This window comes from Globicephala melas, chromosome 1 (genome assembly GCF_963455315.2).
Source record: "Globicephala melas chromosome 1, mGloMel1.2, whole genome shotgun sequence".
In the NCBI taxonomy this organism is placed as follows: Eukaryota; Metazoa; Chordata; class Mammalia; order Artiodactyla; family Delphinidae; genus Globicephala; species Globicephala melas.
This window is the reverse complement of record NC_083314.1, coordinates 60,225,956-60,298,044: the sequence shown is the minus strand read 5'-3', so window position 1 is coordinate 60,298,044 and position 72,089 is coordinate 60,225,956. Positions and strand designations below refer to the sequence as shown.

The following is a 72,089-nucleotide window of genomic DNA, read 5'->3' as shown; positions in this document are numbered from 1 at the left end:
CATTCATGCTGCTGCAAAAGGCAATATTTCATTCCTTTTTATGGCTGAATAATATTCAATTATATATATATACACATATCTTCTTAAGCCAATTGTCTTTTGATGAACACTTGGGTTGTTTCCGTGTCTTGGCTATGGCAAATAGTGCTGCTATGAACACTGGGGTCCATGTACCTTTTTGAATTAGAGTTTTTGTTTTTTTCCTGGGTATATACCCAGGAGTGGGATTGCTGGATCATATGATAGCTCTATTTTTAGTTTTTAAAGGAACCTCCCTACTGTTTTCCATAGTGGCTGCACAAACTTACATTCCTACTAGCAGTGTAGGAGGGTTCACTTTTCTCCACACCCTCCCCAGAATTTATTGTTTGTAGACTTTTTGATGATGGCCATTCTGACAGGTGTGAGGTGACACCTCATTGTGGTTTTGATGTGCATTTCTCTAATAATTAGTGATGTTGAGCATCTTTTCATGTACCTGTTGGCCATCTGTATGTCTTCTTTGGAAAAGTGTCTATTTAGGTCTTCTGACCATTTTTTGATTGGGTTCTTTGTTTTTTTGATATGGAGTTATATGATGTGTTTGTATATTTTGGAGATTAACCCTTTGTTGGCTGCGTCATTTGCAAATATTTTCACCCATTCCATAGATTGTTTTTTCATTTTGTTGATGGTTTCCTTTGCTGTCCAAAAGCTTTTAAGTTTCATTATGTCCCATTTGTTTATTTTTGTTTTTATTTCTTTTGCCTTGGGAGGCTGATCTAAGTAAATATTGCTATGGTTTATGTCAGAGTATATTTTGCCTATACTCTCTTCTAGGAGTTTTATGGTGTCATGTCTTATATTTAGGTCTTTAAATCATTTTGAGTTTATCTTTGTATATGGTGTGAGAGAGTGTTCTAATTTCATTGATTTACATGTAGCTGTCCAGGTTATTTGTTATGTTTGCATTCTTTGGTAATAAGCATGAATAGAATACACATGACTGGGACCAAACTAGCCCTTGGATCTGGAGATGAATTTGCACTGGACTCTTAGTTTCAATGCATACTTGATAGATGAATAAAGAGACAAACCAATGAAGCATATATTGACTGTCAAATCCTGTAAAAGATTTTTTTTCTATTCCCAGCTATCCAAATCCTTTCCACTTCCTCCGTTAAGCTTTCAGTGATTGCCTCCTTTCATCAGATCTGCAGTGGTCAGCTTCTGCGTTTTGAATTTATATATTATCTTTTATTGCTCTTGGGTATCTTTTTTCTATCCAAATAAAATGAGCTGCTTGAGTGTTGTTATTTCATTATTCCCCCACTGCAACCAAAAGGGTGCTGTCCCCACAAGATGTTTTTAATAAATACGTGCTGACCAATGGACTGGAACCTTGCCTGATGATGGGGGACATTGTGTGGTGGCAAACAGTGGCACAGAGCATGCAATGGAATGCAATCTGCTGCTGTGCATACTAACCGATAAATGCGATGATGTTAACGTTACATGTGGTTATTTTGAAAATGCATATTAAAAACGTCTTGCTTTATAAAATTCATTGCATTTTATGAAGATTATCTGTACTTTTATTTGTTACTTTTATGGTATAATCAAATTTCAATTTGTACCAGAGTATTGTCTTCAGTTGAAAACTTTGGTGAGAAATACAAGTCCCCTACCATTCTGGGATACATTAAATTTAAAGTCTCCTGGAAGTTCTGATCTTTGTTCAAAAGTTTGCTTTGTTTTGCAACACTTTTCCTGCCATCTAACTACTCTGTCTGTTGTCAGGTAATATTAATTCAACACCCATTGGTGAACACCTGCTATAGGTCATAAACTGTAGTAGCTACCAAGGATTCAGAGATAAATATGACACAATCCCTGTCCTCAAGGATTTTACTGTCTGAGGGTGGGAATATCATTTTAAATAGTTACCATAAAGCATTGTGGCAAAGGCAGTGATGGTTCTGTGCACAGTATTGTATGATCCCCCATGAAGACCTCCTAACCAGCCTGGGAGAGATCAAGGAAGGCGAGGAATGGGGAGACAAGAAGCAGAGGACAATCCCATGGAAGACAGTGATGCTTTATTAGGAAATGGAACTTAAACCCATGCACTATAGGGAGCATAGAAAGCAAGAGTTAAAGATCACTATGTTAGATCACTTTCCCAGCCATGTGTAAGTGAAATTTGAAGGAGGCAAGTCAGAATGGAGATAAGGAGACCAAATAGAAAAATGTTGCAGTAGTTTGGAAAAGAGATGATGAGTACTAGTTGTAGTTATTTTTCATGGAACTGTAGACTGTCTGGTGTTGGAAGGTACTTCTTTCATGGTTTAAATATTTATATAGTTAATAGTTAATAAACACCTACTGTATGTGGGACAGTGGGTACATAGGGACAAAGAGAACATTTAGTCTTTGTCAAAACAGGAAAAATGCAAAAGTATGACAAATGCTGTGAAGTAGGTATAGTTAGGTATTATGGCAGCACCAGTGAAGGACTACTAACTCACCCTGGGGAATCAGGGGTACAGCACTGTGAGACAGCCAGGGAAAGAAGGTGCAGGTACAGAGGAATCCAGGAAATATAAGAATGGGAAATAATATATAAAAGATACAAAGTCATAGAGGGACATGTCATGTTCTCTTCAGGGAAATGTGAATAATTCTGCATGGCTGGAGCAGAATTACACCCGAGGGGCACAGTGTGAAAGAATATATGTCACTGGTAGGAATATGTTTAGGAATCATGTGAAGATTTTAAGCAAGGACAAAACATATTAGATTTATGTTTGGAAAAATCTTCTTCCAGCAGATGGATAGATTTCAAAAGAAAACTGTAGCTAAGGAGACTGTGAGGCAATGATAAGGGTTTAAATAAATGTAGTAGTTGGAGATTAAATAAAATAGGTCAAATCCAAGAATTGCCCAGGAGGCAAAAATTATAACTGATGATTCCATAGTACTGGGAGCAAATGTGAATGTATGGCCCCCACTCAAGAGGAATGCAGGAAAAACCAGGATTTACTAAAAACAAGGAGGAGGCGAGGTATGAGTCTATGAAAATGATGGAAAATGTATGTTTATTTATTTTCTTTTTTTGAGCCATGGGATAGAAGTTCTAAGAGCTTAGGTAGTATAAACGTTTGGGGATGTGAGAATGAAAGCAATAGTGAGATAATATGATTAGGAGAATATGAATAAAGAGTATGGGAGAGAAGAGATAAATAAAGGGGCTGCCACTGAGGGCATTAGCCAAGAATAATCAACTGATTAAGCCATTCATTCACTCAACAAATACGTTTTGATCTCCTACAATGTACTAAGTACTCTGCTAGGTGTTGGGAATACAGTAATGGGCCATGTTTACCAGGGGAAGACTGACTGGCTTTATAGTTTCAGATGTTGAGTTGATTTGGTACTCTTGCTGGCTGAGGCCTCAAGTGGGGAGAGAAAGAATGAAATTAGTGGTCCACGGCATCACCTACAAAGAGCAGCATAGTGCAGTCTACATTACAATACTCATGCACTGGACTCAGCCAGGTCTGAGTCGGCTCTGATGTGTAGGGTATGTGGCCTTGAAAAAGTAATTCAATTTCTCTGTTGTTTTTCTTGTTTATAGAATGAGAATAATGATAGCCACCTTGTAAGTCTACTATGAGTATTCAAATGAGGTGCATTTAAGGGCTAAGTACCCAGCTCAGAGTATGTACAAAATAATTGTTATCATCATCACAATTTGGTACCTATATTTACAGCCACATGTAAATCAAAGACTTGGTTACCTCAGGACATGGAGACCGACTCTGAATTCACTGAGACCTGTGTGGGCTGACGTGACACGTAAGGTCAAAGGCAGCTTCTTTAAGGACGACTGACTTCACGTGCAAGGACCTCAAAATTGCCACTACTGTTAATTTGCTTATTTTCTACTTTTCTTTTAGCAAGTGAGATCTTTACAATGTTTGATGGAGCTGGGACACTTTATTCTACTTCTTTAGATTAGGGGTCCAAATTCCTTCACTGGGATTAAAGCTAATAAAAAATAATTTATATTTCTATTGAATAGGTTGTGATTACCAAATTCTAGTGATCAATTTGGTTTATGATGCAGGTAACCTTCATCCTTCACGATAATGTTGGAAAAGAGCCTCATGATAATGTTGGAAAGAACCTCTCTTCTCATGGAAAAAGAGCCTCATGAGAAGAGCTTTGATATCAGTCCAACACAGTTATCAGTCTGCTAACACACTGGGTATCCTGGGGTTTAATCAACTGAAGAGAACAGTAGTACTTATTAAGCATGATGATTCTCTAGGCAGAAATCTTCCCAGGGCACATGTGGCAAAGAAAAATGAGGCTGTGACTCTGTGTGGAGCTGAAATAATTGGGGAGGCTGGGGGACCAAGCAAAGATAATTATTGTCTCAGTTGTCAGAATAATCCTGCTTACTTGGGTTAGATTGAGCTTATGGAATTGAAGGTTTGTGATGTAGGAGTCATTTTAGAAGGCAGACAACAAAGAGTTATTGTAACTACAGGAGATGTTGAATCTGTTCCTGATTTTACTATGATGGGTAAAGTCTACAGTAATATGAAAAAGTAGAATAGTAATGCTATGATTTTCAGACCACTCATTTGGCTTTTTAGACCTCCAACCACGTTTCTCCACTTACTGTACAATGTATCTCTCTCTCCAAGGGTAATATGTAAAATATTGGAATACATCTGTAAATCTTTTCTTTATATTGTACAACATTCAGCTATGGAAAAATAAAACACAGAGTCTAAAAACTTTCTGTCTCCTTACTCTCACTGGAAACCCTTGACTCCAGGTTGACACAGCAGAGAGAAACTGGGTTTTGCAAACAGCCTGACTTGGGTTCCAAGTCCACTCTCACTAGCTGTGTGACCTTGGGCAAGTTACGTTCTATTTCAGAAACCCTTGAACCCATCTAAAAAATGACAGTAAGCAAGCCTACCTAGAGTAGCTGCAAGTGTTAAATAGGAAAGCCTGTTAGAGAGGAAAGCCTGTTAGAGCACAGAGTTCAAGGGCCTGAATCACCCTTTCATTTAACCTCACTAAACCACTGAACAGGGACCTGGGAGTGTACATAACTAATATCCCAGGCCTTGAATTCTAGATCCAACTTTGCCACTTATTCATGGAGTGTCCTTGAGCAAGTCGTTTACCTCAGTGGGCTCCAGCCTTCCATGGGTAAGAGGTAAGAATTGGACTAATGGGCCCCAGGGTTTCCCTCAGCTCCTTGAGAAGCACCTCACTTCCATATGTATGCCCAGACAATCTCCACTATTGGCTTGACTCTTACTCTTTTTTCACTTGTCCCAATGTCTTCTATTTCATCAGCCCATAGTGATCCTCCTACCTCTGCAATAGCATGAGATTTCCTGGGTGTATCACTCACCGTACCCTTGATTGTCACCCACTGGGCACTTGATTATAAGCAGCCTTCTTTTAATTTTTAAACTTTCTTGAATTTTAGGTCTTGGCTCCTTATCTAAAACAAAAATCTTCCTGAAGAAAGGAGTCTGTGTGTGTGTGTGTTTTGCTGTTTTTTGTTTTTTTTTTAATAACATCATTTGGTCAAGATTTACTTCAAGGCCTGAAAATATTGACTAATCGAAAATGGTCCCACTGCAGTTTCTTATAATATATAAATACTTAATAAAAAACTTTAAAAAATGTAGACACTATTAACTAATTCCTAAACCACACACTATAGGTTTTTCAAAAGCAATAGTAATTTAACAAAATGTAAGGTGACAACACAATATCAAAGAATTTTCACACCTAATTAGGACAGAATCAGCAGCAAGGTACTCGAACAAACACAAATCTTTTTTACACTTTCCATGTTCATTTTTAACTTTGTTTCATAGAGCCACTGATAATTGAGGCTTCTTTCAAGTATAGGATTTCTAACATTAAATTACATTTTCTAAGTATTTCTATAGAGGATAAATGAAAAGAACACATAGTACATTGTTTGCCGTAAATTCACACATCAAAAATTCAACGCAATCCAGCTGAATTTATTGCTGCTTCCCCCTTCTCCAAAGTTAGCTTTAGATGTTTTTCTATATATTATATAAACTGTTTTGTTAAAATCAGTTCTCTCATTTATACGGATTAGGGGAAAATGGTTTTATAAAGAGTTATCTTTAAAATTAGCTTCTAGATAGCACTCTTTAGCCTTAAATTACATTGTGCACACACAACTACAACAGTTTGCATTTGCTCAGGAACATATAATCACATTAAAAACAAATAACTTTGTATTTCATAGTCTAGTTGGCTTTTCAATAGTTTTCCTAAGGGGGAAACAAGTATTTTGTGTTGTTTAAGAAACTGATACATATATAAATGAACTGCTAGGTGCTCATTTAAACTTTGAGGAAACCTAAACATGAAGTTTTGGGTGTTTTTTCCAAAATGTAAGAGCTATGCACTTGAGTGCTGCCAAAGGTCTGCAGAGAGAAAGATGCTGCTGTGCGGAGGTGAAGGGAATGACAACCACATGCACAGAAAGATAGACAAAATGAAAAGGCAGAGAACTACGTACCAGATGAAAGAACAAGATAAAACCCCAGAAAAACAACTAAATGAAGTGGAGATAGGCAACCGTCCAGAAAAAGATTTCAGGATAATGATAATGAAGATGATCCAGGACCTCAGAAAAAGAATGGACGCAAAGATTGAGAAGATGCAAGAAATGTTAAACAAAGATCTAGAGGATTAAAGAGCAAACACATAGAAGAATTAAAGAACAAACAAACAGAGAAGAACAATACAATAACTGAAAAGAAAAATACACTAGAAGTAATCAATAGCAGAATAACTGAGGCAGAAGAACATATAAGTGACTTGGCATACAGGATGGTGGAATTCTCTGCTGCAGAACGGAACAAAGAGAAGAGAATGAAAAGAAATGAAAACAGACTAAGAGACCTCTGGGACAGTATTAAATGCAAAAACATTCACATTATAGGGGTCCCAGAAGGAGGAGGGAGAGAAAGGACCTGAGAAAATATATAAAGAGGTTATAGTCGAAAACTTCCCTAACATGGGAAACGAAATACCCACACAAGTCCAGGAAGCACAGAGAGTCCCAGGCAGGATAAACCAAGGAGAAACATGCTGAGATGCATAGCAATCAAATTAACAAAAATTAAAGACAAAGAAAAATTATTGAAAGCAACAAAGGAAAAATGACAAATAACATACAAGGGAACTCCCATAAGGTTAATAGCTGATTTCTCAGCAGAAACTCTACAAGCCAGAATGGAGAGGCATGATATATTTAAAGTGATGAAAGGGAAGAACCTACAACCAAGATTACTCTACCCGGCAAGGATCTCATTCAGATTTGATGTAGAAATCAAAAGCTTTACAGACAAGCAAAAGCTAAGAGAATTCAGCACCACCAAACTAGCTCTACATCAAATGCTAAAGGAACTTCTCTAAGTGGGAAACACAGAGAAGAAAAGGACCTACAAAAACAAACACATAACAATTAAGAAAATGGGAATAGGAACATACATATTGATAATTACCTTAAACGTGAATGGATTAAATGCTCCAACCAAAAGACACACGCTCGCTGAATGGATGCAAAAACAAGACCCATATATATGCTGTCAACAAGAGACCCACTTCAGACCTAGGGACACATACAGACTGAAAGTGAGGGGATGGAAAAAGATATTCTATGCAAATGGAAACCAAAAGAAAGCTGGAGTAGCAATACTCATATCAGATAAAATAGACTTTAAAATACAGAATGTTACAAGAGACAAAGAAGGACACTAAACAATGATCAAGGGATCAATCCAAGAAGAAAATATAGCAATTATAAATATATATGCACCCAACATAGGAACACCTCAATAAATAAGGCAACTGCTAAAAGCTATAAAAGAGGAAATTGAAGGTAACACAATAATAGTGGGGAACTTTAACACCTCACTTATACCTATGGACAGATCATCCAGACAGAAAATTAATAAGGAAACACAGGCTTTAAATGACACAACAGACCAGATAGATTTAATTGGTATTTATAGGACATTCCATCCAAAAACAACAGATTACACCTTCTCAAGGGCACACGGATCATTCTCCAGGATAGATCACATGTTGGGTCACAAATCAGGCCTCGGTAAATTTAAGAAACGTGAAATCATAGCAAGCATCTTTTCTAAATGTAACACTATGAGATTAGAAATCAATTACAGGGGAAAAAGTGTAAAAAACACAAACACATTGAGGCTAAACAATACGTTACTAAATAACCAAGAGATCACTGAAGAAATCAAAGAGGAAATCAAAAAATACCTAGAGACAAATGACAATGAAAACACGACGATCCAAAATCTATGGGATACAGCAAAAGCAGTTCTAAGAGGGAAGTTTATAGCAATACAATCCTACCTCAAGAAACAAGAAAAATCTCAAATAAACAATCTAAACTTGCACCTAACAGAACTAGAGAAAGAAGAACAAACAAAACCCAGAGTTAGTAGAAGGAAAGAAATCATACAGATCAGAGCAGAAATAAATGAAATAGAAGCAATGGCAAAGATCAATAAAACTAAAAGCTGGTTCTTTGAGAAGATAAACAAAATTGATAAATCTTTAGCCAGACTCATCAAGAAAAAGAGGAACAGGACTCAAGTCAATAAAACTAGAAATAAAAAGAAGAAGTTACTATGGATACCACAGAAATACAAAGCATCATAAGAGACTACTACAAGCAACTCTCTGCCAACAAAATGGAAAATCTGGAAGAAATGGACAAATTCTTAGAGAGGTATAATCTTTCAAGACTGAACCAGGAAGAAATAGAAAATATGAACAGAAGAATCACAAGTAATGAAATTGAACCTGTGATTAAAAATCTTCCAAGAAACAAAAGTCAAGGACCAGATGGCTTCACAGGTGAATTATATCAAACATTTAGAGAAGAGCTAACACCCATCCTTCTCAAAATCTTCCCAAAAAATGCAGAGGAAAGAACACTCCCAAACTCCTACTACAAGGCCACCATCACCTTGATACCAATACCAGAGAAAGATACTACAAAAAAAGAAAATTACAGACCAATGTCACTGATGAGTATAGATACAAAAATCCTCAACAAAATACTAGCAAACATAATCCAACAGCACATTAAAAGGGTCATAAATTATGATCAAGTGGGGTTTATCCCAGGAATGCAAGGATTATTCAATATACGCAAATCAATCAATGTGATACACCATATTAACAAGTTGAAGAATAAAAACCATATGATCATCTCCATAGATGCAGAAAAAGCTTCTGACAAAATTCAACACCAATTTATGAAAAACACTCTCCAGAAAGTGGGCATAGAGGGAACCTACCTCAACATAATAAAGGCCATATATGACAAACCCACAGCAAATATCACTCTCAATGGTGAAAAACTGAAAGCATTTCCTCTAAGATCAGGAACAAGACAAGGATGTCCACTCTCACCACTATTATTCAACATAGGTTTGGAAGTCTTAGCCATGGAAAACAGAGAAGAAAAAGAAATAAAAGAATACAAACAGGAAAAGAAGAAGTCAAACTGTCACTGTTTTCTGATGATATGATACTATACATAGAGAAACCTAAAGATGCCCCAGAACACTACTAGAGCTAATCAATAAATTTGGTAAAGTAGCAGGAAACAAAAGTAATGCACAGAAATCTCTTGCATTCCTGTACACTAACAACAAAAGATCAGAAAGAGAAATTAAGGAAACAGTCCCATTCACCATTGCAACTAAAAGAATAAAATACCTAGGAATAAACCTAGCTAAGGAGGTAAACGACCTGTACTCAGAAAAGTATAAGACACTAATGAAAGAAATCAAAGATGACACAAACAGATGGGGAGATATACCATGTTCTTGGATTGGAAGAATCAATATTGTGAAAATGACTATACTAACCAAAGCAATCTACAGATTCAATGTAATCTTTATCAAATTGCCAGTGGCATTTTTACAGAATTAGAACAAAAAAAGTCTTAAAATTTGTATGGAGACACAAAAGACCCCGAATAACAAAAGCTGTCGTGAGGGAAAAGAACAGAGCTGGAAGAATCAGACTCCCTGACTTTATGCTACAAAGCTACAGTAATCAAGACAATATGGTACTGGCACAAAAACAGAAATATAGATCATTGGAACAGGATAGAAAGCCCAGAGATAAACCCACACACCTTTCATCAACTAATTTATGACAAAGGAGGCAAGGATATACAATGGAGAAAAGACAGTCTCTTCAATAAGTGGTGCTGGGAGAACAGGACAGCTACATGTAAAAGAATGAAATTAGAACACTCCTTAACACCATACACAAAAGTAAACTTGAAATGGATTCAAAACCTAAATGTAAGACCAGACACTATAAAACTCTTAGAGGAAAACATAGGAAGAACACTCTTTGACATAAAACACAGCAAGATCTTTTTTGACCCACCTCCTAGAGTAATGGAAATAAAAACAAAAATAAATAAATGGGACCTAATGAAACTTAAAAGCTTTTGCAAAGCAAATGAAACTACAAACAAGATGAAAAGACAACCCTTATAATGGGAGAAAATATTTGCAAATGAATCAATGGACAAAGGGTTAATCTCCAAAATATATAAACAGCTCATGCAGCTCAATATTAAAGAAATATACAACCCAATCCAAAAATGGGCAGAAGACCTAAATAGACATTTCTCCAAAGAAGACATACAGATGGCCAAGAAGCACATGAAAAACCGCTCAACATCATTAATTATTAGAGAAATTCAAATCAAAACTACAATGAGGTATCACCTCATGCCAGTTAGAATGGGCATCATCAGCAAATGTACAAACAACAAATGCTGGAGAGGGTGTGGAGAAAAGGGAACCCTCTTGCACTTTTGGTGGGAATGTAAATTGATACAGCCACTATGGAGAACAGTATGGAGGTTCCTTAAAAAACTAAAAATAGAACTACCATACGACCCAGCAATCCCACTACTGGGCATATACCCTGAGAAAACCATAATTCAAAAAGAGTCATGTACCAAAATGTTCATTGCAGCTGTATTTACAATAGCCAGGACATGGAAGCAACCTAAGTGTCCATCAACAGATGAATGGATAAAGATGTGGCACATATATACAATGGAATATTACTCAGCCATAAAAAGAAACAAAATTGAGTTATTTATAGTGAGGTGGATGGACCTAGAGTCTGTCATACAGAGTGATGTAAGTCAGAAAGAGAAAAACAAATACCGTATGCTGACACACATATATAGAATCTAAGGAAAAAAAAAAAAGGTTATGAAGTACCTAGGGGTAAGACTGGAATAAAGACATAGACCTATTGGAGCATGGACTTGAGGATATGGGGAGGGGGAAGGGTAAGCTGTGACAAAGTGAGACAGTGACATGGACATATATACACTACCAAACATAAAATAGATAGCTAATGGGAAGCAGCTGCATAACACAGGAAAATCAGCTAGGTGGTTTGTGACCACTTAGAGGGGTGGGATAGGGAGGGGGGAGGAAGGGAGACGCAAGAAGGAAGAGCTATTGGAACATATGTATATGTATAACTGATTCACTTTGTTATAAAGCAGAAACTAACACACCATTGTAAAGCAATTATACTCCAATAAAGATGTTAAAAACAAAAAGAAAACAACAAAAAGACACAGGCACCCCAATGTTCATTGCAGCACTATTTACAACAACCAGGTCATGGAAGTAACCTAAATACCTATCAACAGACGAATGGATAAAGAAGATGTGGTACATACATACAATGGAATATTACTCAGACATAAAATGAATGAAATTGGGTCATTTGTAGAGACATGGATGCATCTAGAGACTGTCATACAGAGTGAAGTAAGTCAGAAAAAGAAAAACAAATACCGTATATTAACGCATATATGTGGAACTTAGAAAAATGATACAGATGAACCGGTTCACAGGGTAGAAATAGAGACACATATATAGAAAACAAACATAAGGACACCAAGGGGGGAAAGTGGCGGGGGGTGGTGGTGGAATGAACTGGGAGTTTGGGACTGACATATATACACTAATATGTACAAAATAGATAACTAATAAGAACTTGCTGTATAAAAAAATAAATAAAATAAAATTCACACACAAAAAAAGTGAAAAGATTCTGAGAATGGGACAGGACCCAATCCCTTAATGGCTAAATAAATTATGATTCTCAAAGTAATTAATTAATAAAAATGGATGTGAAATCTACAAAAAAGAGCGATATGCATTTAATCGCTGTTTATATAGTGAAGGGATGGGATGGCACATACAGACGCAGATGAAACTCTACATTTTGTAAATGTAGAGTTGTAGGATATTCTAAATGGAAAAACTGACACTGACAATTGTTTACAGGAAGCAAAGGTTAAGAAAAATGTTGAAGAATATCTACTCTTAAAAAGAGAGAAGTATTATACAACACAAAAATTAGACCTAGAGATTCGAAAAATGCTCATTTTACTGTTTTAAAAGAAAAACAAAAAAATAATAGGCACAGAGTGTAGACCAATTAAAACTGAGGCAGCTGTAACAAAAATGGAACACAGTACAGTGATTTGAGCCCTTAAAGGAAATGACTAATTAAAATGAAATTTCGCAAGTCTACATGTCTATAATAATATATAAATGCACAAAATATTAAAAATACGAAGTCTGGATCTTTCCCCTTAGGTTTGTAATAAACTGTCAAACTTCTGCTTAATATAGTTGCTTTTATAAGCCTTCTGATTAGTAAAGCATGCTATGCAGGTACATGCATGTTAGAATTTTACCATGAGAATTATAGTTCTCATCTCAAACTAATGACTTGCCTGTTACCCATATTTATATATATTTCTTTTCCATTATAACACACTTAAGACCTTTCTAGTGGTACATTTTAATCAACATATATAAAACAGAATCTTGATTTTTAAAATGAACCTTTTTAGTACTGTAACATGATGGGTTTAATTGAACAGTTGGAACATAATATGGTAACATTAAACTGTTTAAACTAATTCACAGCTGTAGGAAAATGTTTGATTTTTAAAATACAACCAAGATGAGACTGTAGAGTTATGAGCAGTAAAATATTAGAGAACAGTGAATGAATAAATAAAATGCTTTTCCATCAGTGGCCATTCATTATTTTGCTTTTAGGAACCGGGAAGAAATTGTTTTCTTTGAGTTTCAAATGTTCTGGTAACTCTAGTCGTTTCTTGGCTTCCTCAATATCACCTTGAATTGCTGAATCAAAGAATCAAAGTTCTCTTCTGGTCTGAGGTGGCCAACAATGGCCACATTAAGAATTTCCCCATAGAAGTCCTCTTTGAAAGTATGCATGATATGAGTTTCCCTGGACTTTTTTGTATTCTTGTAGTATGGGTTCCATCCTATGCTCACCACCGTCTTACGGACGACTCCACTTCCAACACCGGCCCAACCATGATAAATGCCAGTGGATACATCAGCTGGAATATTATCTACTACTTGTTCAGGAAACTTAGCTGTAGGGATGCCCGGCTGCTTGGAGCCGCGACCGAAGCCCCGCACCACTTGGCCGCGGCAGAAGTACGGCAGGTGCCTCATGACGTCTTCCGCTCGGGGTGCGGGCTGCGGTCCAGTCCGCGCGTCCGGCGGCGTCGCCGTCGAGGCGGTGCCCGGACCCCCCGGACCAGCCGGGGGATACGGGCTGGAGCTGTGCCGGCCGGCCGGCCCGGCGAGCACACGGGCTCACAGCCGGCCGAGCCGCGCGGACCACACGCTGCGGCGAGACCCTCACGCCGCTGACCGAACGGAAGGTGCCGGGCGCCGCAGAGGCTGCATCTGGGCTCCGGAACGCCGGCGATCGCGGAAGTAAGTCAGGAGTGTGTTTTATGCTTTGTGGCTTCCTTCAGTTTGTTCCAGGAACAAAGTAGGTGATTAATGATACCTTGTTGGAGTAACAGTCAACATTAAATGCACAACAGCACAGATGTGTGAGATTATGGATTTAGAACAAGCAATGGCGCCATTCTGGGAAGGGCTGAGCCTGATACCCTGCCCCAATAATCCACTCATCCACATCTTTCCATCTTTTTCTCTCCGTCTGCAAGGACTTTTATCAAGGCTTACCTACGCATGTGGAGAACTAAGCCTGCCTTCTCTCTGAATTTCTGGGAAGTCCTTCTCCAACTTGAACTGTGCTGTTTTACACTGTGAGAGATTTTCAATTCCTTTTTCCTGGGAGCAATGGGCAGAACTAATTTGCATGACATTCTGCGGTCTCGGTAGGGGACAGGCAGGTATGACTCAGAGCCTGTTTGATTTCCAAAACGTCTTTCCGAGGGGTTATGGCTAATGAGCTCACCTTTGAGTCTGCCAACAAAAGAGGCCCAAGGAGACACCCAGGTTAGTTGAAATCCACCAGTCTCAGAGAGGGAAGATGTGGCACACCAGCACGGCTTATGAGTGCCTGCCAAGCAACCTTATAAACAGGAAACGCTGACTCTGAGAAACTAGCTTCACCGCTTCAGTCCAGCTTATCACCAGCTAATCCCACAAGTAACTCTTAGTGGGAATAACCAGGAAAAACAAGGGTCATAAAGTCTGTATTCATGAAATTTTAATCTGTGTTAGCATCAGTCTTAGGGCTCTACTTTTATTTATTCATCAAATATTTGTTGTATCGGGGATGCATCAAACAAAAATCACTGCCCTCCCACCCCCCTAGAACTCATATGCTGTTATAAGACTCAAAAAGCATCCAAATTCATACAGAGTTACACCAGTTTACCAACCTGAGCCCCTTTGCCCCTCAGCCCCCAGTCTCTTCAGGGCTTAGTTAACTAGGCTCTATCTCATGTGCAACAAATACTTAGCCCTGTTTTGCTGCTCAGATATTGATTTCAATATGGTTGAAAAGGTCATAAAAACACCAAAATTCACATTCTGGTCATTAGTGCGGTAACACACTTTCTGAACATGTGCCAATTGTGACTCGTGTGTTTTCCAACTCCCTCATCATTAGTGAGTAGCTCTGTAAAGGATGAAATTGATGATTACCTAATGATTCTGGGGAAAGAGCAGGAGATAGCATTAACCCCCCTCAAAACCACAGCAGCATCATCATACCATGCCTCTTAATAGAACTACACAATTTTCAAAGTACATTTACTCATGTTTTCAATAATGGATTGCTTAGAGCTTTGGTAGGTTTTCCCAATAAAAACTGAAAACCAACTAGAAATCCAGATTAATTTTAAAACATATGTCTTGGATGTCCACTATGTGTAAAACACCTTGCCAGGCACTAAAAACCTACAAATGAACCAAAGAGGCAGGACCCCTGCCCTCATGAGAGTGAAAACAAAGACGTGGAGTACTGAGGGAGCCAGGGAGGGACCCTGAACCAGTCTTAGAAAGCACTGGAAGTTTTCTGGGGAAGCTGAGCCCATGCTTGGCCCTGAAGGGCAAGTTAGACTTTGGTGAGTGGAGGAGTTTAAAATATGAGTTTCTCATTGGCCGTATGACAGAATGAACATCTGTTCCATTGTCTCTGGGGATGGTGAGAGACGTTGGAAAGAGCAGGTAATTCTGCATATTAAATTATAATTCACTAGGTGGCCGGTTAGATGAAAGAGTCTGGTTTTATAATCTTTCTTTCCATGAAGTCACCATATGCTCACCTTTCAGCTGGAACATGGTCCTGGGGCTGAAATGCTTGGCAGCTCGTGACCGTTTTTGTTCCATAAGATTAAAATTACTTTTTTAAAAAAATTATAAACACAATCAATGGGAATTGTTTTTTAAAGTTGGGAAAAGCAGAAAAGTATAAAAAAAGAACAGAGAAATAAACAGTAATGCTACAACTCAGACAATTCAGAGAATATAGGAATTTACATTTTTTAAAAGAGATTTCTATTCAACATTTTTCACTGATACAGATACTCATTCATTCACACAGACAACTGGGCTCCTTCCGGGTGCATTGGGAATAGGAGAAGAAGGAGGTCACAAATGGTACATTTCCAGTACTTAGCAAGGCACAGCGGAATCTAATAAATAGGTTTTAAAATACATAGGTAGTGTTGGTTGGTTTCTAGTTTTTAGGAGATTGTGGTTATTTCATCCTGTGAAAAGTTTAAGTTCCATGAAAGTCTGTGCTATGCGTGAATACATTATTATTTAAAATGACTTTTTGAGGTAGGTGTGTTTTCTTATCCTTGCTTTACAAAGGAATAAGTTGATAAAATATATTCATTTCACTTACCTAAATGACTCTGGCTTCCAGAATGGTAACTAGGCTCTGGTACTACTTCTTAACACAGTGGTTTAACTTCAGAGAGCTAAACAGAAGCGCTAAACAGGTTTAATTAAAACTGATGGGAGCTTTGTAAGATTTTCTTTTTTTCTTTTCTTTGATTTTCTTTGTAAGAGTGGACTCTATTGACTCTATGGCCTTTGCTTGTGTTGGCCACCTTGATATGCATCCCTGTTTGGACGAGCAACCTTTTCCTTCATTAATAGGGGGAGAAGAATCTGGAAGTGTAAGAAGAGAATCAAGTAGGTTGGAAGCTAGATGGAGGACCAGCTAGAGAGAGGGAAAACCCCTGACTACATGATGGACAATAAAAAAAAAAAACATGGCAGAAGGAAATGTCTAAATTTTTAAGTTTTTTTGTTTTGTTTGAGTTTGTACATTCATTAATGCTTTTATGAGAATACATTCCTCTGAAGGGACTAAAAAAAAATGTTGAGTTTCTGGTCTGGGTCAAAGCCGTTGATGGTAAAGATAATATATGTGGATGAACACCCAGGATGGAGAGAAAACTTCCCAGGCCCTGGTATTGTGCATATGAGAAGAATGGAGGAGCAGAGACGGGAGTTGATAAATTCCCTCTCCCTAGATTTCTAGGAGGCCCCAGCTGCAATCTGAGTTCTAGATAGATATAAAAATTGCAATGAATATGCATAAATAGTTTATGGTGCTGATGTGAGCTACCAGTACATCCTTAGGGCATTATGACTGCATGTTGTGCCTCCCAGACACCTTGGTGACATCAGTGTTTCCCAGGGAACCTTTCCTAAGCGTATACATCTTTTTATGCCTTCCATGATGTTGTTTCTCTTGCCTGAAATGCCACTTTCCCTTTTCCCACTCTAACCTCTCACCACTCTCTATTGAAACGATACCTATTCTTGACTTATCAATCTGGACTGTAATGATTTGTTTGCTTGTCTGACTCCCTTAGTTTATAATCCTCTGGAATGTAGGAACTGTGCCTAGTACAGGGGTTAATATATAATAAGAACTTAATAATTTATTGATTCAGTGACCGAATATGAATAAACAAATAAATAAATGAATGAGAGCAAAACTTAAGTCCCACCTCTTTTATGAATTTTCCTATTCTTTATCTCTACTAATATCCAGCTTACCTGAGGAACATTTTTTCTAATATATACTAATAATATGCCATTCCTCTTACTACATTTATTGGGTACTTATTATGTATAATAAGTAAGTACATATAATAAGTATAATAAGACACTGTGAGATTGCATTTAATCCTTACAACAACCCCATGATGTGGGTACTATTATTGTCTTTACTGGTAAGGAAATAGAGTCTCAGGGAGGGTAGGTGACTGAGCCAAGGTCATGCAGCTGATAAGGGACAGAACCAGGATTTGTGCCCAGACAGTTGGACTCCAGAGCCCACACTTTTCCCACTCACCTCACAAGTTCTCCTGGTCCTTCAGGGCTAACCATAGGCTTGGCTTCCTCAGGAAACTTTGCTGCACTTGTGTCTCAATTGTCTATTTTCTCATCTCTCCCTACCAGACTGTAGACCCTGTGAGGCAGGAATCATGTCTCTTTTCTTCCCATTTTATGTGATCACCATCTTGTGAAGTTATTGGAAAAGGGATTCCTGTTCATACCAGGCAGATGAAGAAAGGGTGGGCCCGGGGATTTGTCTAGCATTGCACAGCCACTTTCTGTCAGAGCCAAGGGTAGGACCTAGGTTTTCAACTCTCATCCCAGGCTTCTTCTCTGGAAGAAAATGCCTTAGCAAAGCCCTTTGTAAACAATTTGGGGCAGATGATAGCATTTACGGAATTCTAGGATTGCAAGAAAACACAATGATTACCTAGATAAATGTCCTCCTAGAGTGGAGCGGTAGCTCATCCAAGGTTGTGGACAAGTAAGTAGAAAGATTGGAGTAATGAGAGCACAGAGAGAGAACTTGCAGTCAAAAGATCTGGGATTTAGCCCCAGCCTGGCACCCAGTTCTTACTGACTGACATGATAGAAAGTATAAATTATTCAGGTTTGAACCAAGTTGATAATGTCTTTACTGTTATTGTCCTTGGCCTATATGCAAAAACAGCTTCTCTCATAGTTTTTCTCTCCATTTATTCTACTTGGCACAGACACTTATTGGATTGCTTTATTATTTTTTTCCTCGACTTGTGCTGTCTGGCAGTCTTCTGGACTGCTTCTCCCAGCTGCATCTCTCCAACCTCAGCCCTGGTGAGGTGCAACACCCCCTACACACCTTTGGTTTTCATCATAGCTGCTAAGTCAGCCCGTCTGTGTTGCTTGCCTCCCTTCCAGCTGTGTTCCACACACCCAACTAAGTCCATTTCCTGGCTGCCATCCTGACCCAGAGCTGCAATTGCTAAAATATTAATGATGCCCATTGTGAAACAACACTGTGAAGCTTGCTGTAAAGTAACATTGCCAGAGAGGTGGAAACAATGAAATGGAAGAAATAAAGCGAAACCATAATATGAAAGAGGGCCTCAGCATTAAGGCAAAGGAGGACATATCCTTAGCTCTGCCTTCCTCTTCCTAATACCAGGATCTCACTGTGGGAAATGCAGCATCACTGGCTGAGATTCACTATCTTGGCCACCTAGATGGCTTGCATAACAAGGTGGGTGACCCCTGTGGTTTTGCTTGGCTGCCTGCTCTCCTGGGTCCCCTGAGAGAGAAAAGAAGGGAAGGGCAGCATAGACCTGAAAAGAAAAGGCCAACTGTATGGGTAAAGGAAATAGGGGCTCCCTGTGGTTAAAAAGCATTGGTGTGAGGAGGATTTAAAGGCAGAGAAATGTGATTCCACCCTTTGTCCAATCCTTAATGGAATCACTTAGTCCTTTATACTTTACGTATTGGATTTCTTAACCATATTCTGTCATTATCGTTATTGTATTCCTGGTGCCATGCATGGTACTTGGCACAATCACAACGCTAAGCTGTATTTTCTGAATGGATGGATGAATAATCAGAAAGGGGAGTGAAGCGAGAAAAAAGCTGACCCTTAACATTTGCAGCATAGTAAATGTTAATATGTTTATTCCTTTTATGACGAAGAGAGTGAAAAGGGCTGGGGACAGAGACATCACAGGAGGAGGAAAGATAATGCCACCTCTGCAAAAGACACTCCTAAACTACACATAGAAGAGAAGGAGACCCCCCAGGACAGGCCTTCCCATCCAGAATATTGAGACCAATCCGAGTGAGTTTTCCAGAGCTCTCACAGCTACAGGACGTATGCCAGCCTTTCCAGGTGCCAGTGAGTCAAACCCCTTTTTCAGTTTTCCAAAGCACCCTGACCACACTCCCTTTCCCTCCAGGTTCCTAATTTGAGTTCCATTCTCTGACCTCTCTCTTCTTTCTTGTTTTTGTCTTACTTGAGACAGATTCCCACAGGTTCCTCTGGTTCCGATGCTCATTTTCATTACTGGGTGTGCTAGTAGTCTTCTTCCGATTTAGGAAATTCTTCTAATCCTCAGTCTTTCAGCCCCCAAACTCTTCCACCTCCCCATTTCACCTCACAGTCTCCTCCCTCCTGGAGCACGGAGCTCTGTAGGTGAACTTCTAGGCAACCATGGCTCATGTGGTGGGGGAGAGTGGAAGCATGTCCCCTGAAGGCAGAAGGTCTGTTCTAGGTGAGGACCCTAGGTTTCCTTCAGACAGTCATAGCTGCAGACCTTCCTTCCCCTTCCTCAGTTTCTGCCCCTTCACTCCACTACTGAACCTGTTCACAGACACTGCTCAGCAACAGGCGGCTTATTGGGTAGTAAAAGCAGCAGCAAGGCTGTGACAGGTGCTCCAGCAGCCAGGCTTCTTTTTCAGGCTGTGAGCATGCACACAGAATACATGGTGTGCAACAGAGCCATTGTCACTCATATAAAATCGTTGCTATGGAACTTGTTGAAAGTGAGAAACTGTGGATTTTATTATAAGTGTGATACTAGTCAGAAGGGCCCAGATAGCCGGCATAGCAACTATCAACCAGCTCAGGGAGAAGAAAAGAGAGCGGTAGAAACCATTTAGGAGTCCCAACTGATGTTAACGTAAGTGGACATCCTCAGGTCTCCTGGCCCCTTTCCCTTCACCCAGATTGGTAGGTTGCAAATCTAAACATTTTCAAATTCGCAGTTGTAGTCAGTCATCCGGCACATTATGAACTTCCACTGGCGATCCCTGTGGGGAGAGAGTCAGAGAGCTAACGTCAGTGAGAAAAGACACCTTAGGAAAAACCACTGCTAAGAGTAAAGGAGTGAAAAACCTTTGGAGCATTTAGGGCCAACTAATTTCACTTTCCTCTCAGAAGACACATCTATGAAGTCACTAGAAAACCTACAAGTAATCGTCTATGAGGTCAGGAGTCCTGGACACCGCCTCACCTAGTTCAAGTTGCACCTAGGAGGGGACTAGCTAGGTCACTGGCATGTCGAGGTCCTGTTTATCACCAGTGATCAGTTCACCACTGCTCTGTCTCAAAGGGACCTCTTGGACATATAGGTTAACAACTTGTAATAAAAGCATTTATTCAACATTGTCTCCATTTCACGGTAAAGAATCTTCTCTTACCTAGGCCATCCATCTGCTCATTCTTTCTTTTCCTAAATACCTATCATGTGCTACGCTCCATGCTATGCCCTGTGTGTTCCCCTTCAGAAGACACTATCATAGGGAAATGAAGGGAGGGGAAACAACTCTAAAACCCGTAAAGTGAAAAAGAAAATGCCTGCCATTCTTGTATAACAAATTGAATTGAGTATTTGTTTAAATGGTCAGGCATGGGTATGAGAGGACATAGAATTGCTCAATTTTGAAATAACATGGTGTGGATACATTTCAAGGAATGTTCTTTGCTAAGGGCTAGCCTAAGTTCTTTGTTCACCCGTTTAACAAAAAATTTTTGAGATCCTACTCTGCACAGCACTTTTCTGGTCTGATTTTGTTTAACAATGTTAACGGTGATGGTATTGACAATTGTAACTACTATTTGCTGAGTCCTCCAATCTATCCAGCATTGCACTAGATGCTTTACATATTTTTTCATTTAATCCTCATGATAAGTCATTGTTAAGGTGAAGAAGCAGACTCAGAGAAATAAGTGGCCTTCATTAACATAATTAGGTGACAATTTCAGGTTCCAAGTTTGTTGAACTCAAATCTTCCTCTTTATCTTATATCAGAATGCCTCCATAACTTGATACCCATAATCCCATCGAGGACATGGGCTGTCACATCCTTCGCAAAGTCTTGATGAAGGGCAAAAAGAAAGAGTCATTCCATATACGATCACACAAATGCTTCCCAAGCACAGTGAGGTCATTCAACCTTAGAATATCCTTCTTCCTTTTCAATCTGAAAGGCCTCTTCCCAGATCAGTTTCTCTAAAACACCAACAGTGGTAAGATCTCCATCCATCTGGAAGGGGGGCTGACTACTCTCAGTTCTGGGAGATAACAGCAGCTATGGTACATGCTGCTCAAACAGCCGAAGGCAGGCTTTATCATTTGAGTCTGCTGCTCCAGCTTCTTTGTGTAGAGTTATTGGGCATAGGGTCCTCCAGTACAGATCTTTAAGAGCCTGGATAACCAACTATTTATTAGTATTTATTCCTGCAGTTGGCAACAGAGGACATGGCTTGTTTTAGATGGAGGTTAGAAAATTGGTAGCATGCATATTTATCAAATGAATTTTATTACTGTAGACAAGTCTTATTTATCTCTGTGCCAACAGACACAGGTAAATGAGATCTTCAGCCAGGCATTCACGCTACTCTTTTACGAGGCTTTTAATTGATGCTAAGCAAAGTGTAGACTACTTGGTTGTAAAAGAATCAAGGTACCCAAATCAGGCTTAGTCGCTGATTTCTTTCCTGGACAGTGGTGCTCAAGCAGGGGCAGTTTTGCTCCCCAGGGTTCGTTGTTGCTGTTGTCACAACTATGGGTGGGGGTTGCTACTGCCAGCCAGTGTGTAGGGGCCAGGTGCTGCTGAACATCTAGACTGCACAGGAAAGGCTCCTGCAACAAAGAAGTATCTGGCCCCAGTTGTCGGTAGTGCCCCAGATGAGCAACTCCATTCCAGGAGGAGACCACTACGATTTGCATGTAGAGGAAAAGCTCCTGCCCAGTGAGTCCTGTGCACTGACAATATTTATCCAAGGTAGTGGCCTCAGCCTCTTTTAGCAGAATGGAAGAAATCGAAGTTGTGGACCTTTAAGCCACTGATTGTTAGTGACAGTAGCAAAATTACATGGGTATATTCATTTTAAACAAATGCATGACATAGTATCTCAGTTTTCCAAGATTTTGAGTTAAACCACATAACTGAAAATTTCCAAGCCAAGCAGTTGGACATTTTAACTGCCAAAATGTACTTATTTGCTGGAAATTTTGGATGGCATGCTTTCTTTACTGTATTCCTTCCTGCCTTCTTAAGGAGGAAATGCAGAACTAATTTTCATGATGACTTGGAGACATCATTAGGAATATTGAGCTCTCTGCTATAATGTTATCCAGTGCTGCCTGTTGGGGATACACACTCCTGCTAAATGTCACCGGACTTCCATAGTCTTTGAGTTCTTAGGTCTTTCCTTTTCTTTCTTTCTTTTTCTTAAGTATGTTTTTGTGTGTGTCACATCATTCAGCTATTTCTTCTCACTGGTGAAGTGAGTCTCATTCTAAGTAATATCTTCCCTCTTTATTTTTTAATTTGCCCCTTCTAGAAATAGTAACTAAGCTAGATAAAAACATATCTAAAATACAAATAATTAATGTGTGAGAACTAAGAAGTTCTCCTATGAGCAAATGTAAGGGTTTTTGTTCATGGAGCCGGCAACACGTATTGTGTCTTTTCAGAGCTACTTCATGGGGTTTTTTTTCTGTTTTATTTTTCTTTTTTTAAATTAAGGATTGTATCAGTTGTATTGTATTGTATTGTATCAGTTGTATTGTATTGTATTGTATCAGTTAGGTGTGATATCATTGCACTCAAAAGCATAAATATACACAAAACATAAGTCACACTCAAATTTGTCAATCTATTATTTAATGAGTTAGGTTTTGTCCTATTTGAAAAATATTTATTGCTAACTTTTCAGGAATTCATTTGCTGTGTAAAGTGATGATCACCTGACTAAAAGTAGACAGATCAACCTTTTAACACCTGAATTTATTCATGTCTCTTTATTAGTAGGGAGAAGAATTTTTATTTTCTTCTTCTTGTTTTGTTTTGATGTATTCAATATTTGTGATAAGATTGGGAGCTGATTGTGAGAGCAAACAGATTTAAAAAATTAGTGTCGTTTTCTTTTCCGTTATTTAAATTCTCCTTTTTTATTTCTAAATAAGGTTGGTAAGTTTTGTGTGTTTCTCCCCTCCAGCCCCCTCTCCTTCTTTTCTCTCTCTCTTCCCACAACCCAAAGTGGGGACCATATGGAGAAATGGCATTGGAGAGGGTTCATTTTGACAGTGGATACTCTTTCAATCATTTTTGTACTCTCTTCCTAATGTTTGGTAAGGAAAAATGCTCTTTGAAATTGAATACAGGGAAAAGCTTAGAACATCATGGAATACCAAGTTGGGAATTTCCTGCTCTGAGCAAGCTGGAACACAACCTCATCTCCAAGGGTGAGCTGCTCCATGAAATGGGTTCAATTCTCATTGCTTTCCACTATCCCATCAATCTCTCAGTTAATCTTAGACCAAGTAAGAAACTCAAATAGGGAAAACCCCAGATCCAGGTTCCTGCAGGCATGATCCTTGTGTGGAGCTAATTCCTGACCTCGCTAACCCTAGCCCATGGTGAAGGCTCACCTTTCCACTGGAGAGAAAGTGGTTGTTGCTCCTCGTATATAGTAATCATAATTGTAGGAAATCATGTCCATTTCCTCACCATAGTGGCCTGGATATTCTGTTGTCAGCCTATGTGGGAAGAACAAAAGGTTAGAGGGAAAAGATAAAACTATTATTGCTGGAGGCAAACAGGAGCAAACAAGAGACATACTATAAAGGAGAGATGGAGTTTGAACGTTATGGGAGACCCAAACCAGAGGTGGATGGCCTCCACCAAGCTATTCCAGGCTGCAAAATGATGGACAGCTTCCTTGCACTTCTCATATTCCTTCTTGCCGTTAAATTATACACTGAAAAAGATGTAGATAACTCCTCAGGCCTCGAGGAAATATTGATTAATATCAATATTAATCCATTCCATTCAAGTCCACTAGAACCACGTTTTCAAACTGTGGATTGTGACTTAGTTGCAGATCATGAAATTAATTTAATTGGTTAGTACCAGATGAACTTTAAAAAAAGAAGAAGCAGAATAGAAAATATCAGAGACTGCATTGTACACACTAAAGATAAGTTCTTGGGTGTGTGCGTAAAAACTTTGTTTCAAGTATATATGCATGTTTGTATTTATATGATGTTTGTATTGTGTAATAGTTTAATATGCATTTTTTATTGTGAGTCATGATCTAAAAGGTGTTTGAAAAATATTAAAGTAAAAGGTAAGCTGTACAAGGGTGGTCTTTACCTAGTCTGCCATTGTTTCTTTGGCGCCTAAAACAGTTCCTGGTACCTAGTAAGTATTTGCTGAATAAATAAATAGCCTTGGGAGAGTCATTTAATCTCAGTTTCCTGGTCTATAGAAGAATGAAAGCTACCTTATAGGTTTGTCATTGGCAGTAATACAAATATGTGTGACACGTGGTAGGAGTTGAATTATTAGAAGAAATTTTGTTTCTTCTTCCTCCTTCTCCTTTCCTTCTTTCTCCAAAATTACGTCAATCCTGGGCCTCTCTCTGAAGAGGTTCGTTGTGGTCCACCCTGGAATAAATCTTGAATTTCCTGGTTCTTATAAGGCTAAACCACTGGGGCTCTTGAAGACCAAAATAGTCCTTTCAGTATGATGCAGGTTCCCCAAAGTCTTCATCTGCATCCCCAAGGCTGCTTGGGAAACAAATAGTGAGTGTTAGTAATTTAATGTGATTTGGGGTCATTGTATGTTGATGATAGAAACATCTCTCCCTGTGTAGTCCTAATACTGCAAGATTGTCATGAAATCTTAAAAAGATTGATTTATAAACTGGAAGGTCTCCCAAGAGAATCTCAGTGCTTAGATGCAACAAGATCAATGGTTAGCTCAGGGTAACCTGGGCTAGCCAGAGCCCTAAAAATTCACTGTCTTTGTTCATAACCATCCCTTTTCCCACATTATGCAGTTGTCCTTGTTCTCTGATTTTTCTCTTCTTAAGACATAAGCATGCTCTATCAGGATGCCAGACCCAACATGTTCATGAAAGGAAATAAGGCTAATGCAGAAGTCTATTTTGTGCTTCTAAAGAGACCCAGAACAGGGGCTTTATCTTTCTAATGAAAATGTTAAATGACTCATAAGTGGACCTAATAGGTTGTCATTTGGATTCCATTGGTTTATGATCCCTGAGGATCCTAACAAGTGCTAGATTCAAGTTTACCCAAAGAAAGAGGGATTGGTTGAGAATGTGGATAATGCAAATTAGGATTAAAAGAGATGGAGTAGGAGGTGTTTTTCTTGCATCAGGAAGCACAAAGTATTTTCCAGAACTTTTAGAGCATTCTTTAAATACAGTGTATAAAAGTTAATTGCCAAACATTTTAATACCTGCTGAGGCAAAATCTACACAAGGCAATACTGCATTAGGCTAAATCCAATTGCCAAAACTATTGGAAATAATTAGGCTAGTCTTCTATTTAAGTCTTTACTGATCTACCTTCAGATGATTTGGATAGTTAAATACATTTGGAATAAGTGGGAAAGAGGCTTGCATTTTAAAAAAATCATGACATTTTAAGCTTCAAAGGGGGACAAAAGTCATCCAACGCTTTCTCCAACGAGCATTCCCTATTGCTTCATTTTTGGAGGTGATCAGACCAAAGGGCCTGCTGTTCAACTGGGAGATTTCTCTGTGGGGGACTGCTGTTCAGTGAGTTTCTAGAATGCCCTGGAGAAGGTATTATGCATGCTTATTTGTGTATTTCCATCTTGATCCCAGGCAAGTTTTTGTTTTTGCTTCATTTCTGGGGTTTGGTGTTGTTTTGTTTTAGTTATAAAATCATGAGATAAAGTTTAGACTATCTTACAGAATCCTAGATTAAAGAGGCTAGGGAAGGAGTTTGGATATTGATAGAAATTATCCCTACTTTATGAAACTGAAAATACAGAGGGAGAAAGGCCCCTTTCCTCCCCTTTGGGAGGAAAGTGAACCTCCCAAACACCATTCATAGAGGGAGCTGCTGTTTCAATACGATCCAGGATTCTGAATTTTAGAACCAGATAGATGTGTCTCCGTTTAGTTCGTGATGACATCATGCACACACAAAATATTCTAATAAGTGAAAGCCCTAGTAATGGCTCCTCAGAGGAAAAAAAGAATTTAAACTTTCAGAACTAGGTATTGGGACAAGGGCATAGGGACTTGTCGGGAAATTAAGAGACTACAGGGAAGCAGAAGATCAGCGTTTCATAAGCTATGGCAATGAGCTTCCAGAGGGAGAGAGGGGGAGAGTTCAGTGTGGTTCCAGATTCCTTGTGAATTACCAGGTCACTTCAGGCAGCTTTTTGGCAAAACACACATCATACTGAGCATTGCCGTACATTCCTAGGCCAATTACAACAATCAAACAAGCCTTCAGCTTGGCAAGATGAAGGGAAAGTTCAGTCAGAAAGGTGTCTTTATTCAATTTACTGAAATGAGTCTATTACTGAAGCTCTTCTATCAGGAGCCTTACATACCCCTTTACAAAGAAGTACATATGTGTGTGTATGTGTTCCTCCTATCACTTTTAGATGAGTGACTATTGGGGTACAATTCCTCGCTTTACATTACTTTTTATGCCCTATGCAGGCAAGATGAGAGAGACAGAAAGTTGTTCCAAAGCTAAGTGAGAACTTGATAACATAGAACCACTTGTACAGCTTCTTGTATTAGATAAGGTTGAAGGAGATGGAAAGAAATTAGTTATGAACTGAAGAGAGCCCATACAAATGGAAGGGATTTTTAAGACTGATATAGGATTTTCTCGTCTAAGGTTATTAAAGCTCTGAAATTATCTGTAGATCCAACTAGAATCAATAAATGATTTCTCTCCAATACGTTACCACTAACTGAACTGCAGCTGATAGATGGCATTCTCCTTTGCTGTGAGAATAGGACATATCACAGAGCTTACTCAGATATATGTTATCACATTCATTTTAAAAAGGGGAGTAGAGATAGAATTTAGTTAGCTAAAGAGGACAATTTTACTTTTTGTCGGAGGTTTGCTTAAGAAATTATGCGGTTTTTAATAGTTAAAGGGTTTTGACTCTATTCTTTAACAGAAAGTGACTCAGTATAAGATTTTAACAAACTTCAGCTTTATTATTGATTACTGAGACTTGAACATAAAGTCAGACTTCATAGCACCAGCATCTATCTGTTACTTGTCTGACCTGCTGGTAGGTAGGACAGCTGGATTATTTGGGGTCATCCTAGAGGCTCCACTTTCAGGCCATGCACCCCACTGGAGTGCACATGAACAAATGGGGCCATGTCTCATGACCCAAAGTCAGCTAGTGTCACATCCTCAACCTTATCCCACTTCGTGAAATGCCAGAGAGGCACACACTACAGACTCCTACTGTAAAAACTGGAAGAAAACTCAGCACTTACAAGTTAACAAACCAGAAGGGGGTACCTGAGGAAGCCATACTTCAGCATTTTTAAAGACAAGAGGAAACAATGTTTTCCATCCCATTGTTAAGAGCTCAGCCCATGCTCAAACAACATTTCAGAGAAGCTTCTTCTGGTCAGTCCAATCTCTAGTTCTGTTTTGCTCCTAGTTTCTCCACTTCCTAATTAACACCTCATCTAAAATATCACATTCTAATGTTCTATTACTTGTTAGCACCACATATTTAGCATCTGATTAAAAACAGAATACTGTATAGCATCTTGTTTCACGATGATGATCAATACAGGGAACTCTTTGAGGGGTCATTGGTACATGGAGGTCATATACACCTTTATGATCTAGTTCAGCAGTGGGCATGGAGGAGAAATTCAACATTTATAGACTTGATGTGTTGAAGCTGGCCTACATTCTGCATCCAGCCAAAAAGAAGATGCCCCTTTCTGACAGGAAAATCATTGAGAAATGTCTTAAATAAACAGAATCTGTTTGTGATCAATCCTCTTGCATAATAAATGCTTTTCTAGGTAAGCTACAAGAAATGAGAAAACTTTAGGTTAGGCTAATTTGCCAGTCGTCTGGCACCCGCAATAGGTGCTGTACCAGAACCTGTTTGAATTACTTTTGCAAAAATGCGAAAAGTAAAACCCAATTGCACTTATGCATAAAGGAAAGCAACCTCAAGGGAACAGTCACCCTGGCTTCTACTGCAAAGAGCTGGGGAAAGTGGTCAAGTGAGACTAAATGACTCTGTAGTCACCAAAGTGCCCTTCTCTGCAGAGAGACCCTGAACTCTGGGGGTATGAGAAAGAATGCAGTATGTTCATGTCTGTCCACTTGTGGCGGATTTTGGAGATCTATATATCAAACGGTTCAAATATGTATCACAACATGGGGAACACAGTTCCAGAGATATCTGTGACTTAAATTAGAAGAGGAAAGTCCCTAAGTATTTTCCAAATCATTCTCTTAGAACTGAGTTTCCAGCTCGCTGTCCAAGCTCAGGGCTGGTCAGCAAACACATTTGTTTTGATTCATGCTGGCTTTCACTGGCCAACTTACATCATGGTTGCTATGGTCCTGCAATCAGTGGGGGCAACTCCATCTGCAACATCTCCCCTTCAGCAAAAATAACCACTTTCTTCTCTGTTTTCACTACTGGGTGCCTACTGTATTGTTACCTAATACTTCACCTGTCCAGGTCTTATTTCCTTATCAACACTCAGAGAGCTCTGTTCTCTGCAAAGAACATGGGATTGGGAAGCAGATAGACCTGTTGGAATTGAGTTCAGTACTTTGAACAAGTCGCAATTTCTGCACCTCAATTCTCTTATCTGTGTCATAGTATCATGAGTTGCATGCATAAGAAATAAACGAGGCACAAGCCTCTTAGATAGCCTCATCCACCAGAGGGCAGCCAGCAGAAGCAAGGAGAATTACATTCCTGCAGCCTGTGGAAGGAAAACCACATTCACAAAAGATACACAAAGTGAAAAGGCAGAGGACTATGTACCAGAGGAAGGAACAAGATAAACCCCAGAAAAACAACTAAATGAAGTGGAGACAAGCAACCTCCCAGAAAAAAAATTCAGAATAATGATAGTGAAGATTATCCAGGACCTCGGAAAAAGAATGGAGGCAAAGATCGGGAAGATGCAAGGTGTGTTTAAAAAAGACCTAGAAGGATTAAAGAAAGGATTAAAGGATTAAAGAAAGAATTAAAGACCAAACAAGCAGAGATGAACAATCCAATAACTGAAATGAAAAATACACTATAATGAATCAATAGCAGAATAACTGAGGCAAAAGAACATATAAGTGACCGGGAAAATAGAATGGTGGAATTCACTGCCATGAAACAGAAAAAAGAATGAAAAGAAATGAAGACAGAATAAGAGACCTCTGGGACAACATTAAACACACCAACATTTGCATTATAGGGGTCCCAGAAAGACAAGAAAGAGAGAAAGGACCTGAGGAAATATTTGAAGGGATTATAGTCAAAAACTTCCCTAACAGGAGAAAGGAAATAGCCACCCAAGTCCAGGTAGTGCAGAGAGTCCCAGGCAGGATAAACCCAAGCAGAAACATGCCAAGACACATGGTAATCAAATTGACAAAAATTAAAGACAAAGAAAAATTATTGAAAGCAACAAGTGAAAAACGACAAATAACATACAAGGGAACTCCCATAAGGTTAATAGCTGATTTCTCAGCAGAAACTCTACAAGCCAGAAGGGAGTGCCACAATATACTTAAAGTGATGAAAAGGAAGAACCTACAACCAAGATTACTCTACTTGGCAAGGATCACATTCAGATTCAACAGAGAAGTCAAAAGCGTTAAAGGCAAGCAAAAGCTACGAGAATTCAGCACCACCAAACCAGCTCTACAACAAATGATAAAGGAACTTCTCTAAGTGGGAAACACAGAGAAGAAAAGGACCTACAAAAACAAACCCATAACAATTAAGAAAATGGTAATAGGCATATACATATCGATAATTACCTTAAACGTGAATGGATTAACTGCTCCAACCAAAAGACACAGGCTCACTGAATGGATACAAAAACAAGACCCATATATATGCTATCTACAAGAGTCCCACTTCAGACCTAGGGACACATACAGACTGAAAGTGAGGGGATGGAAAAGATATTCCATACAAATGGAAATCAGAAGAAAGCTGGAGTAGCAATACTCATATCAGATAAAATAGACTTTAAAGTAAAGAATGTCACAAGAGACAAGGAAGGACACTACAGAATCACCAAGGGATCAATCCAAGAAGATATAACAATTATAAATACATATGCACCCAACATAGGAGCACCTCAATACATAAGGCAACTGCTAACAGCTATAAAAGAGGAAATCGACAGTAATACAATAATAGTGGGGGACTTTAACACCTCACTTACACCAATGGACAGATCATCCAGACAGAAAATTAATAAGGAAACACAAGCTTTAAACAACACAATAGACCAGATAGATTTAATTGATATTTATAGGACATTCCATCCAAAAACAGCAGATTACACTTTCTTCTCAAGTGCAAATGGAACATTCTCCAGGATAGATCACATCTTGGGTCACAAATCAAGCTTTGGTAAATTAATTGAAATCATATCAAGCATCTTTTCCGACCAGCACACTATGAGATTAGATACAAATTACAGGGGAAAAAAAAGAAAAACCCCACAAACACGTGGAGGCTAAACAATACGTTACTAAATGACCAAGAGATCACTGAATAAATCAAAAAGGAAATTAAAAAATACCTAGAGACAAATGACAACAGAAACACGATGATCCAAAACCTATGGGATGCAGCAAAAGCAGTTCTAAGAGGGAAGTTTATAGCAATACCATCCTACCTCAAGAAACAAGAAAAATCTCAAATAAAAAGCCTACTCTTATACCTAATAGAACTAGAGGTAGAAGAACAAACAAAACCCAAAGTTAGTAGAAGGAAAGAAATCATAAAGATCAGAGCAAAAATAAATGAAACAGAAACAAAGAAAACGGTAGAAAAGGTCAAGAAAACTAAAAACTGGTTCTTTGAAAAGATAAAGAAAATTGATAAACCTTTAGCCAGACTCATCAAGAAAAAGAGGGAGAGGACTCAAATCAATAAAATTAGAAATGAAAAAGGAGAAGTTACAACAGACACCACAGAAATACACAGCATCCTAAGAGACTACTAAAAGCAGCAGTATGACAATAAAATGGCCAAGAGGCACATGACAAGCTGCTCAACATCACTAATTATTAGAGAAATGCAAATCAAAAGTACAATGAGGTATCACCTCACACCAGTTAGAATGGGCATCTTCAGAAAATCTACAATCAACAAATGCTGGAGAAGGTGTGGAGAAAAGGGAACCCTCTTTCACTGTTGGTGGGAATATAAATTGATACAGTCACTATGGAGAACAGTATGGAGGTTCCTTAAAAAACTAAAAATAGATTTACCATATGACTCAGCAGTCCCACTGGGCATATACCCAGTGAAAACCATAATTCAAAAAGACACAGGCACCCTACTGTTCATTGCAGCTCTATTTACAATAGCTAGGTCATGAAAGCAACTTAAATCCCCATCTACAGATGAATGGATAAAGAAGATGTGGTACATATATACAATGGAATATTACTCAGCCATAAACAGGAACAAAATTGAGTCATTTGCAGAGACGTGGATGGACCTTTAGACTGTCATAAAGAGTGAAATAAGTCAGAAAGAGAAAAACAAATATCGTATATTAACGCATATATGTGGAACCTAGAAAATGATACAGATGAACCAGTTAGCAGGGTATAAATAGAGACACAGATATAGAGAACAAATGTATGGATACCAAGGCGGAAAGCGGGGGTGGTGGTGGTGGTGGGATGAATTGGGAGATTGGGATTGACATATATACACTAATATTTATAAAACAGATAACTAATAAAAGCCTGCTGTATTAAAAAATAAAATATTCAAAAAAAAGTCAATGTGTTAACATGATAAGTGCTCAATAAATAAAAATCATCATTATCATCATCGTGATCAACAGGAACTGAATCAAATTCTATGAGTTGTGCTTATTTTATATTCATTTATATTCAGTCTGATTAAATGAATTCATGAATAGAAGAATGAATGATTATTTCTAGAAAACAGTAAAGGAGAGCAGACTAGAGAGAACAAAATGACAAATTTGGTCTCAAATTGTGAGGTTTACTTTGTTTTAAAGTAGCAAATAGGGCCTGGCCTTCGTTACCCAATACTTACTAGACAACCAGCGACATCTCTGAAGTTTCTGCTCTTGAAGTTTGTGCATAAGAAAGGAGGCAGCACTGATATGCACGCAGCAAACACATTTCTGTATTATAAATATGGCACAGTAATTACGATGGCCACCCCAACTGATGAAAGGTATGACTGATTTTGCTCAAGCTCAGAGGGGCCATTGTCTCCCGAATGAGTGCTTTGTGCATCACGCAATGCCAGGCAATGGTTGGTGCACGGCACCAAAGCATCTAAACTCAATGCACGCTGCTTTAAATGTTAACATTCAGTCCTATTTCTCAAAGCGTGTGTGTCTCCATCTCTATAATAACAGCTTCCCACCTGCTCAGAAGAACCAGTGTAGAAGCTGTCCTTCCCACCAGACCTCTGGGAACAGTGCCGCAGCAGGCATTTGAGCTGGGGCGGGGGTGACAGACGCCACAGTGGAGGTACCTATGAGGTCATTCTTGTCCCTGCCACGATTTCGTGGGGAACAGTCATGCAGACACTATCCATCTTGTATTAAAATCTGAACAATGAGAGTAGGAGTTAAAGATTAGCTTTGATGGAGTGCTTTGGGGTAGACAGAGGAGAATGTTATGATGAACTGATTTTCTTGTTGTTGTTAGCTAGAGCTATCTAGGAGTTAAGAAGAAAAATTCTGTGGCTATGACTTGAGCAGGGGAGAGGGGGACAAGGCAGCGGAAAATAGAATGCAACATCTGAGAGTCATAGAAACTCAAGGCTGAAGGAAAACTAACGGGTTATCTATGTTAATTCTGAAGAAGGCCATTATTTTTTTGGTCAAAACATATTATCCAGTGAACCTGATGTAAGGTCACAAATCTGGAGAAGAACCATTTAGGAAAGGAAACACATGCTCAATTCAAAACTGTCGGTTCCTGGGACATATTCTCCACATGGACAGCCTTAGCATGCTGATGGGGGACAGCCTGGGGCATGGCATGCAGCCGCTGGAGCCGTTTGGAGACTGAGGAATTATTTCAAACAGTCTGTGAAAGGTTGTGGCTTCCTCAGTGATGTGTTTGTGGTTTGCAGATGAATGGACTAAGAATTAATTCTCACATATAAATAAATATGTGTAACGTTTACATATGTATCCAATCCCAGTGGGGACCGGTGAGTGACGCCATGTCTGCATCTATCAGGAATTCGCTTTCTTGCCAGAGCTCAGTGATGCTGTATTATCTCATGAGAAACTGCAGAGACTGAAATGGGAGCAGCACCTTGGTTCCCACCAAACAAATAAATCCCGCACTTATGTGGGAGTTGGTTGGATGATTTTTTTTTTTTCCTGTGCAGAGTGGTGCTATTCCTGAATCCCTAAAAGCTTGCAAGCACAGAGAGGATAGATGCTCACTTCTCAGTGTCAAGCTCAATGCTGCAGAATGGCCTTCAAAGTGGGAAGAGAAAAATGTCCCCACCTACACATGTCCAGTTCCCTGGGAGGTGATTCAAGCTAGTTAAAGTGATGTAAGGGAAGGTTTCAAATAAGAGAGTTATCAGGAGTTTTCACTGTGGGAAGGTGTGGGAAAACAGTTCTCACTCCAAAGAGCTGTTAAAAGGATCAAATAAAATGATGCTCGTGAATGAAGTCTTTTTCCGCTATAAAACATCATCATATCAATGTCAGGTTTCACCACTGTTACAGTTCCTATGCGCCTGTGATGTTTCATTATTCATTCGAGAAATGTATTAAGGGCCCGCTTTGTGCCAGGCGATATGCTGAGATGCTGAAGAACTATGACCTAATTCATGCCCTAGAGGTTTCATTCAATTTAGAAAAACATATACCGTCATGACTCCGGAAATGTAAAGATGCCACTAAAATGTCTAGACACACCAGTGGGATAGTGAGTCATGCACTGCTTACCATGGTGATATGGCAGCCTCGTTCTGCTGCTGCTCCAAGTGTCCCTTTGAAAAAGTACCATTTCCTTGACAACCGTGGTAGCTCTCAGCTCTAACACCACGCAACCGGAAAGAGGTGCAGTAAGTGAAGCCTTCCTTAGAGGGACTGCTTCTAAGTTGACTTGCTGTGTCTTTCTGAGTAATTCTCTCCTTTCTCCCCCCACCCTTTGGTTCTACCATCCATCAGTGACATGTCTGGGTGATGTAGTGGGATGAGGAAGGGGCAGGGTAGGGTGGTGAAGGAAGATGGGCAGACCATTGCAGACCAAAGCCAAGGATAAATATGGCTACCAGAGATTTGAATGTCTTGGGCAACTTAAGAAAAGTTGCACATCTCTATCTGTCAGTCTTTGATATCAAGACTTTGTGCCTACCTACATAGTTCCATGTTCATTAATTTCCTAGCATCTTAATGATTGGTGGGCTCCTTCTACACTACCCCAGAATGTGAAGCCCCTTCGGCCTTGGATTCAGGACCTTTCACAGTTATATCCTACACCCTAGCCATGCCTGTTTGCCTGCTGTGGTGGAGTAAGAACAGCTTTATGGAGGCATTTTGGAAAGCTGGACGAGGTCCCTGCCCCATCAGATAGCTACTGATATCAGCTGACGTTGATCTCTGAAGTTACCATTTATCATTGCTTCAAACAGAAAAATGTTAAGAGTTTGGAGATGCATATCCTTAGAGACATTGTGCCCCACGTGGGCATCTGTGGAATAATGCTCTCTGGTTGCAGAGAATAAGCATAACCCACAAGGCTGTTCTTCTAAGCATCACTCTGAGGAGAGATACATCATTTGAGTCAGCCAACCTTCAAATGTTGACACTTTTGGATTCCTTTGTCCAAAGCAGAAATGTCTGACTTGTTTGCAGACTGAAGAACTGGGGACAAGTTACGTTGTCAACATCCAGTGTAAGTTATCAGGGTAAATAAATATACATCCTTCTCCTAGTCAACCCAAAGTCTAGGTCAGGGGATATGTGGCATCAGCCCAGGGAGCCGGAAAGGAACAAAATTTCACAGACTGGAATTACATAGTTATCTAGAAAGCACTAGCCTCCTTTTTCAGTCTGTAATTATATACTATGTTTGCCACTCTGACCTGGAACAGGGTTGGCTTCTTCCAAAGAAGTCCCGTGGGAAAACAAAAGTTCCCAGATGGGTTCAGCAGCCTTGGATGTGATGAGTAGTTACTGTGATAGAGGGAAAAGAGCACTAAAACAGGAGTCAGTACACTTCAGCTTAGAAGTGAACCCCCATGAAATAGCTGGGTGGTTTCGGGCAAGTCACATCCTTGCTCTATTCTGTTTGTTTCCTTTTCTGCCAAAAGAGGGATATAGGAGCAGTGGGTTGATGACTTGTAAGGTCTCTCCCAGTGTGAGTATTATTCTGACATTTTCTTCCACTCATCCATCCGTCCATCCATCCATCCCCTTCTATAGGCTAGATGCTATATTTAAAACTTGTTTGTGACAGCCCAGGCTTATTTGAAGCCAGAAACCTGGACCAGAGCACCGCCCCCCACCACCCCGCAAGCTCCTCTCCAGCCCCAGAAGCAGTGAGGAGTTGCGTTTGGCTGCTAAACTCACCAGCAGGAATATGGGCATCTCTTGCTGTAGCGACAACAGTAAAATTGCCACTCCCGATCCAGCACTGACTCGAAGTAGCGGCTCTGGAATCCTGCCACCAGTCCATTGTTGGAGCACGTCTGGTACCTGAAGAGAAGAGAACAAGTCCAAGTCATCCAACCACAACGATGCACAAGTAGAGCCCCCCTTTCCAAGATCCCAGCTCCCTCAGTTATTGAGTCATGACACTCTTTCAATGACCTAGATTCTTTACAATTTATTCCATTTTTATGCAAATCATAAAAAAACTTTGTTTTACTGGTAGGAATGATGTATACTCACCATTAAAATTCAAATGATTCACAGTCTTTCAACCGAAGGAAAATTGGGAAACTCTGCTCTTGTTAGACCTCTATGAATATATTGTTAGATGGAAGAATGCATAAATGAATGGATATAGAGGCATCTAGAATTTTTACAAATGCAATATTATATTGTTCATGCCATTTAAAATAAAAGATAATGTAATTCACATTACTTGCATTAAAATAAAAAGAATACAAAGAGAAGCTTTCACAAGACCTTCTTAGAAGCATAAGCCTGGAGACGGAGCACAAGGATACTCAGCAGGCAAAGCCCAGATGGGCACAGCGATTTGCACAGGGTGACCCAGTACAAGCTGTGGGGAGCTGGGACCACAACCCCAAGTTTTCACAACTTATCCAGGAATCTTTCTATTGCCCACTAGACGGCAAGCTCTACATGGTCAGGGAGTGTTTGGTCAAAATTCTATCCCCAGTGCCCACTGTGGGTCCTGGCATATGGAGGCAGTCCTTACAGAGTGGTGACGGGCCACCTGAACTCCTCAAACATCCTCTAAGGGTCCCTTTCCTGTCTAAGCTGCTCAGTTCTAATTCTTCTAGTCTACAGACCCTCCCTGCAGTCACATGAATTTTCACTGTTTCATTCTATCTGGGCTGCTGTTGGTCTAGGAATCAGCCTGTTTCATCTTCACAGCACCTTGCTAGGTAAGTGTTGGCTTAGAATAGTGTAATCATTTCTCCCTTTGTTCCATCTCCTGTCCCACTTTCTCCCACTCCTTCCCCATATCCCACCGGTGCCTTAAGGCTTGCTCCTTTTGCTGTGTTGATGAGGTTGCTGTTCTCCACCTGGCCACAGTGGGCTCCCACCTTGCGCAGAGTGAGAGCTTTCATAAAACCTTCCAAAGGAGGTCTTTAGCTACCTCTGCTTCTTTGTATTTTTACCCACCTGGCCATTGATCATGTTCCCTCTTATGAGTAAGCAGAGAAGGCAGTTGTCTCTGTGTCACAACCTGACAGCTGCCGGAATACAACCCTGCTTTTCAAGGAAAGGTAAGTTTCCAGAAAATATAATAGATAAAGTAAGAATAAGTACCTGATGCTGATAGGTGAGAGGGACCTTGCTGACACACAAACTATAAAACCATCAGTGACTGGATTTCATTTCATTCTTTTTAATTATTGGAAATGATCTTCTGGGTCTGACAAAACTAGATATTAAATATATTTCATGTCTGGTCAGAAAGCATCTGTGCTTTTCATCATTTATTATTCATTTATTCATTTATGCTTATATATATTCAAACATGTATTTATTTATCCATTCATTCATTCAACAAACTTGTACTCCCTCACTATTCTGTTTCAATCACAGTGCTTCTGTGTGGAAAGAAGAATTGAGAGATGGGCTTGGTACTCGGTCACCATAAAAACTGGCTTGAATTCCAGGTTCCCAGGACCTGTAAGAAGTTCTGAAAGACCTTAGAAAGCTCAACTGTAGGAGAGCAATAGTGCAATTTATGACATAAATTGAGACCTGTGCCCTTTGATGATCTAGTCTTCTTTGCTCTACCAGTACTCGCATCTCATCAGGAGTATTACCGCCTTGGAAAACACCTGGTATGTATCAGGAAGCCACACACTTGGAATGGACAACCAAGGTCTGAAGGGTAGCCTTGGGGGCTGATCTTCTAGCATGGTCTCATTCTATCCTAATCCTAGCAATGCGAGTGAAAGCCAACTTCAACAGAAAACTCTAAGAGTTGTAAACAAAGCTCATATGTGTCCAAAGAGAGACAGTGCAGCAAACTGGTGCTCTCTGTGAGCTTCCTCCTTACCATCACTAAAATTCTGCCTTCCTCTAAAACAGCCCTTTCAGAACTGAGCCAGGCTGTGGTTTCCCTGGAGCTGTTGTTCCATTGTCTTGGTTTGTCCTGTGCACTCAGACTATCACGGGGATAGCATTCCCAGGGTGGTGAGTTCCCATAAGCAAAAATAAATGTAGCAAGATAAGCTGAATGGTTTCACGGGGTACCAGTTCTGAAGGCTATCCAAGTTCCATGAATTCTCCGCCGGCTGCCAGCCAGGCAGCTGACCCCATAGTCCTGTATGGGAAGTGTGTGTGTGTCACTCTTTCACACACCACCTCAGATAACACTGCCCTGTGAAGATTATTTGGACACTACAGGCCCAGGGCCTAAGAACATATGATGAAAGTTAGACAACCAAAGAGAGCTCACCTCCCCCAGCTTCTGTCCCATTGCACTCACATTTTAGTAGAGTGAGCCTGCACTGGAGTTTGGCAGTACATGAGGCCAACACAATGAAATTATTCCTTCTAGAATTGGATTTTTGTAAGGGTACATTTTCACACTCATGTGGGAGCAGTATAGCAGGGTGGTTAAGAGCATAGGCTATGTTGCTGGACTGGTGCTCCAACCACTTCTGACTGTGTTACCTTTGACAGGCTTCAGACCCTCTAATGGTCTCAGTTTCCTCATCTGTAAAATGGGCATAATAACAGTATGTACTTATTAAAGTTATTGTGAAGACCAAATAAGGCAATGTATATACAACTCTGGGGATAGTGTCTATTAATGATTAATAAATTACTTACTATTGTCATCATACTTTCATTTAGTCCACACGGCACTTGTGAGTATACTCTGTGAAATCTGCCCTTGGCTTCCCAGTCTCCATCAGTGGAAAGCTGGTGGACTCATATGTGTTCCTTGAGCTGCTGTTTCCCTAAAACAAAGCTCACAGCAGTCAACTGTCTTAGTCACTGACACACCCACTTTGCAGCATAGATATTTGAGTATGACTTATTGCCCCCAATAGATGGTAAAGTCCTTGAAGGAGAAAGATCACTTAATCTTCAATTTGAATTCCCCACAGTGCCTGACAATGGGGTCTAGCAAATGTCTGATGGAAGAATGATGAACAAATGAATGATCAGGGCATCTTCCATTATCAGAGGCAGAATGGACTTTTAAAAGCCCGTCATTCAAATCCAGGAAGGGCCCTGAAACTCCCTCCAAGTAGTTCTCAGGAACTCACGTTGAGCAATCCATCTTCCCACTTCCACCTTCTCTTTCAGGAACAAAGCCTACTCCAGGACGAGGGTGAAAAATGAATATAGCTTTAGGCATTTCTCTCCCTTTCAATCACCTTTTTAAAAAGTACCTTATTTAATAAGACTCAGTTAAACATTTGGCCACAAACTGCAGGATTGTAAACACAGGAACCAGGCAGGTGAGAAAGGGAATGAGGGCAGCCTGTCAATGGGAGCAGCGGGGGAAGTTGGAGAAAACTTGAATCATTAAAGTGATTCAGATTCAATTTTTTTTTAAAGAGTTTTATTAGCAACTAATCAAGATGCTTTTTTTTTTTTTTTTTTTTTTGCAGTACGCGGGCCTCTCACTGTTGTGGCCTCTCCCGTTGCGGAGCACAGGCTCCGGAGGCACAGGCTCAGCGGCCATGGCTCACGGGCCCAGCCGCTCTGCGGCATGTGGGATCCTCCCGGACCGGGGCACGAACCCGTGTCCCCTGCATCGGCAAGTGGACTTTCAACCACTGTGCCACCAGGGAAGCCCCAGATTCAATTTTTTAAAAAGGTTGATGGTGAAAAGACATTCTTGAGGATCTGCTTTACTTCCCAGCACTTGGTTGTTGCTCCTGAATGGTCCACAGAAAAGAGTTTGAGCCCAAGACTGTAGCTTTCCTGGTGTACAGTGACAGGACCCCAGCTGAGCCCTAGGCACAGACTCCCTGAGAACATTCCCTCAGAGTCTCAGTACCCTGGGGTGCCCTCATTCAGGACTCTCTCCTCTCCATTTGAAAAGCCATATTTTCTTTCTTATCATCTCTTTGAAGCTTGGAGGCTCAGTTTCACAAACTGGAGCACTGTTAGCTGTGCTCCATCTGACACTAGAAACTTTCTACTAGGAAAATCAGCAGGCAGTTACTCCTCCTCTGACAATAGTCATGGACCTTTTCTGAGAAAGTGGTCTTTCTGAAAGTGGTTTCTCTCAGGGCCTTCACCCTAAAAGCAAAGACAAAACCTTCTCCTGTGTCCACAATAACAAAACATGGAAGTGATAGGATGCAGGGGAAAGAGCCCTTGTTGAGGAATCAGCAGCATGAGTTCTGGTCCTAGCCCTGACCTTCACATGCTGTGTGGAGCCTCATCTAAGTCACTGTGAGGATGAAATAAAATGATGCCTGCAAAAATCTTGGCGAAGATAGAAACAGGAAGATCCAGGATCCAAACTCAGATATTTCTGAGGCCAAAGCTCCTGGTCATGAACTTTCAGGGAGCACAAACTGCTGCTCCAGGATTGTCATTCTGCTTCTGGTCCAATCTTCGGCCAGGCTTTCTCACTGTTTTTTTGTGTTCTTCATTGGGTCCAGGGCTGTTGGTCAGGCCCAATGATGGAGGCCAGGACTGGAAGGTGTGCACATATCTGGTTTTGCTGGTGAACTCCTCTGTGAAGTTTTAGTCTCTCCTTCCAGTCTCTGCTGGTCTCAGTCCCAACTCAAAGAAAGTCCAAACTCTTAGCAAGTTGGGCGTGGCATTGGGTTGAGTGGAGAACAGGGTAAAGGAAAGCAGCACTATCTTGGTTAAGAGCTTTTACAGTCCCATCAAATGGGTGGGCTGGTTGTGCTGGTAGCTTTCTTCCAGCTCTATAAACATACAGACGTGTTTCCAGGACTGTTCTCCAGTCTTCAGCTCCACGGCAAATATGAAATAAGAGCAGCTTTGATCATCATCCAGGCTGGTGGCCACTCCATGTGACTGGGAGACCATGTGGCAAAGCTCTTACTCCCCAGTGTTTCTCTCCCAATCCAGCTTGATGAGGGTTTAAATTCCACCAAGGGGGACTCATTCTCTTAGAGTAAAGTTTGACTCCTGTAAATTCTATTTTCCCCAGAATAATCCTTTGAGTTGCTATCAGACATTTATAACATGGGTCACAGAGTTTCAGAATGTTTGTTAAGTTTTTCAACAAATAGTCATTAGAACCTACCTATGTCAGGTGCTGTACTTGGTCTGCAATCCTTTCCAGACAACTGTGCTAATAAGAGACACCACAACAATACAGATATTGGAGAGAAGAAGTAGATTTGTAGTAAAGAGAGAAAAGAGAAACAAGAAACTGGCTTGGGATGGTGGGGCAGTGAAATGGCAAGGCGCAGAAGTAAACCAATTTGGGAGCACGTTTGCCTACTTAAAGGAGCTTTAAAAGTTCTGGATTTCTCTCTTAAGCCCCAACAGAATGACTCCATTCCCCATCTTGTCCTTTCTGCTGACATTTATACCTACTTCCACAAAATGGAGATGACAATTTCTACCCTGATAGTATTACATGAAGATTAAAGAGAAGCTATATGTCAAGTGTCTACCCCAGAGCATAGCACAAAGTTTATTATGAAGGGGCAGGAAAGGAGCTCTCCCAGAGATCTCCCTCTGAACGTTAAGACTGAGCTCCACCCAACAGCAAGCAAACTCCAGTGCTGGAAGCCCAATGCCAAACAATTAGCAAGACGGAAGCACAACCCCACCCATTAGCAGAGAGGCTGCCTAAAATCACAATAAGGTCACAGACTCCCCAAAACACACCACAAGACACAGTCTTGCCCACCAGAGAGAAAAGATCCAGCCTCATCCACAAGAACACAGGCACCAGTCCCCTCCACCAGCAAGCCTACACAACTTACTGAACCAACCTTGCCCACTAGGGGCAGACACCAAAAACAACAGGAACTATGAACCTACAGCCTGTGAAAAGGAGACCCCAAATACATTAGGTTAAACAAAATGAGAAGAAAGAGAAATATGCAGCAGATGAAGGAGAAAGATAAAAATCCACCAGACCAAATAAATGAAGAGGAAATAGTCAGTCTACCTGAAAAAGAATTCAGAGTAATGATAGTAAAGATGCTCCAAAATCTTGGAAATAGAATAGACAAAATGCAAGAAACATTTAACAAGGACCTAGAAGAACTAAAGAGCAAACAAACAATGATGAACAACACAACAAATGAAATTTTAAAATCTCTAGAAGGAATCAACAGCAGAATAACTGAGGCAGATCAATGGATAAGGGACCTGGAAGATAAAATAGTGGAAATAACTACTGCAGAGCAGAATAAAGAAAAAAGAATGAAAAGAATTAAGGACAGTCTCAGAGACCTTGGGGACAATATTAAACACACCAACATTCAAATTATAGGGGTCCCAGAAGAAGAAGAGAAAAAGAAAGTGTCTGAGAAAATATTTGAAGAGATCATAGTTGAAAACTTCCCTAACATGGGAAAGGAAATAGTCACCCAAGTCCAGGAAGCACAGAGAGTTCCCATACAGGATAAATCCAAGGAGAAACATGCCAAGACACATAAAATCAAACTATCAAAAATTAAATACAAAGAAAAAATAGTAAAGGCAGGAAGGGAAAAGAAACAAATAATATACAGGGGAATCCCCATAAGGTTAACAGCTGACCTTTCAGCAGAAACTCTGCAAGCCAGAAGGGAATGGCAGGACATATTTAAAGTGATGAAAGGGAAATACCTACAACAAAGATTACTCTACCCAGCAAGGATCTCATTCAGATTCAACAGAGAAAATAAAACGTTTAGAGACAAGCAAAAGCTAAGAGAATTCAGCACCATCAAACCAGCTTTACAACAAATGCTAAAGGAACTTCTCTAGGCAGGAAACACAAGAGAAGGAACAGACCTACAAAAACAAACCTAAAACAATTAAGAAAATGGTAATAAGAACATACATATTGATAATTACCTTAAATGTAAATGGATTAAATGCTCCAACAAAAAGACATAGACTGGCTGAATGGATACAAAAATAAGACCTGTATATATGCTGTTTACAAGAGACCCACTTCAGACCTAGGGACACATACAGACTGAAAGTGAGGGGATGGAAAAAGATATTCCATGCAAATGGAAATCAAAAGAAAGCTGCAGTAGCAATTCTCATATCAGACAAAATAGACTTTAAAACAAAGACTACTACAAGAGACAAAGAAGGACTCTACATAATGATCAAGGGATCAATCCAAGAAGAAGATATAAAAATTGTAAATATTTATGCACCAAATATAGGAGCATCTCAATGCATAAGGCAAATGCTAACAGCCATAAAAGGGGAAATCAACAGTAACACAATAATAGTAGGGGACTTTAACACCCCACTTTCACAAATGGACAGATCATCCAAAATGAAAATAAATATGGAAACATACACTTTAAATCACACATTAAACAAGATGGACTTAATTAATATTTATAGGATATTCCATCCAGAAACAACAGAATACACTTTCTTCTCAAGTGCTCATGGAACATTCTCCAGGATAGATCATATATTGGGTCACAAATCAAGCCTCAGTAAATGTAAGAAAACTGAAATCGTATCAAGCATTTTTTCTGACCACAATGCTATGAGACTACATATCAATTACAGGAAAAAAAATGTAAAAAAATACAAACAGATATAAGCTAAAAAATACAATACTAAATAACCAAGAAATCACTGAAGAAAGGAAAGAGGAAATAAAAAAATACTTAGAAAAAAATGACAATGAAAACATGGCAACCCCAAACCTATGGGATGCAGCAAAAGCATTTCTAAGAGGGAAGTTTGTAGCAATACAATCCTACCTCAAGAAACAATAAAAATCTCAAATAAACAATGTAACCTTTCACCTAAAGCAATTAGAGAAAGAAGAGCAAAGAACCCCCCAAAGTTAGCAGAAGTAAAGAAATCATAAAGATCAGATAAGAAATAAATGAAAACTAAATGAAGGAAGCAATAGCAAAGATCAATAAAACTAAAAGCTGGTTCTTTGAGAAGATAAACAAAATTGATAAACCATTAGCCAGACTCATCATGAAAAAGAGGGAGGAGACTCAAATCAACAGATTTAGAAATGAAAAAGAAGTAACAACTGACACTGCAGAAATAGAAAGGATCATGAGAGATTAGTAAATGCAACTATATGCTAATAAAATGGACAACCTGGAAGAAATGGACAAATTCTTAGAAAAGCATATTCCGAGACTGAACCAGGAAGAGCTAGAAAATATAAACAGACCAATCACAAGCACTGAAATTGAAACTGTGATTAAAATTCTTCCAACAAACAAAAGCCCGGGACCAGCTGGCTTCACAGGCGATTCTATCAGACATTTAGAGAAAAGCTAACACCTATCCTTCTCAAACTCTTCCAAAATATAGAGGAGGGAGGAAGAATCCCAAACTCATTCTATGAGGCCACCATCACCCTGATACCAAAACCAGACAAAGTTGTCACAATAAAAGAAAACTACAGGCCAGTATCACTGATGAACATAGATGCAATAATCCTCAACAAAATACTAGCAAACAGAATCCAATAGTACATTAAAAGGATCATACACCATGATCAAGTGGGATTTATCCCAGGAATGCAAGGATTCTTCAATACATGCAAATCAACAATGTGATAAACCATATTAACAAACTGAAAGGTAAAAACCATATGATAATCTCAATAGATGCAGAAAAAGCTTTCAACAAAATTCAACACCACCTTATGATAAAAACTCTCTAGATAGGAGGCAGAGAGGGAACCTACCTCAATGTAATAAAGGCCATATATGACAAACCCACAGCCAACATCGTTCTCAATGGTGAAAAACTGAAACCATTTTCTCTAAGATCAGGAACAAGACAAAGTTGCCCACTCTCCCCACTATGATTCCACATGATTTTGGAAGTTTTAGCCACAGCAATCAGAGAAGAAAAAGAAATAAAAGCAATCAAAATCAGAAAAGATGAAGTAAAGCTGTCACTGTTTGCAGATGACATGATACTATACATAGATAATCCTAAAGATGCTACCAGAAAACTACCAGAGCTAATCAATGAATTTGGTAAAGTAGCATGATACAAAATTAATGCACAGAAATCTCTTATATTCTTATACACTAATGTTGAAAAATGTGAAAGAGAAATTAAGGAAACACTTCCATTTACTATTGCAACAAAAAGAATAAAATACCTAGGAATAAACCTACCTAAGGAGACAAAAGAGCTGTATGCAGAAAACTATAAGACACTGATGAAAGAAATTAGATGATACAAACAGATGGAGAGATATACCATGTTCTTGGATTGGAAGAATCAATATTGTGAAAATGACTATACTACCCAAAGCAATCTACAGATTCAATGCAATCCCTATCAAATTACCAATGGCATTTTTTACAGAACTAGAACAAAAAATGTTAAAATTTGTATAGAGACACAAAAGACCCCAAATTGCCAAAGCAATCTTGAGAAAGAAAAATGCAGCTGGAAGAATCAGGTTCCCTGACTTCAGACTCTACTACAAAGCTACAGTAATCAAGACAGTATGGTACTGGCACAAAAACAGAAATATAGATCAATGGAACAGGATAGAAAGCCCAGAGATAAACCCACACACATATGGTCACCTTATCTTTTATAAAGGAGGCAAGAATATACAATGGAGAAATGACAGCCTCTTCAATAAGTGGTGCTGGGAAAACTGGACAGCTACTTGTATAAGAATGAAATTAGAACACTTCCTAACACCATACACAAAAATAAACTCAAAATGGATTAAAGTCCTAAATATAAGGCCAGACACTATAAAACTCTTAGAGGAAAACATAGGCAGAACACTCTATGACATACATCACAGCAAGATCCTTTTTGACCCACCTCCTAGAGAAATGGAAATAAAAACAAAAATAAACAAATGGGACCTCATGAAAGTTAAAAGCTTGTGCACAGCAAAGGAAACCATAAACAAGACAAAAAGGCAACCCTCAGAATGGGAGAAAATATTTGCAAATGAAGCAACTGACAAAGGATTTTTCTCCAAAATTTACAAGCAGCTCATGCAGCTCAATATCACAAAAACAAACAACCCAATCCAAAAATGGGCAGAAGACCTAAATAGACATTTCTCTAAAGAAGATATAAGGGTAGCCAACAAACACATGAAAGTGTTCAACATCACTAATCATTAGAGAAATTAAAATCAAAACTACAATGAGGTATCACCTCACAGTGGTCAGAATGGCCATGATCAAAAAACCTACAAACAATAAATGCTGGAGAGGGTGTGGAGAAAAAGCAACCCTCTTGCACTGTTGGTGGGAATGTAAATTGGTACAGCCACTATGGAGAACAGTATGGAGTTTCCTTAAAAAACTAAAAATAGAACTACTCTTTGGCCCAGAAATTCCACTAGTGGGCATATACCCTGAGAAAACCATAATTCAAAAAGAGTCATGTACTACAATGTTCATTTTAGCACTATTTACAATAGCCAGGACATGGACCCAACCTTAGTGTCCATCGACAGATGAATGGATAAAGATGATGTGGCACATATATACAAAGAAATATTACTCAGCCATAAAAAGAACCGAAATTGAGTTATTTGTAGTGAGGTGGATGGAGCCTGTCATACAGAGTGAAGTAAGTCAGAAAGAGAAATGAAATACTGTATGCTAACACATATATATGGAATCTTTAAAAAATTGGTTCTGATGAACCTAGGGGCAGGACAGGAATAAAGATTCGATGTAGAAAATGGACTTGAGGACATGGGGAGGGTGATGGTAAGCTGGGACAAAGTGAGAGAGTGGCATGGATGTATATACACTACCAAATGTAAAATAGATAGCCAGTGGGAAGCTATCATAGCACAGGGAGATCAGCTCAGTGCTTTGTGACTACCTAGAGGGGTGGGATAGGAATGGTGGGAGGGAGATACAAGAGGGAGGGGATATTGGGTATATCTATACATATAGCTGGTTCACTTTGTTATACAGCAGAAACTAACACAACAGTGTAAAGCAATTATACTCCAATAAAGATGTTTAAAAAAAAAAAGGCAGGAAGGCAGGAAAGGTAGTAGTTTTTATTATTACTATTATCATAAATATTTGCAATTAAATGGAAAGAGAAGCTACATTCTAGTCTCCACAAAACTCTTTCTGTTGGAGCCTACATTAGGAATTATCAAGGTTGAACACTTCCAGTGGGGCAGTAAGATTAGCCTCAGAAAGTAGATGATAAAACTTAATTTGAAGCTCACCTGCTCCAAGAAATCTTCCTTTCTTGACAATTGTAACTCTTGCTGATTTTTCTTCCTCATGATACATTGATGTCACCATCACACATTTCACCTAACATGTACTATCTCTGAACCATCTCATCGTGGGATAGTGCAGGGGTTTTGAAGGTAAATACTGTACCACTGATTACTGGTCCCCCTGCCACAATGATGGGGATATGAACAGTCTCTTTAAATAATGCTGAGTTATATGCTGTCTGCTCTCTTCCTGCCCACATTTGGGTAAGAGTTCTGCTATCTTCTCCATGTCGGGTTTTAATTCTGCTAGTATATAGCAGGTTTCAAGATGGTGAATCAGAAATGAACTGCTGAACAGCTTCTCTGGATAGAAAGCCATAGGACAGGACAAGGGAGAAATAGAAATTCTTCCCAAAACACAAACTCCTGCCCTGTTTTAGAAAAATACAAGCAGTAGAGGCCAACCCAAAGGCCTCTGAGAAGATCCAGGTTATATTATGAGATGTATTTATGTCCTGAGATCACTTTTGGCCTGAGCACAATTCCAGGTCACGCAGGGATTTCAGGCTTAATTAACCACAGGAGCTCCTGAAGTCAATTATTTACAATATTTGTTAACCAAGCGATCTAATACTACCGCTGTGTTATCTGAAATGTGAAAAATATTTGACATTCATATTGTACACTTAATATGTATACTGAATTATATGTTCCCGAAACGAAATGTTACCTGTCAGTGGTCTTTGTAATCTAGCAATTTGTATATTTCAACTCCAGCTTTATAATTTACCAACTGTGTGACATTTATCTCTTTGAGTGTCAGTTTCCAGAGAGTAGTCATTATAGTAAGGATAAATAACTCTTATATAGGACTTACCATGTGCCAGCCATTGTGTTAAGCACTATACCTGCATTATTTATTTTAATCACCAAAACAATCCTGTGAAATGGGCTTGGATAATCAGTTCCCCACCACCACCACCATTTGATGGATAAGGAAACTCAGGTTTAGAGAGGTTAAGTAATTCCCCAAAGGACACACAGCCAATAATACATATATATTATCTCATTTAATTCTCACAACAATTCTGGGGCATTGTCTTTGTAGAAGTAGAAGCTGAGGCTTAGAAAGTTGACATGACTTGCCTAAAGTTAGTAGTGGGGCTGCATTTTGAGAACTGTTCTGTTTGTCTCCGAAGTCCATATTCTTTCAATTACTTCAAGATACCTCGAAGAAACACACACATACACACAGAGAGAGAGGAGAGAGAAAGGTATCCTAATTCTGTGGAAATCTCTTATTCATTAGGAATATTATATCTGACAAGTATGCAGACAGAAGCAAATCCCCTACTGGGAGGAGTGAACGTTTACCATCCTATGAGCACAGCCAAGAGCCATTTTGCAAAGCCCAAGTTCCCTCAGACAATTGATTCCTAGATCTCAGGACAGTGACCAAGATGGAAAGTTGGCAAGAACCCTAGATCTGCTATAACTCTATTCTCCCACACTCAACCTTGTTTCCCTCAGAGGTCAATCTTACAGAGGTGTGATATCTTCTTTAGCCCAGAACTGACTACAACTTTATTCAAGACCAAAAATACCACCAACATTTAATATTCACCGGCAGCACTGTGGTATCAGCACTGTGGCTTGGGTTCCACCTCTGCACTAGCTATGAGCAGGCAAGTCTCCTAATGCTTCTGAACCACGTTCCTTCATGTATAAAATGGGGGAAATAATAATGCTGCCTTGCAGTATTATTGTGAAGATCAAATAAGATTAGACCATGAGTAGCACAGGGGCATAGCCTGTATGTTATTTATCTTCATAATCTTGGAGTCTGGCAAAGTTTGTGATAATAAACATTTGGTAGTGAATGAATAAGAAAATGAATGTATGACTGAGGAATACTTTATAAACTATAAAGCACCATATCAATTAGGATTAAGATAATGGCACTTATACTTAATGTACTTGTTTCACTGCTTTTTCAGTTGCTTCACTCTTGGCTTTAATTCCTAATCTATGATGTAGGGAGGTTGTTCTGGATGTTACATGAGATCCCTCCCAGTGCTGAGATTTTGTGATTCTGTTACACTCTGCCCTTTAAACTCCCAATATGTACTCTACCAGCCTGCCTCCTTATTTTTTAATCTTTTAATTCTGAAATAATTTTTGAGATACAGAAGATTTGTAAAGATAATACATAGGATTCATGTATGCCCTTCACCTAGCTTACCCTAAAGTTATCTTTCGTCACTCTGGTGCCTTTATGAACACTAAGAAATTAACATTGTACATCACTAAACTCCAGACTTCATTTAGGTTTTACCAGGTTTTCCATTAATGCACTTTTTCTGTTACAGGGTCCAAACCAGGATACCATGTAGCATTTAGCCCGTATGGCTTTTGCAATAAAAAGTTTTGCTATTGTATTTTTAAAAGCGTATTGGGACATTAAGATTTGTGGGATAATGGAAACCTAATAAAGAATTTATCCTGAGCTAACAAGTGTGTCAGCCATCCTCTGCACATGGTTTAGAGAACTTCAGGAAGTCAAAAAAGACCATCCTGCATGGTGGTGAATGCAAGAAGCCAAAATGAATTGTGTACAATAAAATTGAGCCCCATATTATAGACACTGGAATATTGAGAATCAAAAATGTAAGCATAAGTTTGTTTTTGAAGTCTGTGAGTCTGTCTGTTTGTAAATAAATTCATTTGTATCATTAGATTCCACATATCAGTGATATCATATGATATTTGTCTTTCTCTGTCTGACTTATTTCACTTAGTATGATAATCTCTAGGTCCATCCATGTTGCTGCAAATGGCATTATTTCATTCTTTTTTATGACTCAGTAGTATTCCCCTGTATATATGTACTGGGGGGGAGGGATAAATTAGGAGTTTGGGATTAACATATACACACTACTATATAGAAAATAATCAACAAGGACTTACTATACAGCACAAGGAACTCTACTCAATATTCTGTAATAACCTATATAGGAAAAGAATTTGAAAAAGAATGGATATATGTATATGTATAATTGAATCACTTTGCTGTACACCTGAGACTAACACAATATTGTAAATCAACTATACTCCAATATAAAATAAAAAATTAAATTATAAAATGTAAGCAAAATGGTTTCCCTTGCAGGAAGATCTCAGGCTTCTTTGTTTAGGGCACTGTGAGATGCTCGATGCACTAACTAGTCTTATTTGGTCTTTTGCTACATATTTAGTGGGGCCCACTCTGTGCCAGCGTTATTCTAGTGCTGGGCAATATTCTATACAGTGGTGAATGAGACAAAGTCCCTACATTCATGAAGCTTATAATCTGAAGGGGACAAACTATAAATACAAATCATGTAATGACAAGAGCACTGCGGGAAACGTAACGCAGCTTGGGGAGTAGAGTGTGAGAGACGTTGGTTTAGAGGAGGTGGTCTGGGAAAACGTCTCTGAAGAGGTGAGCACTGTGTGTACTGAATGATCAGAATAATGAATCAGGACGGATTGCTCCGTACTAGACAGAACCTTGGTCTCAGTTAGAATCAGATTATGGAAAACTGAGTTCCTACTGTAAAAAAATTAATAAGCAGAAACCTCAGTTAGAGTCAGGAGACCAGAAAGGGGTGCTCTCATACCCTTCAAAGATAGCAGAGCCCAACAGAAGAAGAAAGATTTCCTCTTCTTGCCTGACAAGAGCTCAGCCAATGAGAGATTGTCATAATGCAACCAATGAAAAGCCATGAACTTTGTTTAATATAGGCCCCCCCAACTTCCTTTTCCCCTCTATAAAAGAGTTTTCTCCTCTCCATTTTGTGGGGGACTTGTGCATGCCTCACTATAGTTGTAGACCCTAAATTGCAATTCTTTGCTCCTCCAAATAAACCCATTTTTTTCTGGAGTTATAACTGGCTGTCTATTTGTTTTAGGTCAACATTTTGTTGTTCCATATGTGGGCCCAGTGAAGCCTGGATCTGAGCTTCATCCTCTTTGCGTTTTGAAGCTCTCCAGGTTTTATTTGGGATCTGTTTTAAGGTTTCATCTTTTTTGGTTAAGACCTTGTTCTGTATGCAACTACTCATTTGGCACTTCGGCCTGATTTTTGAAATCAGACTTATCCAGCTTGAACTGGCTAGCCACCAGTCCATTCCTTCAGGAATAGGGGCTATTCTATTGGAACTGTGCTGAGCAGCTTCCTGCCTGGCTCTTCCAGGACTAGACTGTTCCCTTAGAACTGGCTGGTATTAGGCCTGCAGGCTGTTTGAGCTATTTGAGCTGCTTAAGTTGTTTGAAAAGAATTATTTTACTCTAGAGAAAAAGCTCTGAGAAATAGGATCCCAGTTATCTAAATATTTTGAGGGTACCCCTTCCCTACAGGGATCCTGGCCCATTTTATGTTTGAAAACCAAGGTCCTTCTTCATGTGCATGTCTAACCAAACTGTACTGACCTAACCGAAAGCAATTTAGAATGGCAATGACCATTATGAGGAACTTTTGAAATCCCTAAACGTACTTTTCTTAAAACCAAATTGGACAACCATAGCTCTAAAATTTCCAAAACTAAATGGAATGCCTATTTCGATTGGTATTTTTAGGCTTCCAAACATTATCAGCAGCCTAAAATTGGATTTTTGCAAAATAAGATTTTAAGATGAACTAAGGTAAACAATTAAAGAAAGGTAACATGGCTCCCAAAGCCTCAGGCTCTTCTTCCTTGGCTTCTCTGTCTCAGGCTCCATCTCCAGCACCATCTTGTCTCACTCCTCCTCCTGCTCAGGTCCCACCTCCAGTGCCAGCTTCCCTCTTCCCTTATTTTTGCCTGCCTACACATCCCTTACATCCCCAGTTCCCCAATACTAATTCTCTTGCCAGACTTCCCCTTTTCTCTGAAACTCTCCCCACTCCCTTTTCCTCTGAACTTATCAGAACCTAACCCTTTAAAATTAAGCCTTTGGGGGATCCAGAGGACAAACCCTTAATTTCTTATATTTCCTAGACTAACACTGAACTGTGAGTCAAGGTCAGAGATTCTCCCAAAGTAACTGGAGATCCTCACAGATTTGCTGAATTAATATAGTCATTCAGATTTATCAACCTGGTTTCTAAGACTTAACATCAGCTTGTTCATAAGCTTGTAGGTGAAGACCACGCCCAGCATTGAATGAAAACTGTTAGTAGAGGAAAGACCAGCCCACTAACTTATTTTATGATCAGACTCAGGCAATCAATAAGTGACTTTGTTGAGGAATTCCTAGGGCTTTTCCAAAGACTGTTGAATGGAACAAAATTCAGACTTGCACACAAAAATCTGATGAACCTGTTTATGACTATTACAATAGATTTCATATTATTTTTAAAGCAAATTCTGGTCTTTCTTCAGATGTTGATTCCACCCATGTAGCTTGTAACTCTATGTTTAGTCATAGGCTGACCCAGAACATCTTCCTTCTGGTAAAAAGGACCAGGACGGAACAGGAAAATTTGTCCACTCCAGATTTAGTTAATCTGATAAACCAGCTCTCTCATACTTTAACTGAGTCACCTAAAAGGAAGACTGACAAAATTCTTAACCTTCAACTCCAGCAAGTGAAGGCCCTTAAATGATCCCCCACCCACCCCGAGTTTCTGCTATTATTGCAAAAAGTCAGGACATTGGAAAAGAATTTGCTACAAATTTAAGTGCTTTAGGTGCCTTCAGCCCTCTAATCAGCCTTTTCCAACATCCTCCCGGTTCTCAGTGACTAAGCTCCTGGGAACTATAGGAGCTCTTCCCAATCCTCCCTCTTAATTGACTTGAAGAACGTTTCTCCAGATTGGAGATAAATCTCTTCCAGACCTCACTGACACTGGAGTCACACTCCTGGTACTCAACCCCTCTACTGTCAATCACCCCTTGCCTTGTAGCGCTAAAACAATTCAAATAGTAGGGATCTCTAATAAACCTCAAGAGGTTTCTGTCCTTGGACATATTCCCTTTTGTTTAGGCCCTTTGAAAGACACATACCCCTTTCTCCTTAGTTTCTCTGCCCATCCATTTATTAGGTCAAGACTTCTTAGAGAAGTATATAGAATTTTCTTTCTCCCCAAAGGAGAAAGCAATTCTAGAATTGACAGTAGTTATCCAAGCAGCCAACCAGGTGAATTAAATGACTCTTTGACATCTTTTATTTGCTTTGTTTTTGATGGTACCAGAGTTTATTCTGGAAACACTGATCATCTACCCCTATTGAATCAACTACCACCCTCCTTATGGGCAAAATCTACAGCTGATATTGGAAAAAGTCACAGCCCACCTCCCATCAAGATTCAGATAGATCTCTTAAAACCTCTTCCCAGAATTAATCAACATCCTGTAAGTAAAGAAGTCCTTCAAGACATAAAAACCATCTTAGAAGATTACAAGGCTCAAGGCCTCACTGTCCCTTAACTAGTCCCTGTAATGCTCTTATTTTACTGGTGAGAAAACCTAAGGACTTAGAGTTGAGGTTTGTCCAGGACCATTTCACCATTTCAGTAGAAGCTCTCCTGAAAATTCTCATCACACTCAACATTTCTCAGCTGCCTCACTTCATAAGAAGTCCTTTCGTTAGCTGTTCCTCACATCACTCTTTTAAGTTGTAATAATCTTAATTCTGCTACTCTCCTCCCCTCTGTCACTGATGAAGTTCCTCTTGACTTCTTAACACTGATGGATCACCTACTGACTCCTTGTAAATGATCTGTAGGAAATTCTTTGGGTAATGTTGACTATTCATGGTTCACTAGTAGTTCTTATTTAAAAGGTGACAATGGCAAATGTTGTGCTGAGTATGCTATTGCAACTTCTTTTGATATTGTTGAGGCAGTACCTTCATCTATGGCTACTTCAGCCTAACAGGCTGAATTATATGCTCTTATGTGGGCTTGTACCTTAGTCAAGGATAAAACTGCCAAAATTTGGAGTAGCTCATGATTTTGGAATGTTGTGGAAGTAAGATGGTTTCCTCTTCTCTATCATGTGACTTATCTTTGGTAAATTCATAAATTCAAATAATTAGCTCTAAAACAAGCTACCATTTTGAAATATCTTCTTGGGAATTCTTTGAAGCCCTGGGGAAAAAGTGGATGTCAATATACTGAATGCTCTTCTTCTGAATTCAGACTCCATGTAAAGCTGGTTTGCCTCAAATTAGCCTCATCAAATTTCGGATACACAAAATCTCTATTGACTGTCCATGATGTGCCAAGAATTTGTTTTAGATTTAGATTTGTTTTAGAGTTCTCCTACACTTTCTCCTGTAAGCATCATGGTAACACCCTCTAACAGCTTGTGAGGTGGGTGTCACACTCTTTTCTTTTTTTCCAGAATGAGAAACTGAATGCCCAAGACCACAGAGCTCAGAGATGATAGAAACAGGAGCTGCAAGTCAAAGTTTCCTGATTCTAAGACCAGAGCCCCTTCCACCACACTCCAGCTCAGCCTCACTACAAAATTCCAGTTTCATCCTGTTCCACACAGGACCCACATGTCCTGCAGCCTGGGTCAACCCAGGTTTGAGAATACTCCCCAAGAACAACTGAGGCATGCTCTGAGATGGCAAAATGCCACTCATGGAACCCAGGTAAAGCCTCCAAGCAGTTGTTAGTGAGGGACCAGCATGCACACTTCAGAATCTGCCAACTGAAGAAGTGATTTTCAACAGAGAAACCCTAGCAAAACAGCAGTGTTACAAGTCACTCAGCCATGACGGAAGCACTTTTTAAAGACTGTGCTCCAGTTAGCAAGTGTCTTTAGCAGACCCTATGTACTGTTGTCACATCTGTGTTCAAGATTCCTCGTCCCCTCTTAAAATAAGCCTGAAAGCTAATGTAGTTATACAAGGAAGCCAAATTGCACAAAACTGTCAACTCTTCCTCCGGAACAGATTAAGACCCTGCAGCCAACGGGAAGATATAACTGCTCCCCAGTTTATGAGCAATTTCTTTCCTTCCAGATTTTTCACTGAGACTGGAGTCTAAACTCAAAGCAATAATCATCCAACAAAAATGCCTCTGGAATAATTGAGATCAGTCTTGGGACAGCTGAGTCCTACTGTTTTTCATGTTTGTACATTTTTTACTCTGTGATTAATGGAGGAGGAGATGAGAGAACAGAGGGTGGAAAGGGAGAAAGAAAAAAAAATATCACTTGACTCTGCATACTCAAAAATGTGGAAGAAGAGAAGGTGGAAGAGAGATCGTGCCTGTAAGTCTCTCATTCGACTTGCATTGGTCAAACAAAATCATATAATTTCTACTCCCTCTCATACTTTTCTTCAAACAGTTTGGGAGTTAATGACAAACCAGTCACACTCTGGCAAGTTTGAAACTAAACATAATTTGTCTTCTCTCCCTAGCAGGGGTAAACACAAGAATCAACAGAATGAAAGAAAAATCCAACTGTCTTTTCAGAGCCAAGCAGAGGAAAGAGAACTGGAGCCACGGAACCTTGCGAGATCATGTAGTCTGACTGCTCACTTTCCAAATGTGGTGGGAGCCTAGAGAGCTGAACCCGTGGTTCAAGGTCACCCAGCAAGTTGTCTTTAGAACCAGGATCTAAATCCAGGCCTCCTGATTCACAGCCCAGGGCTCTTCCTTTGGGACTTAAGAAATCATCTGAGTGTGTTTTGCTGTGGCTCTACAAGGGGAACATTAGAAAGGGGCCCCACCCACATAATAGCCCCCTAAGTTGGAGGACTAGACAGACAGTTGTAATTTGGGCATCCCCATGCTCTGTGCCAGGCAACTGGCCTGGCTACAGGGAACCACTGGAGACTGTCAGTCATTGAGGTGAGGCTGCATTCGGAGTCAGCCATCTGTCAGAAGGGGGTTTGGATAATTAAATCTGCTCACTAGAGGCAGTGAGGGGGATGAGAAAGGCCCAATAATGGGGCCCCTGACCTGAAGCTGCCTGTGTGACCCTCTTCCCATCCCTTCCACAGGCTGGCTGAGCCCCTCCTCAGTCATGGTAGTAAACAAGCTGGTCCAATCCCTCCAGGGCTGGCTTCTGCTGTGATTTGCAGAGCCCTCCGTCCTCAGGATGAAGAACTGCCCTGAGTCCAGTCCTGTGGCCCTGGCTGTGCTGACTGAGCCCACAATGGGCAGAGGGAGCAGACTCTCAAGTCTGTCTCACCCATCACCAGGGCTAAGCACATACACTTTGGAGCTGAGACTCACTGAATCCAAATCCTTGCTCTACCACTTCCCGGCTGAGGAAAACCCTGATCTCTAGACTGCGTTCTATCTACCTATAAAATGACTTAGAGATTTGTTTTGAGCATTAAATGAGATAATGCATAGAAATCCCCCAGCATGGTGCTTGCTCAGGGTAAGCACTCAATCAATGGCCACTGTTTTTATTACTGAGAGGTCCCCTCCACCCATCAGTCTTTTCCTCTCGATCTCCCATCATTGTTCTGTGTGCTGCTGGAGTGACCCTCAGAGTTTTGTGCTTGACCATCCCTAACCCCCATTACACCACATGCATGCTGGGAGTCCTCAAAGAATCTTCTCTCTACAGTTACCATAAGAGCAGGCTGCCCGTTGGGCTTCCTCTTCCCCAGGCCAGCCTTCCACAGGGTCTGCTTCCACCCATTCCTCCGACCCACCCAGTGGTCCTGCTTTCATCCTGGCTGCTGTGATTAACTGGCCTCACAGACCATAGCTCCTAAGATGGGCTCTGACCAAGTACTAGGGTGAGACAGTCCCACCCCACAGTGAAGACACAGGCTCAGACCATTTCCATGTCATTAACCATGGCAGAGTCCAGTCAGAAGAGAACAGTCCTTCTCCCCAAAAGACTTTAGTAAACTATTTCCCAGCAATGAAACCCATTTTAAATTCAGACAGAGAGAAGGACCTTGGTACTCAAAACTGAGAGAGCACATTTAATCGGGGCAGGAGAGAGCTATTTAATTTCACTTCTCTTTGCCTAAGCTTCTTTGACCCCTCTCCCCACTCGTTTGCTCTGTATCAATATTTCTCAAACTGTCTGTGGTGAACGTCCCACTGTTTATTTTCCCCAAACTATTGGGTACCAATACTTTTGTAAAACAGTCAAAATAAATTACTACCAAACTAAAATGTCACTTGGATGTCACAATAATGTTAAATTGCTATAAAGTTCCGTAAATACTTTGAATTTCTGTACTTAACTTTTGGCGAACTGGTAAACGTTTCGCAGACCCCTACTAGTCCTGGACCAAACTGAGAGTAGGGCTGCTTCTGGAAGGAACAGAACCACAGAAGAGTCCATCTGCCATGGACACCCCCCCCCCCATTCTGGGTTTTTGTCCTGTAATGCGGTCTGCTCAGCAGTGACCCTGCCCCACCCAGAGCATGCAATGGAAAGGTTCCTGGTAGAACTTGCCCAGTCTCTAGTAAGTGCTGTTCCCTGAGCACCAAGCATCCCCCAGTGAGAGGAATATGCTGCGATAATACCGGCCGTGTGCAGCCCGCTGGCTCTTACCATTCCATTCCAGCCCTGTTGATCTCCTCCCACCAGCATTCTGTAGGCTCCCCCAGGCTCTGAGGTGTGGGCATGCAGGCGTAGTTCCACTGTCTGTCAGAACCTTCCTTCTTGTTGAAGATGCTCCTCACGGCCACCACCACCTGCCCATGGGGACACTGGTAGCTGAAGCCCTGCCGGTGCAGATTCACCCACCCATCATCACTATAGTCTTGGTACTGCTGATATGGGTACCCATAGTCTTCATACTGCCCCCAGGTCACGGTGACCAGTGGCAGAAGCACCCACAGAAGAGTGAGGTCCATGCTGTCTGGGTTTCTGGCAAAAAATGTCACCCTATGTCTGCTGGGCTGCTGGTTTTATACAGCTGCTGCTGACATGTGGCTTCCAGATGTGGGCGAGCAAGCAGGCTCCAACTGCAGTGTGTCATCGTTTAAGCAAAACTTTTCAGCGCCGAGATATTGGCCATAAGTACATTCAGTGTGTTTTAAGGTGGAATTCTAAGAAAACGTAAGGAACATGCAAATGGAAGAAACTCCCTAGAGGAGGAACAACTTAGCAGATAGATTATAAAAGCAAATGGCTTCACACACCTCAGAAACATTCACTTGAAAAAAGGAGCAAATTTGTCCCTCATCTCTTAGCACTTCACTTCTCTCTTCCCTACCCCCCCCACCCCACCACTAACAAACCCCTGTATTTGTTCTCCAAACCAGCCTTCCAGGACCACACAAATATGCAGAAAGTGATTTCAAAACACCAAAATAATAGGTTGAAGGGTCAGAGTTATTCACATTTCTGCAAGGCTAGATACCTACTTTAAGTTCTCAGCCCAACATCTTTTAACCCTGAGTTATAAGCATGGAATGCCAGTTTGCAGGCTACTCTGAGAATTTTTAAGTCACATATGGAAGTACTATGGGCCCCTGGAGAGATAAGTTGGGCATTACTGCTACATTTAAACATCCTTCTGAGCTGCTGAAATTGGACCCATCTACACCTAGAAACCATGCTCGGCTGACAAATACGTCATGAGTTTAATTTGAATACAGCCACTTTTTATCCTTCAGTGGTTTTCCCCTCTGTGTTGAGTTTTCTTTTTAATGAGGTATAACTTACATATAATAAAATTCATCTCTTCTATATTCAGCATACAGTCGTTCAACCAGTACCATAATCAAGACACAGAACAGTTCCCTCAACCCTCTAGTCCCCTTATGCCCTTTGGTAGTCAAATCCTTCCCAATACCCAGCCCCTGGTAACCACTGATCTACTTTCCGTCACTGTAGTTTTGCCTTTTCCAGGATGTCAAATAGATGGAGTCATACAATATGCTGCCTTTTGTCTGACTCCTTTCACTAGGAAAAATGCTTTCTGGATCCATCCATATTGTTGTGTGTTAGTGTCAATAGTTCATTCCTTTACACTGTTGAGTGGTATTCTATGTTATGGCTGTACTACAGACTGCTTATACATTTACCAGTTGAAAGACATTTGTTTTTCTTTCCCAGTGTTTAGTAGTTATGAATAAAACTACTATAAACGTCCATGAATAGGTTTTTGTGAGAAGAAATTTTTATTTCATTTGGGCAAATACCTAGGAGTGAGAGTACTGGATTAAGTGTATATTTAACTTTGTAAGAAACTACCCGATTTCTCAAGTGCTGAACTATAGTGCATCCCTCCCAGAAAAATTGCAGTTTCTTTTATTTTAACCATTTTAACAAGTTACTAGTTTCCAGTAGTATTTCAGTGAGGTTTTGATTTGCATTTCTATAATGACTAATGATTTTGAGCATCTTTTCATGTGTTTATTGGTCATCTGTCTGTTTTCTTTGGTGATTTAGCTGTTCAAATTTCTTGAGCCCTTTGGGCATCCCCTAAGTGGGTAGTATTTCCCATTTTTCATCAGGGCTGTCCCTCAGGAAGTTTCTTAAAATTGTGGTTGTAGACCAATGATTTCTCAAGCTCCTGTGAAGATTGTTAAAATGCAGATTCCTGGGCTCCAGACCTACTAAATCATAACCTCACAGGTGATGCCCAGGTATCTACATTAAAAAATTCTTCCACGTGATTCTTATTCACACCAAAGTTTAAGAACCACTTTCCTAAAGGAATGTGGATCCAGGGGAAAAAAATCACACTATGAAGTCCACCCCTTGTCAATTTATAGCACATTTACCAGATGGCATTCAGGCTAAATTAAGGTCACCTTGAAGGAGAAAGTTACACATGGGAGGAAAGCAAACATGTGTGTGTATTTGTGTGTGTGTCGAGCGTGTAATTTGCTCTGAGGATGTAGTTATCAAAGGGAGGGGAAGAGGCTCTGGGCTGACTAAGCATGAGTCCCAGTTTGTTTTAGTACCACCTTCTCCAATAACAGGGGTCCCCAACCCCTGGGCTGCAGACTGTACCGGTCTGCAGCCTGTTAGGAACCTGGCCACACAGCAGGAGGTGAATGGCGGGTGAGTGAGCGAAGATTCATCTGTGTTTACAGCTGCTTCTCATTGCTCTCATTACCACCTGAGCTCCACCTCCTGTCAGCATTATGGTGAGTTGTATAATTATTTCATTATATATTACAAGGTAATAATAATAGAAATAAAGTGCACAATAAATAGAAAGCACTTGAATCATCCCGAAACCATTCCCAGCTCCCCCGCTCCCCTCCCCCGCCGGTCCGTGGAAAACCTGTCTTCCTTGAAACCGGTTCCTGGTGCCAAAAAGATTAGGGACCACTGTCCTATCTCTCCTATCCCTAAGTAACTCCCCAGTGCTGGCAACTGGAGTCCTCCAAGCTTAGGGCAACCACTTCGGTTTATGATATGCTGGAGCAATTATTCTCAACCCTGTCAGCACTTAAGAATTACCTGGGGAACTTTTGAAAGACACCAGTGTCTGAGTCTCACCCCAGATCCCTCAGATCAGAAGCTTTTGAACCAGACCCAGACAAGAGTATCCTTTAAAACCTTCCTGTATGATTTGCATGTACAGCCAAGGTTGAGAACCACTACTGTAGAGGTTTTAAAACGGATCGTCCTTTTGCTCATGAGTTATATCCTGCATTCTGGATATGTCTTAAGATTTAAAGAGCTCCAAGAGACAATACAAATCATTGTAAGCACTCATCTTCATCACACGTTCATTTCCCAACAATTTCCAGGCCCTTCCTGTTCCCCATTCTCTGCAGACCTCTTTTATCTTACAGTTTACAGCTTCCATGGCTAGACACCCTGTAATGTGCACAAGTAAACATCTTTAGAGTTTAGTCTAGTTTGGGTATAGATTCTTGTTACTTAGAGTTGATAGCATCCTAACTCATGCAGTGTCTCAGGGGATTCTAGAAACTGAGGACTTGCAGCCCATTGCTGGAGGTTTCCCAGAGACTGGCTGTCCTGAGCAGACATTAAGAATGTACGTTTAACGCATATGCAATTTGCCATGCATTTTCAACTAGGTTATCATGTTATCTTTCTCACAGCCTTGTATATATTAGTGAGGCATTATTGGGATTTGTTTTTCACAGGTGAGGAAACTGTGGTCAGGAACTTTTTTGGTTCAAATTCCTAGGGCCGGAAGGGCATGACCCCCAGGTCTTCTGATTCCTAGACTGTGATTCCTTTCTTCATTTCATCAAAACTGCAGTCCACTAATTATATATCAACATTTAGAAATAATTGCCGGGCTTCCCTGGTGGCACAGTGGTTGAGAGTCCACCTGCCGATGCAGGGGACACGGGTTCGTGCCCCGGTCTGGGAAGGTCCCACATGCCGCGGAGCGGCTGGGCCCGTAAGCCATGGCCGCTGAGCCTGAGCGTCCGGAGCCTGTGCTCCGCAATGGGAGAGGCCACAGCAGTGAGAGGCCCGCGTACCGCAAAAAAAAAGAAAATAATAATAATAATAATCGCCAAATAAAATATTGATAAGGTTATTAATATTAAATCACACATACTAATTAATTTGCACTATGAATTTCTGCTGTTGTTGGCAAAGTATGCTCAGTAGGCCCTGGGGAACGTCAAGAACTCAGTATTAGATCAGTAGTTTTCAAAGTGCGGTTCTAGGGCCCGCAGCATCAGCATCACCTGAGAACTTGTTAGAAACTCAAATTCTTTGGCCCGACCCCAGACCTACTGAATCAGGCATTCTGGGGTGGGGCCCAGCAAGATTCATTTTTACAAGCCCTCCAGGTGACCTGATGCATGCTGCAGAACCACTACACACAAGTTATATCAGAAAACTCTACCTCAATTTCAGGAGTCACTTGGTAAGGAGTAACACAGTCACGCTAACGCCTATCTGACCCCAGCTCAATCATACTTATTCCAGAGCCCACAGCATAATCACTGGACTGTCTCATTTCCTAGTAGTAATGAACTTGAGATGTTTTGGAGAGACTCTGCCAATGAGTATTCCAATGCCTTGATGATTCTTCTTCCTTTTCCTTTTTGTCTCCTTTTCTTTCTTCTCCTTCTCCTCCTTCTAATAGCTTTATTGAGATATACTTCGTACACCATACGAGTCACCATTGAAGGTATATAATTCAATGACTTGGTATATTCATAGAGTTCTACCACCATCACCACAATCAATTTTAGAACATTTTTATCATCCAACAAGAAATTCTGTACCCATTAGCAATCACTCTCCATTTTTCCTCAACCTTTAGCCCTAGGTAACCACAAAATTACTTTCTGTCTCTGTGGATTTGTCTCTTCTGGATATTTCATACAAAAGGAATCATTCAATATGTGGTCTTTTGTGATCGTTTTTTTAGTTAGCGTTTTTTCAAGGTTCTTCCATGTTATAGCATGTGTCAGTACTTCATTTATTTTTTTTTTTGCCAAACAATATTCCACTGTATGGACATACCGCATGATATTTATCCATCATAAATTGATGGACATTTGAGTTGTTTCCACCTTTTGGCTATGAACAATGTTGCTATGAACATTTACATGCAAGTTTTTGTGTGGCCGTATGTTTTCATTTCCCTTGGATGTGTACCTAAGAGTGGAGTTTTGGAGCTATACGGTAACTCTGTTTTTAACTTTTTGAGGAACTGCTAGGCCGCTTTCCAAAGCAGCTGCACCGTTCTACATTCCTACCAGCTGGGTATGAGTGTTTCAATTTCTCTACATCCTCACCCATACTTGCTATTAGGCCTAGGTTCTTCGGAAAGCTATGGAAAGCCACAGCTGCTCTGTTGAGACTTTTTAGAACCTGGATCCACTCCTACCTGGAAGCCTCCTCAGGCATAGAATCCCTTCTTGAGAAATTCTGAATATGCTGTTTGGCCTGATTTCAACGGGGAGCCTCCCCAAAGGCCTTCGAATCAACACATCCCTCTGAGCGAGTTACTTTAGGATTGGGGCAGATCCTGTTGTACATTGCGAGTTAAAACAGTATATACTCACGATGTCACTCTAGAGCAGATCTACACCTACTAGAGCAATCTGGATAAGACCTGTTGGCTCCGTGGACAAGCTATTGGAAAGGCAGAAGGCATGGCTCATCCTAGTTCCTGGGAGAAGGTGGTAGCCCCAGATGAACAGATACTTAACCTAAAATATTGACTGGAAATTATTGGAGGATTCCATTTGGGAGCACTTTCTTTTTTCCCTTTTAACTTCTGTGTATAATTAGGATTTGGCTGCAGTGCTATGTGGCCAAAGTACAGGGTCTTTATATATGTACTCTCAGGAAAGATGGCAAGTGTCTGCTGAACCGTTCATATTTTCCTCCAAACAAGAATATTTGCCAGCTTCACCGTTTAGCTGAGGAAGGTCTTGAATAGCCCTGGTATACCCAGTCTGTCCTCCCCTTCCTCAAGCTTGCCTCTCTTTGTGTGATCCTTTTCTTTCCTATGATGGAACCCACATTTTTGCCATTTGAAGCTAGCCTTGAGAGCTAAAATGTTAAAAATGCTCATACTGCCGGCAGCAGAGAAAGTTAAAGAAGTTCAGGAAGAGCTGAAGTTAAGAAGAGAGAGGAGAGAAGATTGGGAGGGGTAGAATAAAGTGCACCTACTGTGTGCTGGATACTCAACCATGTGCTTTACATGTGACAGACCAGTTAATCTTCCAATAGTTCTAGGCTAACCATTTTATGGTTGAGGAAAATTAGGTTCAGAGAGAATTAATAACGACCATAATTTTCATAGCTAGCACAAAGCACCAAGGGAACTTCATGGAGTTCATCAGTCTTTTTCTCTTAATGTGGAGATTATATTAACCAAGGTAGTGGCAGGACCCGAAAGCCGTGGCACACGATGCTAAAAAGAGCAGGGGCTCCTGGACTCCAAATATCTGGGTTAGAATCCTGGTTCAACAAGTAAATGAAATGACATTAGACCAGAATATCTTGCTTGACACTATTGATACCTTGAGCCAGATAATTCCTTGTTGTGGAGACTGTCCTGTACATTATAGGATGTTTAACAGCATCCCTGGCCTCTATCCACTAGATGCCAGTAGGTCTCCCCTCTCCAAAACGTGATAACCAAAAATACCTCCAGACATTGCCACACATTCCCTGGGGAATAAAATCATCTCTGGTTGAGAACCACTGAGTTAGACAAACCTGTTTTATTATCTGTAAAACGAGAGATAATAGCCACCATGCGATGATTGTGAGAATCATATCAAATTGTGGACTGGCAAAGACTTTGTAAATTATAATGCTGGACACAAACGTAGGTTGTCATTATCACCTCAGAAAAACACTAGACACTGGAGCGGAGGGGATCGTTAGGCAAATCGGTGTGATGTGCAGCCCGGGGCTCTGCAGGCAGCTGAGTATCCTTGTGCAGAGATGTGACTGGCGGAATTAGCCTGGGAATGAGCAAAACTGGGAGGGTGTTGTTTCACCACCCTCAGGGGCTCCGTTAGTCCATGTGAAGAGTGTGGATGGCAGAGGTCACTGAGAGTGAGTTGCAGGGCTGAGCAATGAAGGCAGAGAGTGAGGGAGGAGAATTTAGGAGTTCCGGAAGCAGCAGGCAGGAGGAAGCGCCTTCATGGTGGAGAAGGAGGCCTTCACGTGCACTGGAACCAAGGTTGGGAAGGGAGAGCCAAGCCATGTTTGTTCTGAGACGCTCATGGAAGGAAGCTGGTAGGTCTAAGTGCCGAATCAGTATCTGGGGATCTGTGAGGATGAATGAAGCCCAGAGACACGGAGGCTGCTGGAAATATCACTTTAGTAAATAGATTATGTGCTTGTAAGTGAAACAACATGTTGAAATCAGAATACATGTAATCAAGAGCTAATGATCTGCTAGAGAGCACTGCTGAAAGGAATGTCCCGTTGGAAAGATATGGATACAGATGAGGAAAAAAAGAAAATAATTCATTCAGAAAGCACTGACGTGGTGTCATTCCAAGTCACATTTCCTAATTTGAAATCGGCTTTTAAATGCTTAAAGCTATGCATATAATCCACATGATCTAGCAGCTAGTAGGCACTCAGTAAATATTTAGTCTCTTCCACTGGCAGGGCTGTAGCATGAATCAGTTCATCCTTGCGTTGATTGGAGGCGGGAAAGCTGGCCTTATTATTTCCACTTTACCAGTTTGGAAATGGAGGCTTTGAGAAGTAATGGCCCAACTTACAGACATATTGGGTGACAGGGTCTGGATATCAACCCATGTCTCCCACTTCCAAATTGAGGGTCTGAAGCACCCCACATTGCTCTGACAGTCAGTCCCATCACCCCTGCCGGGTTTCTCAGGGCTGTGGAGGACTTGGCATCGTGAGACTCGACGAATGTCTCCTGTAGCTCGTGCACATTTAACAAGCCCATTCTGAAGCAGGCAGGGGCAGGAGCCTCCCTGAAGGTGACTTTCCTCTCCAGGGAGACAGTATTTCCATTGTCTCTGCCAGTTGCTTCCCCAGCACTGTCTGTCTGCCGCTTCCTCTGATCTTGCCTGACTACCTTAACTAAGATTCACTCTCTTGCTCTCATTCCCGCAGGGACGCACTTGTACTTCCTTTGGGGTTGTACACTCACTTAACCTTTCTGGCCTGCAGATGATGGACTTGGTCACCTAGGAAACCTATTGTCTCTCCCGACTCTAAAAACACATGACCACTCCAAATCAGCATTTCTCAAAGTGAGGTCCACAGACCACCTGCAACATATTTATGGAAAAATGTGCTAAAGGCAGATTCCTGGGGCTCCATCAACCCTACTGAAGTGCAATCCCTGGGGACGGGGCCCTGGAATCTGTGTTTTTAATAAGCTCCCCCACCCCCACTCCCACCGTGACTTTCATGCATAACAAAGTCTAGAACCACAGGGTTAGGTGCATGTTCATTCCCTGAGAATGAGTCTGATTTCATATCGTTCCCCGAGTGAGTGAGGCAGACCACGCAAGGCTCCCTCTGCCAACTACCCAGCTGCTGGTCCGGGTCCAGGTGTGTCCCTGGCTCCATGGCACGCGGGCTGCGGTGAGGGCTTTGCACTATAATCCTGTTTTCACGGAGCCCACCCTGGCTTCCTGCTCACACACCGCCCATGCAGACAGTGACAGAGAAGAACTGAGAACCACAGCAAAGGCTGCAGCCCAACCTTCCTCCCCTCCCTGTCAATAGCCTGGAGCCAAGCACGCTGGACGCTAATGACTGCTCTTTCCTAACCCAGCTTTTTAAAATGCTGCAATATTAACATCTACCAAAATAATTCAACCCTCTTGGACGGTGGAGTTGCTTCACCTAAGCAGAAGCACTGATTGAATTGCCAAAGCCATGCAGGCTGTGTGTGTGTGTGTGTGTGTATCTGTGTGCATGCATGGGTGTGCCCACATTCATGCACTCATAAATATATGCACATACTTTACTTTTAATCTACACAAAATTAAATGAGACAGTATGTAGAAAGTGCTTGAAGAGAGGCTGGTATTAAAAAAATTAATGAGTTATGGTCTTGCAAGGTGATGTGACAGATATTCTTCATTTCACTTTCCAGAGTACTTCTCTTTCCTGCCGGGGGCCCTGAGAAGCATAATGCACTGCGTGAAAGTGCCCTCCGGCCCTCAGGTCCTCATTAGGCTTGGCCAGTGGGAGGCACCAGGGGAATATTAAAGGATGAGAAGAAAGGGGCAAAATAGTAATTTCCCTGCCAAGCCCTGGTAGGCAGTGACTGGGTTTCTCTCCATGAAGCCTCAGCTTCTGTTGGCTGTCCCCTCTTCTAAGACTAGGTTCCAGTAACATCACCCTTTCCCTGCCCCTTCAGGCCTGGGGGCAGTATTTCAACTGTTTCTAGTGTAGCTGACCTGGGTGTTCACCTTTAATCCTGTTCACACCTTTGCACATGGTTCTTTCATTTATTCTCTCCAGTCATCCCTCTTGAATATGTACCTGTTTCTTGCTGGGACCTGCTGATATAAATGATAAGCGCCTGGATTCAATACAAGGGCAATTCTGAAACATGGTGACTGTCCTCAGCGCTGGACATCTGTCTCCAGTTGCTTGTGGCCCTTAGCTACCCAGTGGGAGAAAAATGTTCCTTTCAGTTGCGGGATGTTGGGAAGCGTCAATGTGGTTCCTTCTTCAATGTGAAGCCAGCCCCACTTCTCTCCACCAACTTTCTACCCTCAGCGCTCATATCACTCCGTCCAAATGCCCACGTTTGCAACTTGTTCCATTTGCGGAGAGAGCAAAGCTTTGTGTTCCACCAGACTTTAAAACAGATTATCTGCACCAGCTGAGCGACCTTGGGCAAGTTTCTTTCTCAGCATCAGTCACCCCCTTTGAAAAACTGGGAAAAGTTGTCCTTCAAAGAGTGCAAAGATGACATTCAAAATCATGAGTATGAAAGTGTGTGCCACAGTTAGACATACTGATGTAAGTGTGCAGGTCTGTGAGACGTCAGTTTTCTTTGCTCAGGAAGATCTCCAGGGACAGAGATTGTATGGCCTAGTGGAGAAGCCTGACTCACATACATCAGGACAAGTCAAAGGGATTCCCAATCTGTTTTCTGGACAAGATTTACCTTTGACTTCCTGAATAGAAGAAGTTGCAAAGGTGGGAATTTGACACAACTGAAAGGAGCACCCAGAGTCTCCCTAGGGTGCTGGAATCTTGGGATTCTCCCTTACCTCCTTTGGAGAGATAATCCAGATCTGTGAATGTGGCCTCAGATGGGGTCTGCTCCAAGAAGACTTCATGAGAGAAAGGCAAAGGAGAATTTTTCAACATTTATGGTAAACCAGTGCAAAGTTCCTCAAACCCCACAAGGACTAGAATACCCCAAATACAAACTTTGAGGAAGGAGATCTATCTACAAATTTTGACTTTGAATCCTTTAAAAGAGTAGTCCAGAAAAGGCCAGGGATAAATATCTGAATACAAATTGTTTTACATCTTGATAATCTCCATAAATATCAAACAATGATGCATTCATCCCTCCTGCTTCTAATAATTGCTATCTAATTTTGACTGATGAAATAAAGTTTCCATTTTAAGGCAGGACAAGAAAAAATTAAACATAAAATTTTCTCTGTGTGTTTATTTGGGCCTCCTCCCTCCCTGGTGTGCAGTGTGCATCTGCATTACACATTAACCACAGCTCCTCAAAGACAGGAGTGCCTGTTCAACCATAAAGATCAATTTTTGTTTTCTTTCTTCTCACACTAGCAATGTAACTTCTCCAAAGAATAGTGTTCTTTCCCAGGTCTGTAGGGAGTCATGGTGACTTGCTGCTTGCTTTGTACGTACTTACCTGGACTATATATCCTTGGTAAACTTTACGTAAAATGTCAGTATGTCATTCTGATGTATGATCCTTTGTCTCGAAAACGTACATGACTATGCCTTTGACTTCTAACAAGCGGAACAGTTCTCAGAGCTTTCTGAGAACTTGCCTCCCCGGTTATAATCCTCAGTTTGACTGGAATAAAATTCTTTCTTTTTCTTCTTGATAGCTAATTGAATTTTCATTGGCATGACAAAGTTTCTTCACTCTCTGAGTACAAATTCTTTCATTGTAAAATAAGGAAATCAGTATTCATCTTGGGAGATTATGGTGAGAATTAATCTACTCCCTTTTCTTCCCAATTGCCAATTTATAATCCAGCTCACAAAAGGAAGACAATTTGATGAAAGGAATCTAGGCTTTTTTTTTTTTTCATTTGCTTTCTAGTCCTGGGTTGGAGAAAGGTAGGTGAAGGTATACTTACGGTCAAAAGCCCAGGAGTCTTTGATCAGTTTTGTGGAGCCTACTCTTCCCCTAGTGGATTAGAGAGGTTGGAAAGGAATCATCAGGACTTGAGATCAAATCTCTGCCCTCCAATATCCCTTGAAGCCTCAAGTAAGTAAACATAACTCTCTGAGTCTCCTCAATTATAAAAATTAGCATAATAATATCCAGTTCTCAAATGTATTATGAGGATGAGATGATAATTGAGTCTGTGAAGTGCTCAGGCAGTGCCTGGCTCAGAGGAACCACTCAGGAGTTGAGGACAATCCCTATCCTCTTTTCTAGGCTGCACAGTCCTGTCCTCTGACACTCCATTTCCACTGCTCACCCAGTAGACATAGAGGTGCAGCCTGGGATGCTTTCAACTCCTGCTGATTAGAGAACTTACCCAAATAAGCAGGTGCGTGGTAGAGTGGTGAGGTGAGGGATTCTGGAGTCAGCAAGAAGAACTGCCTTTGGCAGTTGGTTATTTGAACTCTACGTTTGTGTTTGCCCAGTTGTAACATAGGGATAATAGTATCTACTTCATAGGATTGTTGTGAGTATGAAAGGAGAAAATGCACAATGCTTCATAGTAGGCATTCAACAAAAGATACCCGTTGACTATTTTAGGCAAAAAAAAAGCTCAACTCACATGCAGCCTCCTCTCTGAAGAGTTTTCTGATCACACAACTCAGATGTCATTGCTTTGAGCTGCCATAACACATTGCCCGTATTTCTTTTTAGCATGAAATTGTCATGCTGCCATGTGTTAAAATTAGCAGCTTACACGAGACTCCCACACAAAGTTGTGTGCTTCTTGAAGACAAGGACTGCTTGTTTCAGCCATGAGTTCCTCAGAGTCAGTGTGGGTACATAGTAAAGGCTCAAAAGCCATTGTTGAGCTGAACTGAAATGATGAATTAAAACAGAAAACTCCTTCTGCCAAACACGATACCTAGGAAGAGAGGTGCCGTGTCTCCCCAGCAACAACTAAAACGGTAAGAAACAAACCAAATTTAACAGTCGCCCTGACATGGGTGGTCAGGAAATTGATTGAGGGTGAGAAGTGATTGAAACACACAAATAAAAATTCCATTTTATAGGAAAAATAACTGAGAAAAATATGAGTAATGATATTAAACAAGTTATTTGGAGAGCATCGAGATCGATGAATTGGGCAATTTTTCCCAGGTTTGCCAGGAAAGGGAATAAAGGTCACTCAACTCCTGACAGTTTTTTTTTTTCCTTTGGTACACGGGCCTCTCACTGTTGTGGCCTCTCCCGTTGCAGAGCACAGGCTCCGGACCTGCAGGCTCAGCGGCCATGGCTCATGGGCCCAGCCGCTCCGCAGCACGTGGAGATCTTTGTGGACCGGGGCACAAACCGCGTCCCCTGCATCGGCAGGCGGACTCTCAACCACTGCGCCATCAGGGAAGCCCAACTCCTGACAGTTTAACTTTTCAAATTCAACTTTATTTACTGTCACTCAGCTAAAGACAAATCAGTTGACACACTGAGTAGAATAAATATTAAATGGTGGATCACTTAAAACTCTGATTTATGGACCCTGTACAGCTTGTAGTATGTACGCAGATAGCATTGTACTGACAGACTCTGAGAGGGGTGGGGACGAGGTGAGGAGAGGAGAGATGGGAATTAAAGCTCTGCAGGTTTCCACTCATATCACTTCCTCCTCGTCTGGGAAATTTTATCTTCTCCTTATAGTCCAAGAAACTGTTGTGCAAACACCTCACACCTGACAGACCTGTTGGATGAGAACCATGGTATGAGGTTTCAGATATCAGGGCAAGATATGGCAGTAATTTTCCATGAAACAAAAGCAGACAGCATCCCTCAACTCCAGGGCTTCATCAGAAGAGACCAAATACTTGCCAACAGCACCAAACATGCGAGCAGGATGCAGCGCAGGAGAAAGGGAGGGAGGGGGTGTTTATTCCAGCACATATGCAGCCCCTGTCCTAAATCAGAGCCAAACTGGATGCCAGTAAACCTAAGTGATGCAGGGTTTCACTGATACAATTCCAGCTCCTCAATGTTAATGAGCCATTTACAATTACGATGAAAAATAATATTTTTTAAAACTAAACTTAGTATCTTTCGTTTGCTTAAAATGTCCAGAAGATACTGGTGTTAGTGCAGATGGTTCTAATTCTTATGCTCCTGAAGTCCACAGACTTTCATCTATGCCTGGGATCTGCCTTGTGCTCATGCAGACTGTCAGGCAAGTTGCTTAACCGTACAAGTTTGGGAGGGAGTGGGCAGTTTCCCAACCGGTAAAATGAGGAGGTCGGTGTAGCTTATCTCCAAGATTGTGATTCTTAGCATTCTAAAGATCATAGACAACTTTGAGAATCTGATGAAAACACTAAACCTTCCTTCCAGAAGGAAGTGCATACATTAGACTTTTAACATACATTTTCAGGGACGTTATGGACACCTTGAATCCAACCACAGACCATGGGTCCCTGCTCCAGAGGATTCTTTCCTAATATTTTATGACTATGAATTGCTACCAAGAGAGGATAAACCACAGGGCACTGCTTCTGCCTTCAAAGACCTAATTTTA

The 72,089-nt window shown here is 40.6% G+C and overlaps 1 protein-coding gene, 1 long non-coding RNA gene and 1 pseudogene across 2 annotated transcripts; 1 reads left to right on the top strand and 2 right to left on the bottom strand.

Annotated features, from left to right (window-relative positions):
- Positions 1 to 13,071: 13,071 nt before the first annotated feature.
- On the bottom strand, positions 13,072 to 13,838 carry LOC115863079 (riboflavin kinase pseudogene; annotated as a pseudogene).
- A 5,593-nt stretch (positions 13,839 to 19,431) lies between these two features.
- DPT (dermatopontin) lies at positions 19,432 to 58,635 on the bottom strand. The gene is made up of 4 exons (XM_030875545.3): positions 58,327 to 58,635; positions 36,382 to 36,507; positions 24,176 to 24,283; positions 19,432 to 20,546 (listed from the first exon to the last, which is right to left on the bottom strand). The coding sequence occupies exons 1-4, from the start codon at positions 58,629 to 58,631 to the stop codon at positions 20,480 to 20,482; spliced, it is 606 nt and encodes a 201-aa protein (XP_030731405.1). The 5' UTR covers positions 58,632 to 58,635; the 3' UTR covers positions 19,432 to 20,479.
- On the top strand, positions 38,202 to 59,831 carry LOC132597128 (uncharacterized). Its single transcript, XR_009563518.1, has 3 exons — positions 38,202 to 38,300; positions 55,186 to 56,064; positions 56,216 to 59,831. It is a non-coding gene; the product is annotated as an uncharacterized lncRNA (long non-coding RNA).
- The last annotated feature ends 12,258 nt before the right edge of the window (positions 59,832 to 72,089 follow it).

What these genes read in the sequence shown, in the direction of transcription:
- DPT (XM_030875545.3), bottom strand. Translation starts at nt 58,631, where the DNA reads ATGGACCTCACTCTTCTGTGGGTGCTTCTGCCACTGGTCACCGTGACC. An exon ending in AACAGGGCTGGAATGGAATG is followed by an intron (nt 36,508 to 58,326) that starts GTAAGAGCCAGC and finishes TCTTCTCTTCAG; the next exon opens with GTACCAGACGTGCTCCAACA. An exon ending in AGATGCCCATATTCCTGCTG is followed by an intron (nt 24,284 to 36,381) that starts GTGAGTTTAGCA and finishes CTTCCCACATAG; the next exon opens with GCTGACAACAGAATATCCAG.